The sequence below is a fragment of the Cheilinus undulatus genome, linkage group 2 (assembly GCF_018320785.1).
Source record: "Cheilinus undulatus linkage group 2, ASM1832078v1, whole genome shotgun sequence".
Lineage (NCBI taxonomy): Eukaryota > Metazoa > Chordata > Actinopteri > Labriformes > Labridae > Cheilinus > Cheilinus undulatus.
Genome location: NC_054866.1, coordinates 1,823,231 through 1,895,319, shown reverse-complemented (window position 1 = coordinate 1,895,319; position 72,089 = coordinate 1,823,231). Strand labels below are relative to the sequence as shown.

Below are 72,089 nucleotides of genomic sequence, written 5' to 3'. Positions count from 1 at the left end.
CATACCAAGTTTCTATTGTCCATAAGCCAGTGATCAGCCTGTAAAAACCTGAGCTAAGGCCTGTCTGCCTGTTAACAGATTTTTCACACTTTTAATATCGTATTAATGACATCTTTAACGTCAGAAATCATTCAACCTGGTTAAAATACACACATAATCAATGTGATGTTGGTTTATGACATCTCCAGTCACAGTAGACAGCCATTTGTTTGACTGAAAGAGTCTGAAGAGACACTGGTATGCACCTAAAAATTTGTCTGTTATCTTAAGATATTAATCATCATTCTGAAATGTTGTATTTCTATGCAGGATTCACTCACTATTGGATTTGGGGGCCAAATAACCAGTTCTTGTACTTTAGGCTTTTAAATCACAGATGACTCCTTTCTTATTTACTGCTGCTCATTTTGATGGCAGGTCAGGGCTGAACCTATCATAACTGATACAGATATTTGCACACCATTTTTATTTTAAATACACCAAGTGTCTAAAGTGTAAAGAGGGGCTGAAATGATCAGAGCTGAGAGACGAGCAGGAAGACACACAGTAACCAATAATAAATTCAAAAGTCTGCTACTTTAGCTCTGCCTCATGTGTTTCCTCCCCCTCTGGCCCAGCTCTGCTTTAACACCGTCTCACCTTATGCCCCACCCACAAGACTGTCTGATAGGCTAAGACGTCACATGAGTTCCAGCCAATCAACACAGCAGCCCAGCGTAATACGAGCAGGCTGGACCGCTGTGCTGGATCTCCAGAGTGTCACTCTCACAAAGAAATGCAGCGGTTATTTCTGAAGTTAAACACATTACAATCCTCCACACTAAAGTTCCAAAAACACCACAGTCTTTTACCTGGGTCCTAGGATGACGAATGTTTCCAGTTTCACAGTTCAACCATGGGAAACATCACAATAGTGACCTTAGTTATGCTCAACGTGGGTTGAAATGATGTATTAAGCTGCAGCTAGTGTTTACAGCCGCGCCAGTGTAGCAGGGACTAAAAGGAGCTTCCTGACTGTAAATGTATTATTCAGCTGTTTGAGATCACGTTTTTTTCATGTCATTTAACATCACATTAGCAGACAATAGTATTTAATGTGGTCTTATAATGTGCTGAATTTGTTAGGAAATGTCTTGTGCTGGTTCCTCGAAAAAAAAGAAAGGTTTATTTCACTTAGTTAATAGTTAACTCGCTAATTCAAAATATTAATATGAATACATTCATGTTACAATTCAGGTATCCCTCTTAATAAGATCCTTCTTAAGAATCAAGTGATTTAAATATTTATGCATCAGTAGTTATTATCTGGTTGTACACTGTATTATTCTGAAATGCTATGTTCTTTTTATTACACTGAGTATATTTAGTTTGGCATAACTACACTCATTTATATGTGAGATTTTTGACTTAAACTTGTATTTGGACATTTTTCCACGGTGGTTTTGCTGCATTACTTGAGTTTGGGACACTAACATTATTGGTTAATACATAAATGAACAGTACAAATTGTACCAATTTATTTGTACCAACTCAAATAAAAAATTTTCACTAAAAGATTTTCAAGATTTTCATTTTTGCTGTCAGTTATTATCGGTTGTTGGTTTCATGAGCAACTCATGATGCTGCACTGGTCCCAAAAACACAATGCCCTTCCACCCCTAGTACAGATATACTGCTGATAATATTGTGCATCCCTAGTACAGATATACTGCTGATAATATTGTGCATCCCTAGTACAGATATACTGCTGATAATATTGTACATCCCTAGTACAGATATACTGCTGATAATATTGTGCATCCCTAGTACAGATATACTGCTGATAATATTGTACATCCCTAGTACAGATATACTGCTGATAGTATTATGCATCCCTAGTACAGATATACTGCTGATAATATTGTGCATCCCTAGTACAGATATACTGCTGATAATATTGTGCATCCCTAGTACAGATATACTGCTGATAATATTGTACATCCCTAGTACAGATATACTGCTGATAGTATTATGCATCCCTAGTACAGATATACTGCTGATAGTATTATGCATCCCTAGTACAGATATACTGCTGATAATATTGTGCATCCCTAGTACAGATATACTGCTGATAGTATTATGCATCCCTGATAATGTGTTTTATCATTATTTTTTTTTCACATCTTTAGTGGTATCAGCTGCTGCTCTGCTGCTACAGCAGATAAACTATGGCATGCATAAAAGGACAAAATAACATGATTTGTGTGATTGAAAAAAGTAACATGTTTATTTTTGGTCTTTATCTCATTGTGAGCATTAACCCATAAATCCCTAACTAAAAGTATCAATTTCACATGTATGTCACACAGGATGATGTGTTTTCCCATCTTACTTGTGTTTGAGAACAAATTTGACATTCTTGTAGGCGAAGGCCACCAGGTAGGTGCTGACCAGAGTCATCACAGCGTACAGAACTGCTGACTGGACAAGGTCCATGTGCCAGATCCTCCAAAACAGCCCTAGAAAGACAGGAATATCCAAGAAATCAGCCAGGAAATGAGCAGAGGATGGTTACATGCATGACGAAAACCAACATGATCTTTATTAAACATGATCAATCAATGAAGGTAAAGACTGAAAGAGTGGTTGGTGTGTTGGTGCTACCTTCAAACATAAATTATAGTAACAAACCTAAGCTGTTATCATATAACCTTCAAACATAAATTATAGTAACAAACCTAAGCTGTTATATATAACCTTCAAACATAAATTATAGTAACAAACCTAAGCCCTCTGTTATATATAACCTTCAAACATAAATTATAGTAACAAACCTAAGCTGCTATCATATAACATATAAAGTTACTAAAGCATCGTTGATTTGATCAGACTTTCCATCCGAGCTAACAGCAGCACTGATTCAAGTGTAGATCTTAGACTATAGATGTTAAAATGCTTTATTACCGTTAAGTTTTCAGTGTTTTCTTAAATTAAAGTTAATTTGGGGATTTTTAAGCACATCATTAAATATGTTATCATTGTAACTCCTGCTGTTGTGAATCTTTAGTATAGTAGCCTTCTGGCTAGCAGCCCCTGACTCCCCGGCACTCACAGATCGGGATGGCAGAGACGATCAGGGCATTTCCGTAGAAAAGAGCGGTGGACTTCGCTGAGAGGTTCCTGCTGAAGTCCTGGAGGAGAAGGTCTTCTTCTGACTGCTGCTTGTTGCTGCCTTTGGGAGCCATGTCTGCTGAATGACCGGCGTGAACGCTGCTCAGCTCTGGACACAAGAACACTGACACGTCGGTGTACGGCGAGAAGAGGGACGCGTCAGCATAAACCCGGAAATACGGCGGTGGTTTTCTTCTTCGTTTGCAGGATACAGAGACGTCGTAGTTTGTTGCTGCCCTCCGCAGGAAGAAGAAAGTCATGCATCCAACTGTATGCACGGTGAAATATATTTACAGTATTTGTTCATCAAATTTCCATCAAATTAACAGACACAATTATTTTCTGGTACCATTCTTGTTTCAATAAGGTTTTCCTATTGATTGTAACTGTCCAATTATTCCACAAAGCGGCATCAAGCCAATACTACGTTCCTGCAGGCGTGGAGGTTGCAGTTTCAGTACCGCAGTTCTAGGACCCTGGCGTTTTTGCCACAGCGCCACCCCCTGTTGGAGGCTGGTTTCAGCACCACGATTTTAGGACCGCTGTTTGAGGACGCTGGCAGCCAAATACTTTTGTTGTAGTTTTAAAATTTATTCCACCAAGTAATATTATTACTTATCATGTATAGTTGTAAAGGTTCATTCCTACGACGGAGTATTAGGGCCACACGAAAAAAAAAGAATTGAAAAAAATGACATTACGAGATTAAAGTCGAAATATTACGAGATTAAAGTCATAATATTACGAGATTAAAGTCGTAATATTACGAGATTAAAGTCATAATATTACGAGAAAAAAGTCGTAATATTACGAGATTAAAGTCGTAATATTACAATTTGAGTTTTGGTATTACGAGATTAAAGTCATAATTTTACGAGATTAAAGTCACAATATTACGAGATTAAAGTCGTAATATTACGAGATTAAAGTCATAATATTACAAGATTAAAGTCGTAATATTACGAGATTAAAGTCGTAATATTACGAGAAAAAAGTCGTAATATTACGAGATTAAAGTCGTAATATTACAATTTGAGTTTTGGTATTACGAGATTAAAGTCATAATTTTACGAGATTAAAGTCACAATATTACGAGATTAAAGTCGTAATATTACGAGATTAAAGTCATAATATTACAAGATTAAAGTCGTAATATTACGAGATTAAAGTCGTAATATTACGAGAAAAAAGTCATAATATTACGAGATTAAAGTCGTAATATTACGAGATTAAAGTCGTAATATTACGAGAAAAAAGTCATAATATTACAAGATTAAAGTCGTAATATTACGAGATTAAAGTCATAATATTACGAGAAAAAAGTCGTAATATTACGAGATTAAAGTCGTAATATTACAATTTGAGTTTTGGTATTACGAGATTAAAGTCATAATTTTACGAGATTAAAGTCACAATATTACGAGATTAAAGTCATAATATTACAAGATTAAAGTCGTAATATTACGAGATTAAAGTCATAATATTACAAGATTAAAGTCGTAATATTACGAGATTAAAGTCGTAATATTACAATTTGAGTTTTGGTATTACGAGATTAAAGTCATAATATTACGAGAAAAAAGTCATAATTTTACGAGATTAAAGTCGTAATATTACAAGATTAAAGTCGTAATATTACGAGAAAAAAATCGTAATATTACGAGATTAAAGTTATAGTATAACGAGAAAAAAGTCGTAATATTACAATTAAAGTTATAGTATTACGAGATTAAAGTCATAATATTACGAGATTAAAGTCATAATATTAAGAGATTAAAGTCGTAATATTACGAGAAAAAAATCGTAATATTACGAGATTAAAGTTATAGTATAACGAGAAAAAAGTCGTAATATTACAATTAAAGTTATAGTATTACGAGATTAAAGTCATAATATTACGAGATTAAAGTCATAATATTACAAGATTAAAGTCGTAATATTACGAGATTAAAGTCATAATATTACGAGATTAAAGTCATAATATTACGAGATTAAAGTCTTAATATTACGAGATTAAAGTCATAATATTACGAGATTAAAGTCATAATATTACGAGATTAAAGTCATAATATTACGAGATTAAAGTCATAATATTACGAGATTAAAGTCATAATATCACGAGATTAAAGTCATAATATTACGAGATTAAAGTCGTAATATTACGAGAAAAAAGTCGTAATATTACGAGAATAAAGTCGTAATATTACAATTTGAGTTTTGGTATTACGAGATTAAAGTCATAATTTTTCGAGATTAAAGTCACAATATTACGAGATTAAAGTCGTAATATTACGAGATTAAAGTCATAATATTACAAGATTAAAGTCGTAATATTACGAGATTAAAGTCGTAATATTACGAGAAAAAAGTCGTAATATTACGAGATTAAAGTCGTAATATTACAATTTGAGTTTTGGTATTACGAGATTAAAGTCATAATTTTACGAGATTAAAGTCACAATATTACGAGATTAAAGTCGTAATATTACGAGATTAAAGTCATAATATTACAAGATTAAAGTCGTAATATTACGAGATTAAAGTCGTAATATTACGAGAAAAAAGTCATAATATTACAAGATTAAAGTCGTAATATTACGAGATTAAAGTCATAATATTACGAGAAAAAAGTCGTAATATTACGAGATTAAAGTCGTAATATTACAATTTGAGTTTTGGTATTACGAGATTAAAGTCATAATTTTACGAGATTAAAGTCACAATATTACGAGATTAAAGTCATAATATTACAAGATTAAAGTCGTAATATTACGAGATTAAAGTCGTAATATTACAATTTGAGTTTTGGTATTACGAGATTAAAGTCATAATTTTACGAGATTAAAGTCACAAATATTGCAGATTAAAGTCATAATATTACAAGATTAAAGTCGTAATATTACGAGATTAAAGTCGTAATATTACGAGAAAAAAGTCGTAATATTACGAGATTAAAGTTATAGTATAACGAGAAAAAAGTCGTAATATTACAATTAAAGTTATAGTATTACGAGATTAAAGTCATAATATTACGAGATTAAAGTCGTAATATTACGAGAAAAAAGTCATAATATTACGAGATTAAAGTCATAATATTACGAGATTAAAGTCATAATATTACGAGATTAAAGTCATAATATTACGAGATTAAAGTCTTAATATTACGAGATTAAAATACTACAAGAAGGAGGGTCTACCGCTGACCTGACGTTACCAGCTCAGCCAAACTTTAGCAGCCTCAACCTGAGCCCTACAGCCGAGGCAGTGCCATACAGTCAAAAGGTAAGATAACGTATTAAAAATTTCGTTGTTAAACATTTAATAAATACAGTTCTGCTTGCTAGGTCAACAGGCTTAATGTTATTGTTTGCTTACGTTATTCGACGCTACGCTGTTTGTACAAATGATTCACAGTAGGCTTATTTGTGAATTTTGCCTTGCCATCCCTGCACGTCTAATTTCAATAACGTTACCTTGGTGACAGTATGTACCTTGGGCTACATAACAGCTGCTCACAAGTGCCAAAAGAAGAGTAAGACCTCCATTGCAACAGGTATACATTAGATGAAATAATGGTTTGAAATACTGTATATTCTATTAGCAATATTTTCTAGATCATTCAATAGGTATGTATTCAGTAGGCATATAGGCAGTAGGTTTGTCTGTAAACCTTCTGTGTTATTTCTCTTATTCCCTAGCTTTACTCTCGCACCTTTATATTTTAATGTAACCCACGGTTAAAAAGAAGCACAATAAATGCATGAATGAAATACATCTGCCTCAACCATATGTTTCCAAAGAAAAGATTAATCATGTTAAACAATCATATGATTTCAATATTGATAAAAAATAATTATGATTTTTGCCATTATTGAGCAGCCCTACTACTGTAGAAAGAATAGCACAATTTTTCACTGGTAACTAGTTAAACCTTTTAATAAGTCAACAGTGCTGTGTTTGCGAATATTCTTGGGTGTTAGCATTAATATGAAGATATGTCCAAATTCTCTGATTTTTCATATTAAATATTGTAATTTATGTATAGTGAGTCTTCATAATTCTTATACATGGTGTCTCTGCATATCCATTTTCATAGTTCTTTCCTACTTATTCTTCTGTTTCTTCTCATCTGTGTCTCCTGAGTTCACTGTAATGATTTTGTCCTGTTTATTCTACTCCACAGATCCATGATGGCAGAGAAATTGTCGGAAATTGTGACTTTCCTGAGAGGTCGAGGTGTATCAGAGGAAACGATCAATTGGATTGAAGAGCAAAAGGTACTACTATGAGTACAAGATGAACCGGTTAATTAGTTAGTTTCCTTGTGTAACCCCTTAAAGAGATCTTCAGAATGATATTATCTTGGCCATAATTAGTAACATAGACATTTTATAGAATGCAGGTTAAAACTTCTTTAGAACAATTTATGCATGTCCTCTCATCCTCCTCTTTTTATTTTCAGTTTATACTTTCTTTAATAGCTCTGATCATGCAGGTGTTGTCAAGTAGGCAATTTGTTTTTTGTATTTGTTTATATTTTTAAGTCAGCCTTCAGAAGCAGTTTCCAGTGCGATTGCGCAACACTATTTTTTTAAACTAACAGCTGCTGATGTGTTTTATTTCTGACTTAACATCACTGCTTATTTATCTTGTGTATCATTGATTACTTTAGGTAAAACCATCTACCTCATATACAGGTGCATCTCAAAAAACTCGAATATCATGAAAAAGTTCAATATTTTTGTCACTCTATTCTGAAAGTGAAACACATTTATTGTATAGACTCATTACACATAGAGTGAAATATTTCAAGCCTTTATTTCTTGAAATGTTGATGTTTATGGCTTACAGACAAGAAAATCCAAAATTCAGTTTCTCAAAAAATTAGAATATTACATAAGATCAATTAAAAAAGGATATTTTAACCAGAAATGTCAGGCTTCTGAAAAGTATGTTCATTTCTATGCATCAGTACTTGGTTGGGCCTCCTTTATCATGAATTACTGCATCAATGCGGCGTGGCATGGAGGCGATCAGCCTGTGGCACTGCTCAGGTGTAATGAAGCCCAGGTTGCTTTGATAGCGGCCTTCAGGTCATCTGCATTGTTGGGTCTGGTGTCTCTCATCTTCCATGGATTCTCTATGGGGTTCAGGTCTGAAGCAGTCACAGTAACACCATGGTCATTGAAGCAGTTTTTGGTACTTTTTACAGTGTGGGCAGGTGCCAAGTCCTGCTGGAAAATGAAATCAGCATCTCCATAAAGCTTGTCAGCAGAAGGAAGCATGAAGTGCTCTGAAATGTCCTGGTAGATGGCTGCGTTGACCTTTGACCTGATAAAACACAGTGGACCAACACCAGCAGATGCCATGGCAGCCCAAATCATCACTGACTGTAAAAACTTCACACTGGACTTCAAGCAACATGGATTCTATGCCTCTCCACTCTTCTTCCAGACTCTGGGACCTTGAAGAGTGGAGAGGCTCAGAATCCATGTTGCTTGAAGTCCAGTGTGAAGTTTCCACAGTCAGTGATGATTTGGGCTGCCATGGCATCTGCTGGTGTTGGTCCACTGTATTTTCTGAAGTCCACAGTCAACACAGCCATCTACCAGGACATTTTAGAGACCTTCATGCTTCCTTCTGCTGACAAGCTTTATGGAGATGCTGATTCCATTTTCCAGCAGGACTTGGCCCTCTCTCATACTGCCAAAGGTAACAAAAGCTGCTTCAATGACTATGGTGTCATTGGTCTTGATTCAGACATGAACCCTGTAGAGAATCTATGAAGTATTGTCAAGAGGAAGATGAGAGACACCAGACCCAACAATGCAGATGACCTGAAGGCCACTATCATAGCAACCTGGGCTTCCATTACACCTGAGCAGTGCCACAGGCTGATCGCCTCCATGCCACGCCACATTGATGCAGTAATTCATGCAAAAGGAGGCCCAACCAAGTACTGATGCATAGAAATGAACATACTTTTAAGAAGCCTGACATTTCTGGTTAAAATATCCTTTTTAATTGATCTTATGTAATATTCTAATTTTTTGAGATATTGAATTTTGGATTTTTTTTATCTGTAAGTCATAATCATCAACATTTCAAGAAATAAAGGCTTGAAATATTTCACTCTATGTGTAACAAGTCTATGTAATATAAGAGTTTCACTTTCAGAAAAGAGTGACAAAAAATATTTAACTTTTTCATGATATTTTAATTTTTTGAGATGCACCTGTATAAATTGTAGAGTAGAACTGATCATAACTGGCCTACTTAGCTTACACAATGGGGTTTCTTTTTGGACTTTTTCTTCAGTCATTTTGTTTTTACTATCACATTGATAAGTTGTGTTCCCACAGACATGAAATTCCTGGAAAAGTCATGAAATAAGAAAAATAATTTTCCAGGCCTTGAAATTATGTGTAATTACCAGAATGTTTAGGAGAAAGTTTTTAATATACTCTGAATTTGACTATTTTTCCTCCTCTTGCTCCTCTCCTCATTCTCCCCCCTCTTCTCCTCCTCTCTTTCTCCTGTCCTCTTCCCCCTCCTCTCCCCATCTTCTTCTCCTAATGCTTCTCTCTTCCTCCTCCTCCTCTTACACTCCTCCTCTTACACTCTTCTTCTCCCACTCCTCTTCTCCTCCTCTCCCCTTCCTCCTTCTCTCCTTGTCCTCTGCTCCTCCTCTGTTCCTCTGCTTCATCTCCTTCTCTCCTCCTTCTCTCCCCATCGTCTTCTCCTCACACTCCTCTCTTCCTCCATTTCTTCCACTCCTCCTTTTTCCCCATCCTCCTCCTCATCTCCTCCTCTTCTTCTCCTTACACTGCACTCCGCCTCCTCTCCACATCTTATTCTCCTCATGCTCCTCTCTTCCACCCCCTCTCTCCTCTCCTCATACTTGTCTTCTTCCTGGACTAAGAGTCTTATTATTTTTCCCTATGATTGATGTAAAGGCCTACCTATTTTAAAATAAATTCAAGTAATGGAGATGGGGTAAAATATGGAAATGTTATGGAAATGTTTTGAATATTCATAGTGTGAAAGGTGTATAGGAATCACAGACATGTGTCTTTCCTATTTACAGATTGACAGAGAGGTCATCCTGCTAATGGAAGATGCTCAGCTGGCAAATTATCTTCCATCATATGGAGACAGGATTGCTCTGTTCAACTTTTGCAAGCGTCAAACACACTCAGCGAAGCGAAAGCAGGGACTTTTTGAAAAGCTAAGGGAGAAGCTCAAACTTAGAAAGGAAAACCACACAGGGGAAGAGGACCCCTGTGTGGGTCAAGAGAACAAAACAAAAAAAGCTAGAGCAAAAACATCCACAAGAAGTATTGAAATAGGTTGGGTTCACACTGATGGCAAAGTAACAAAACAGGTCAGAGCAAAACAAGGTGGGAGGACAAGAAAAATCTCACTTAACATTCAAGCAGGATATGATGAGATACTTAAACAAGCAAAGTCACTATTCTTTCCAGATGGAAAATCCAGCAAAGGTCCTGAATCAGATTTTGAATTTGATGTTTGGGATTTCAAGCAAAATCCTTTTCCCAAGGATGTCTCCATCGAAATGATATATGAGACTGTTAAACTCCCACTTCTGCGCTTCTACATATCAACTCATCTAAAATCAGTGCTAATTGAAGAGTCTGATGATGACCCTGGCTGTGCTGATGAGCCAGATGATGAACAATCAATGGACAGAAATTATCAGCAAGATTCAACAGATATGCCCCATGACTCCCTTACAGAGGTGTTCATTGTTTCTGACGAATTCCTCACAGAGTCTTCCGTAACCAGAGAAAACCCTGCAAGCTCAAGTCAAGAAACAAGAACTCTTGTCATCAGTGATCCCATGGCTTTCTCTGTGGACACCACCTATGCTGTTTTAGAAGATGACCCTGACCCTGAAATCATTTTTGGTGCACGGCAAACAGTGAATGATGACTCCCTCAGTGACACGCTGATCTATCAACCTGATGAGTTACCTCAAAGCCCTCTTAACATTTTGCCTGAAATATGCTTGGTCTTGCACCACTCAAACAGCTTCAATGAAATGATAGAGGCATTTTACGACCCTGAGATTTTGAACAAAACATTAAAAATCAGACGTCTGCTTCCTGACAACTCAGAAGAGAAGGGTAGTGGGTCTGGTGTTGTCAGAGATGTATACTGTAGCTTCTGGGCAGAGTTTTATGAACGTTGTACCCTTGGAACAACTTGGAAAGTACTCTTTCTCAGGCATGATTTCTGTGCTGCTACATGGAAATCAATTGGGAGAATTCTTCTGAAAGGATTTCAAGATTGCCAGTACCTGCCAATCAAACTTGCCCCTCCTTTTCTTGAGGAAATGCTTTATGGGGCAGTGCACAGTGACCTGAAGACAAGCTTTCTTCAGTTTGTGAGCTCACAAGAGCAAGATGTCTTCAGGCATGCACTAAATGATTTTAGTTCTGTTGATGATGATGACCTTCTCGAAGTGCTTGACAGGTATGAATGTAGGAAGAGGGTCACTGCTGCTTCTCTTTCAGAAATCTTGGATGAAATATCTCACAAGGAACTTGTGCAGAAACCAATGTTTGTGATCGACTGCTGGAGGGAGATCACACAGCCACAGATTCATCTCAACTCTGGGGAGCTGACCAAAATGTACAGTGACCTCAAACCCACCCCAAAGAAAGTAGCAGGGATATTAAACTTTCCTACAGGGATGACACCGAAGCAGGCAGAGGTGGCACAGCACCTGAAAAGATATGTCAGAGAACTTAATGAGGAAAAACTTGGGAGATTTTTGAGGTTCTGCACTGGCTCTGATTTGTTGGTATCTGGTGTTATTGAGGTTGTGTTTACTGTTCAGACCACTTTCACAAGAAGGCCTATCGGACGTACATGTGGGATGCTCTTACAACTGTCTGACAGCTACGATCATTTCCCTGACTTCCGCAGTGAGTTCAATTCCATTCTAGAGAGCAACGTCTGGGTAATGGATATTGTGTAGTCAGGAATTATGATGACAAGGGTTGCAGTCTGAATGCTTGCACTTTTAAATAGAGTCAAACAGTTATTCTCAAAAACATGCATTAATTGAAAGGATTACCATATTCATATAAACACGTTCAGCCACACACATAGTTGTTTAATAGGAAAGGCTGTTCTATGACACTCACTGTTCACTATCTCATTTACAGATAAACTGAGTCAGTGTTTAAGCAATAGTATGCAAGTTTTACACATAAATGGATGTCTGTTACATTCAAGTACTTGCCAAACAGCTTCACACAATGCAGATTACCTGTAAGCCTATCACCATCAGGTAAATCTATGTGTTTCACATACAGTTTTGAATTGATAACAATTCTTATTAAATTGTGATTTTTGAAAAAAGAATTTGGAGGCTAAATTCACCTATTATTGGCTAATTACATTCTGTCCTTCCAGCGGCGAATGTCTGGGTAGACAGGAATGTCTACCCAGACACAAGGTTTAAAAACTCTATACTGTGAAATACAGAGACATTTACCTGGTGGTGATAGGCTTACATCAGGGGTCATCAAGTCCATCTGCACCAGGGCCAGATTTAGTCTCAACAGAAACTCTGGGGGCTGGATTTTCAAATACACAAAACTTAAAATAACATTTTGGTCTGATTGAAATATTATTGTAGTAGTATTTGTATTTTCCTTTAAACTACAGGACATTTTAGTCATTACCATTGAGATCTATCCCTATTATCTAGAATGCAACAGGCCACAAGGAGACAGACCTGACAACAGGATTAGCCAGACCCCTGAAAATCGAAAAGGATGGGCCCTCTCTAATTGTCATTTAGCACCAATATTAACACATGTTGACAATTTTAACCCCTTTTCGATGCTTATTGCCTCTTTACCCAATTTCTGCATGATTTTAACCCCTTTTAAACAACTTTTCCTGCAGGTTTTTCCCCTTTGTGCCACTCTTTATCCATTTTGCCACTGTTCTTCTGTTTGCCACTTCTCAACACCTTTCATTACTTTTTTCAACAATTTTTGCAAATTAACATTTTTTCCCACTTTAAACCCATTGTTGATACTGTTTGCCCCTTCAACCCAATTTTTGAAAGATTTTAACCCTCTTTAAACCACTTTTTCTGCATTTTTTATCCCCTTTATGCCAATCTATTATCAATTTTTGCCACTTTTAACCCCTTTTATTTACTTTCTTTTCCTATTTTTGTCATTTGTAACCAATTTTTGATACCTTTTGCCCCTTTTTTCCTCCTTTACCATTTTTGACACATTTTAACCTCTTTTCACATCTTTTTTTCTGCTATTTTTTTGCAACACTTCTGCTAACCTTAACCATTTTTAAATATCAACTAATTTTGACAATAAATTTCAGTAAAACAGATCAAATGGTTAGTCATTCTAAAACTATTTCAGTATTAATTGTTTGTGGGATGGATTTAACAGCTGCAGACATTTAAATCAAAAGGATACCCTTCTTTTCCTCCTTTTCTGAATATAACCATCTTTCGGGGGCAGACAGGAAGCTTTGGGGGGTCAGATGTGGCCTCCAGGCTGCCAGTTGATGATCAGTAGCTTACAGGTAATCTGCTCTGTGTGAACTTGTTTGGCAAGGGCTTGAATGTAGCAGTCATCCATTTATGTGTAAAAGTTATGCACTATAGTTTTCAGTTATGATGAACTTGTTACATTTCATTCATTGTCAAGGATTTTAAATTTTTCAATGAGTTCTGTTTTTTGGGATTTTTTTGTCTTGTGTCTTGTGGGGTCATTTGCAAATCCCTTGTGTAAGGACGTTTTATAATCAATGACCATTTTTGTACACTTAAAAAGTTTGTAATAAATATGTTTTATATTGTTTTATAGTTGACTCATTTCTTAATGATTAAAGACATTCGAGCAATATTTTAAGTGTTTATTCTGCAGCAGTGGGCTTTAACTACGTACAGTACATTCACTCAGACACAGTACTCAAATACAAATTTGAGGTACTAGTACTGTATATGAGAATTTCCATTTCATGCTACTTTCTTCAAATTAACATCAATTCAGAGGCAAATATTGTTAACCAACTCATGGGGCATTTTCATACATTATGAGCACTTTTAAATTTATACTTAACGTATTTTTTCTGATAATACACACTTTTACTTAGGCTGAGTGATACTTTCAAAGGTTTACTTTCACTTGTAATGGATTATTTTCACAGTTTGGTTTTACTACTTTTATAAAAGAAAAGGTTGTGAATACTTCTTCCACCTCTTACTCTGGCAAATCCATAAAGGCATAGATAAAAGGTTATTGCTAATGTTACAGCAATTTAAATATGTTGAAGTATCTCATTTCTTAATAGTGAATACAGTTCTGCTCCAGCATATGCATCCAAAGGAGCATTCCAGCCATTTTCATCCATAAGGAGAATGCAAAGCTCAAAAACAGTTTCATCACAGGGGTATGACCCTTTTGGGGTGCACTCTTCCTTGCAAACAGCTATTTCCTCTGCCAGAACAGGCTGGAGTTTGTCTTCCGCTGCATACACCTGTGGCATGCTGAACATGAGAATGGGCCGTCCTCCACGCGTCCCATGGGCAGGCCTAGGTCTTATTTGGTGTGTGTTCCATGTTCTTACCACGTCATCCAGTTCATCCTGCATGACAATAAATATACAACAAATGGTTGCAGTCAACAGGACCACTGTTAACACTAAAAAGGATAGTGCATTTTAACAGTCCCTAAATAGTTCTAAAAAAGAAAAGCCAACCTTATATTACATAAGGTTTTGGACATTAACTTAAGTCAGATGTTTTAAGGCACTACTACTAGTGATACCGGAATATATCCACCTATTGAAAGTGTATGTCTGCCTGCTATATGTTAGTATGCCTGCTGTATGTCAGTCTGCCTGCTGTATGTCAGTCTGCTTGCTGTATGTTAGTATGCCTGCTGTATGTCAGTCTGCTTGCTGTATGTCAGTCTGCCTGCTGTATGTCAGTCTGCCTGCTGTATGTCAGTCTGCCTGCTGTATGTCCGTCTGCCTGCTGTATGTCCGTCTGCCTGCTGTATGTCAGTCTGCTTGCTGTATGTTAGTATGCCTGCTGTATGTCAGTCTGCTTGCTGTATGTCAGTCTGCCTGCTGTATGTCAGTCTGCCTGCTGTATGTCAGTCTGCCTGCTGTATGTCAGTCTGCCTGCTGTATGTCCGTCTGCCTGCTGTATGTCCGTCTGCCTGCAGTATGTCCGTCTGCCTGCTGTATGTCAGTCTGCCTGCTGTCATCAGTCTGCCTGCTGTATGTCCGTCTGCCTGCTGTATGTCAGTCTGCCTGCTGTCATCAGTCTGCCTGCTGTATGTCAATTTATTTGCTGTATGTCAGTCTGCCTGCTGTATGTCAGTCTGCCTGCTGTATGTCAGTCTGCCTGCTGTATGTCAGTCTGCTTGCTGTATGTCAGTCTACCTGCTGTATGTCAGTCTGCCTGCTGTATGTCAGTCTGCCTGCTGTATGTCAGTCTGCCTGCTGTATTTCAGTCTATTTGCTGTATGTCAGTCTGCCTGCTGTATGTCAGTCTGCTTGCTGTATGTCAGTCTGCCTGCTGTATGTCAGTCTGCTTGCTGTATGTCAGTCTGCCTGCTGTATTTCAGTCTATTTGCTGTATGTCAGTCTGCCTGCTGTATGTCAGTCTGCTTGCTGTATGTCACTCTGCCTGCTGTATGTCAGTCTGCCTGCTGTATTTCAGTCTATTTGCTGTATGTCAGTCTGCCTGCTGTATGTCAGTCTGCCTGCTGTATGTCCGTCTGCCTGCTGTATGTCAGTCTGCCTGCTGTCATCAGTCTGCCTGCTGTATGTCAATTTATTTGCTGTATGTCAGTCTGCCTGCTGTATGTCAGTCTATTTGCTGTATGTCAGTCTGCCTGCTGTATGTCAGTCTGCTTGCTGTATGTCAGTCTGCCTGCTGTATTTCAGTCTGCTTGCTGTATGTCAGTCTGCCTGCTGTATGTCAGTCTGCTTGCTGTATGTCAGTCTGCCTGCTGTATGTCAGTCTGCCTGCTGTATGTCAGTCTGCCTGCTGTATGTCAGTCTGCCTGCTGTATTTCAGTCTATTTGCTGTATGTCAGTCTGCCTGCTGTATGTCAGTCTGCTTGCTGTATGTCAGTCTGCCTGCTGTATGTCAGTCTGCTTGCTGTATGTCAGTCTGCCTGCTGTATTTCAGTCTATTTGCTGTATGTCAGTCTGCTTGCTGTATGTCAGTCTGCCTGCTGTATTTCAGTCTATTTGCTGTATGTCAGTCTGCCTGCTGTATATCAGTCTGCTTGCTGTATGTCAGTCTGCCTGCTGTATATCAGTCTGCTTGCTGTATGTCAGTCTGTTTGCTGTATGTCAGTCTGCTTGCTGTATGTCAGTCTGCCTGCTGTATTTCAGTCTATTTGCTGTATGTCAGTCTGCCTGCTGTATGTCAGTCTGCCTGCTGTATTTCAGTCTATTTGCTGTATGTCAGTCTGCCTGCTGTATATCAGTCTGCTTGCTGTATGTCAGTCTGCCTGCTGTATATCAGTCTGCTTGCTGTATATCAGTCTGCTTGCTGTATGTCAGTCTGTTTGCTGTATGTCAGTCTGCTTGCTGTATGTCAGTCTGCTTGCTGTATGTCAGTCTGTTTGCTGTATGTCAGTCTGTTTGCTGTATGTCAGTCTGCCTGCTGTATGGCAGTCTGCCAGCTGTATGTCAGTCTGCTTGCTGTATGTCAGTCTGCTTGCTGTATGTCAGTCTGCCTGCTGTATGTCAGTCTGCTTGCTGTATGTCAATTTATTTGCTGTATGTCAGTCTGCCTGCTGTATGTCAATTTATTTGCTGTATGTCAGTCTGCCTGCTGTAAGTCAATTTATCTGCTGTATGTCAGTCTGCCTGCTGTATGTCAGTCTGCCTGCTGTATGTCAGTCTGCCTGCTGTATGTCAATTTATTTGCTGTATGTCAGTCTATTTGCTGTATGTCAGTCTGTCTGCTGTATGTCAGTCTGCCTGCTGTATGTCAATTTATTTGCTGTATGTCAGTCTGTCTGCTGTATGTCAGTCTGTCTGCTGTATGTCAGTCTGCCTGCTGTATGTCAGTCTGCCTGCTGTATGTCAGTCTGCCTGCTGTATGTCAGTCTGCCTGCTGTATGTCAGTCTGTTTGCTGTATGTCAGTCTGTCTGCTGTATGTCAGTCTGCCTGCTGTATGTCAATTTATTTGCTGTATGTCAGTCTGCTTGCTGTATGTCAGTCTGCCTGCTGTATGTCAGTCTGCCTGCTGTATGTCAGTCTGCCTGCTGTATGTCAATTTATTTGCTGTATGTCAGTCTGCCTGCTGTATGTCAGTCTGCCTGCTGTATGTCAGTCTGCCTGCTGTATGTCAATTTATTTGCTGTATGTCAGTCTGCCTGCTGTATGTCAATTTATTTGCTGTATGTCAGTCTGCCTGCTGTATGTCAATTTATTTGCTGTATGTCAATTTATTTGCTGTATGTCAGTCTGTCTGCTGTATGTCAGTCTGCTTGCTGTATGTCAGTCTGCCTGCTGTATGTCAATTTATTTGCTGTATGTCAGTCTGCCTGCTGTATGTCAATTTATTTGCTGTATGTCAGTCTGCCTGCTGTATGTCAGTCTGCCTGCTGTATGTCAATTTATTTGCTGTATGTCAATTTATTTGCTGTATGTCAGTCTGCCTGCTGTATGTCAGTCTGCTTGCTGTATGTCAGTCTGCCTGCTGTATGTCAATTTATTTGCTGTATGTCAATTTATTTGCTGTATGTCAGTCTGCCTGCTGTATGTCAATTTATTTGCTGTATGTCAGTCTGCCTGCTGTATGTCAGTCTGTCTGCTGTATGTCAGTCTGCCTGCTGTATGTCAATTTATTTGCTGTATGTCAGTCTGTTTGCTGTATGTCAGTCTGTCTGCTGTATGTCAGTCTGCCTGCTGTATGTCAATTTATTTGCTGTATGTCAGTCTGCCTGCTGTATGTCAGTCTGTCTGCTGTATATCAGTCTGCCTGCTGTATGTCAATTTATTTGCTGTATGTCAGTCTGTTTGCTGTATGTCAGTCTGCCTGCTGTATGTCAGTCTGCCTGCTGTATGTCAATTTATTTGCTGTATGTCAGTCTGTCTGCTGTATGTCAGTCTGCCTGCTGTATGTCAATTTATTTGCTGTATGTCAGTCTGTCTGCTGTATGTCAATTTATTTGCTGTATGTCAGTCTGCCTGCTGTATGTCAGTCTGCCTGCTGTATGTCAGTCTGCCTGCTGTATGTCAGTCTGTCTGCTGTATGTCAGTCTGCCTGCTGTATGTCAATTTATTTGCTGTATGTCAGTCTGCTTGCTGTATGTCAGTCTGCCTGCTGTATGTCAGTCTGCCTGCTGTATGTCAGTCTGTCTGCTGTATGTCAGTCTGCCTGCTGTATGTCAGTCTGTCTGCTGTATGTCAGTCTGCCTGCTGTATGTCAATTTATTTGCTGTATGTCAGTCTGCTTGCTGTATGTCAGTCTGCCTGCTGTATGTCAGTCTGTCTGCTGTATGTCAATTTATTTGCTGTATGTCAGTCTGCCTGCTGTATGTCAGTCTGTCTGCTGTATGTCAGTCTGTCTGCTGTATGTCAATTTATTTGCTGTATGTCAGTCTGCCTGCTGTATGTCAGTCTGTCTGCTGTATGTCAGTCTGCCTGCTGTATGTCAATTTATTTGCTGTATGTCAGTCTGCTTGCTGTATGTCAGTCTGCCTGCTGTATGTCAGTCTGTCTGCTGTATGTCAGTCTGCCTGCTGTATGTCAATTTATTTGCTGTATGTCAGTCTGCCTGCTGTATGTCAGTCTGTCTGCTGTATGTCAGTCTGCCTGCTGTATGTCAATTTATTTGCTGTATGTCAGTCTGTTTGCTGTATGTCAGTCTGTCTGCTGTATGTCAGTCTGCCTGCTGTATGTAAATTTATTTGCTGTATGTCAGTCTGTTTGCTGTATGTCAGTCTGCCTGCTGTATGTCAGTCTGCCTGCTGTATGTCAATTTATTTGCTGTATGTCAGTCTGTTTGCTGTATGTCAGTCTGTCTGCTGTATGTCAGTCTGCCTGCTGTATGTCAATTTATTTGCTGTATGTCAGTCTGTCTGCTGTATGTCAATTTATTTGCTGTATGTCAGTCTGCCTGCTGTATGTCAGTCTGCCTGCTGTATGTCAGTCTGCCTGCTGTATGTCAGTCTGTTTGCTGTATGTCAGTCTGTCTGCTGTATGTCAGTCTGCCTGCTGTATGTCAGTCTGCCTGCTGTATGTCAGTCTGTCTGCTGTATGTCAGTCTGCCTGCTGTATGTCAATTTATTTGCTGTATGTCAGTCTGCCTGCTGTATGTCAGTCTGCCTGCTGTATGTCAGTCTGCCTGCTGTATGTCAGTCTGCCTGCTGTATGTCAATTTATTTGCTGTATGTCAGTCTGCTTGCTGTATGTCAGTCTGCCTGCTGTATGTCAGTCTGCCTGCTGTATGTCAGTCTGCCTGCTGAATGTCAATTTATTTGCTGTATGTCAGTCTGCCTGCTGTATGTCAGTCTGCCTGCTGTATGTCAGTCTGCCTGCTGTATGTCAATTTATTTGCTGTATGTCAGTCTGCCTGCTGTATGTCAATTTATTTGCTGTATGTCAGTCTGCCTGCTGTATGTCAATTTATTTGCTGTATGTCAGTCTGCCTGCTGTATGTCAATTTATTTGCTGTATGTCAGTCTGCCTGCTGTATGTCAATTTATTTGCTGTATGTCAGTCTGCTTGCTGTATGTCAGTCTGCCTGCTGTATGTCAATTTATTTGCTGTATGTCAGTCTGCCTGCTGTATTTCAGTCTATTTGCTGTATGTCAGTCTGCCTGCTGTATATCAGTCTGCTTGCTGTATGTCAGTCTGCCTGCTGTATATCAGTCTGCTTGCTGTATGTCAGTCTGTTTGCTGTATGTCAGTCTGCTTGCTGTATGTCAGTCTGCCTGCTGTATTTCAGTCTATTTGCTGTATGTCAGTCTGCCTGCTGTATGTCAGTCTGCCTGCTGTATTTCAGTCTATTTGCTGTATGTCAGTCTGCCTGCTGTATATCAGTCTGCTTGCTGTATGTCAGTCTGCCTGCTGTATATCAGTCTGCTTGCTGTATATCAGTCTGCTTGCTGTATGTCAGTCTGTTTGCTGTATGTCAGTCTGCTTGCTGTATGTCAGTCTGCTTGCTGTATGTCAGTCTGTTTGCTGTATGTCAGTCTGTTTGCTGTATGTCAGTCTGCCTGCTGTATGGCAGTCTGCCAGCTGTATGTCAGTCTGCTTGCTGTATGTCAGTCTGCTTGCTGTATGTCAGTCTGCCTGCTGTATGTCAGTCTGCTTGCTGTATGTCAATTTATTTGCTGTATGTCAGTCTGCCTGCTGTATGTCAATTTATTTGCTGTATGTCAGTCTGCCTGCTGTATGTCAATTTATTTGCTGTATGTCAGTCTGCCTGCTGTAAGTCAATTTATCTGCTGTATGTCAGTCTGCCTGCTGTATGTCAGTCTGCCTGCTGTATGTCAGTCTGCCTGCTGTATGTCAATTTATTTGCTGTATGTCAGTCTATTTGCTGTATGTCAGTCTGTCTGCTGTATGTCAGTCTGCCTGCTGTATGTCAATTTATTTGCTGTATGTCAGTCTGTCTGCTGTATGTCAGTCTGTCTGCTGTATGTCAGTCTGCCTGCTGTATGTCAGTCTGCCTGCTGTATGTCAGTCTGCCTGCTGTATGTCAGTCTGCCTGCTGTATGTCAGTCTGTTTGCTGTATGTCAGTCTGTCTGCTGTATGTCAGTCTGTCTGCTGTATGTCAATTTATTTGCTGTATGTCAGTCTGCTTGCTGTATGTCAGTCTGCCTGCTGTATGTCAGTCTGCCTGCTGTATGTCAGTCTGCCTGCTGTATGTCAATTTATTTGCTGTATGTCAGTCTGCCTGCTGTATGTCAGTCTGCCTGCTGTATGTCAGTCTGCCTGCTGTATGTCAATTTATTTGCTGTATGTCAGTCTGCCTGCTGTATGTCAGTCTGCTTGCTGTATGTCAGTCTGCCTGCTGTATGTCAATTTATTTGCTGTATGTCAATTTATTTGCTGTATGTCAGTCTGTCTGCTGTATGTCAGTCTGCTTGCTGTATGTCAGTCTGCCTGCTGTATGTCAGTCTGCCTGCTGTATGTCAGTCTGCCTGCTGTATGTCAATTTATTTGCTGTATGTCAGTCTGCCTGCTGTATGTCAGTCTGCTTGCTGTATGTCAGTCTGCCTGCTGTATGTCAATTTATTTGCTGTATGTCAATTTATTTGCTGTATGTCAGTCTGTCTGCTGTATGTCAGTCTGCTTGCTGTATGTCAGTCTGCCTGCTGTATGTCAATTTATTTGCTGTATGTCAGTCTGCCTGCTGTATGTCAATTTATTTGCTGTATGTCAGTCTGCCTGCTGTATGTCAGTCTGCCTGCTGTATGTCAATTTATTTGCTGTATGTCAATTTATTTGCTGTATGTCAGTCTGCCTGCTGTATGTCAGTCTGCTTGCTGTATGTCAGTCTGCCTGCTGTATGTCAATTTATTTGCTGTATGTCAATTTATTTGCTGTATGTCAGTCTGCCTGCTGTATGTCAATTTATTTGCTGTATGTCAGTCTGCCTGCTGTATGTCAGTCTGTCTGCTGTATGTCAGTCTGCCTGCTGTATGTCAATTTATTTGCTGTATGTCAGTCTGTTTGCTGTATGTCAGTCTGTCTGCTGTATGTCAGTCTGCCTGCTGTATGTCAATTTATTTGCTGTATGTCAGTCTGTTTGCTGTATGTCAGTCTGCCTGCTGTATGTCAATTTATTTGCTGTATGTCAGTCTGTCTGCTGTATGTCAGTCTGCCTGCTGTATGTCAATTTATTTGCTGTATGTCAGTCTGTCTGCTGTATGTCAATTTATTTGCTGTATGTCAGTCTGCCTGCTGTATGTCAGTCTGCCTGCTGTATGTCAGTCTGCCTGCTGTATGTCAGTCTGTCTGCTGTATGTCAGTCTGCCTGCTGTATGTCAATTTATTTGCTGTATGTCAGTCTGCTTGCTGTATGTCAGTCTGCCTGCTGTATGTCAGTCTGTCTGCTGTATGTCAATTTATTTGCTGTATGTCAGTCTGCCTGCTGTATGTCAGTCTGTCTGCTGTATGTCAGTCTGTCTGCTGTATGTCAGTCTGCCTGCTGTATGTCAATTTATTTGCTGTATGTCAGTCTGCTTGCTGTATGTCAGTCTGCCTGCTGTATGTCAGTCTGTCTGCTGTATGTCAGTCTGCCTGCTGTATGTCAATTTATTTGCTGTATGTCAGTCTGCCTGCTGTATGTCAGTCTGTCTGCTGTATGTCAGTCTGCCTGCTGTATGTCAATTTATTTGCTGTATGTCAGTCTGTTTGCTGTATGTCAGTCTGTCTGCTGTATGTCAGTCTGCCTGCTGTATGTCAATTTATTTGCTGTATGTCAGTCTGTTTGCTGTATGTCAGTCTGCCTGCTGTATGTCAGTCTGTCTGCTGTATGTCAGTCTGCCTGCTGTATGTCAATTTATTTGCTGTATGTCAGTCTGTTTGCTGTATGTCAGTCTGTCTGCTGTATGTCAGTCTGCCTGCTGTATGTCAATTTATTTGCTGTATGTCAGTCTGTCTGCTGTATGTCAATTTATTTGCTGTATGTCAGTCTGCCTGCTGTATGTCAGTCTGCCTGCTGTATGTCAGTCTGCCTGCTGTATGTCAGTCTGTTTGCTGTATGTCAGTCTGTCTGCTGTATGTCAGTCTGCCTGCTGTATGTCAGTCTGCCTGCTGTATGTCAGTCTGTCTGCTGTATGTCAGTCTGCCTGCTGTATGTCAATTTATTTGCTGTATGTCAGTCTGCCTGCTGTATGTCAGTCTGCCTGCTGTATGTCAGTCTGCCTGCTGTATGTCAATTTATTTGCTGTATGTCAGTCTGCTTGCTGTATGTCAGTCTGCCTGCTGTATGTCAGTCTGCCTGCTGTATGTCAGTCTGCCTGCTGTATGTCAATTTATTTGCTGTATGTCAGTCTGCCTGCTGTATGTCAGTCTGTCTGCTGTATGTCAGTCTGCCTGCTGTATGTCAATTTATTTGCTGTATGTCAGTCTGTTTGCTGTATGTCAGTCTGTCTGCTGTATGTCAGTCTGCCTGCTGTATGTCAATTTATTTGCTGTATGTCAGTCTGTTTGCTGTATGTCAGTCTGTCTGCTGTATGTCAGTCTGCCTGCTGTATGTCAATTTATTTGCTGTATGTCAGTCTGTCTGCTGTATGTCAATTTATTTGCTGTATGTCAGTCTGCCTGCTGTATGTCAGTCTGCCTGCTGTATGTCAGTCTGCCTGCTGTATGTCAGTCTGTTTGCTGTATGTCAGTCTGTCTGCTGTATGTCAGTCTGCCTGCTGTATGTCAGTCTGCCTGCTGTATGTCAGTCTGTCTGCTGTATGTCAGTCTGCCTGCTGTATGTCAATTTATTTGCTGTATGTCAGTCTGCCTGCTGTATGTCAGTCTGCCTGCTGTATGTCAGTCTGCCTGCTGTATGTCAATTTATTTGATGTATGTCAGTCTGTCTGCTGTATGTCAATTTATTTGCTGTATGTCAGTCTGCCTGCTGTATGTCAGTCTGCCTGCTGTATGTCAGTCTGCCTGCTGAATGTCAATTTATTTGCTGTATGTCAGTCTGCCTGCTGTATGTCAGTCTGCCTGCTGTATGTCAGTCTGCCTGCTGTATGTCAATTTATTTGCTGTATGTCAGTCTGCCTGCTGTATGTCAATTTATTTGCTGTATGTCAGTCTGCCTGCTGTATGTCAATTTATTTGCTGTATGTCAGTCTGCTTGCTGTATGTCAGTCTGCCTGCTGTATGTCAATTTATTTGCTGTATGTCAGTCTGCCTGCTGTATGTCAATTTATTTGCTGTATGTCAGTCTGCCTGCTGTATGTCAGTCTGCCTGCTGTATGTCAATTTATTTGCTGTATGTCAATTTATTTGCTGTATGTCAGTCTGCCTGCTGTATGTCAATTTATTTGCTGTATGTCAGTCTGTCTGCTGTTTTTCAGTCTTCTTGCTGTATTTCAGTCTGCTTGAAATGGTGAACTTTGAACGTGAAGTATTCATTTTTAACCCGTGTGAACTGAACTTTGAACAACTTCATGAGAACTATAAACTTGCACAACACTGAATCAGAATGCCTTTCATTTATCAATTACCTGGATAAGGTTGAGGAAGCAGAACTGCATCAGGTTTTTGTCCAAAAAGTCACCTGTGAAATATCCATCGTCTCTGAGAGTTTGAAAAATGTCCATCCAAAACTGCACACTCTGTCCGGCAGGACCCCCCACCATGACTCTATCCTTTGATTAGCTGTGCTGCATCCGTAAATGAAGCTTCCTTCTCCCGCAAAATGATCCTGGTGATTTCTCCGCAGGAAAAGCTGCATGTCTCTGACATGTCCATTTTCCGTACCTGGGTCGGCTCGCACCCGCTGTGGACAGCCTCCAATGTGTGTCACTGTGTTTATGAAGTAGTCCGCGATTACTTTAGGGTCACTGTTAGTGTTATATGCTTCCATCAACATTATGTGACGACTAAATCTGTCAATACATCCATTAATTGCAATACCATAAGGCGTCAGTTTATCATAAGAATCCATATGCCACAGTGCGTTGGGCCCCCTACTGTTGTACTGCCGACGCCGGAGCTCCACTCCCTCTGGATCCAAAATCTTGATGATCATCCTCACTGTTTCCTGAGAAACCACTAAACCTCTTTGAATGGCACGTAGATGTAACCACCGATAACCTTGTAGTCGACCACTACCAGCCAGCTCCTCTTCCACAAAAGAGGCAATTTCTTCCAAGTCCGTGTGGTTCTTTCTTCGAAATAGACATAGTCGCTTGCATAGTCGTTTCAAAGTCCTGATACTGATAATAATTTGATGCTGATGTGCCAAAAGATGAAGTATTTCCTTATTTGTGAAACCGATACTATAGTAAAGCTTCACAAGATATTCAACATTGCTCATTTTTAACGGAGGCGGCACAGCGGTAGACTCTTTCTTGTAATATCTTAATCTCGTAATATTACGAATTTAATCTCGTAACATTACGACTTTAATCTCGTAACATTACTTTAATCTCGTAACATTACGACTTTTTTCTCGTAATATTTCGACTTTAATCTCGTAATGTCATTTTTTTCAATTCTTTTTTTTTCGTGTGGCCCTAATACTCCGTCGTATTAATCTCGTAATGTCAATTTTTTTTATTCTTTCATATTCTTTTTTCTCTTTGTGGGCCCTAATACTCCGTCGTAATGTTTTGCATCGTTGCTTGATTTACAGTAATTCTGTGCATATATATATATTATTTGGCAGTCTTTTGCTGTATTTTCCGTGGACATTTTTAAGGTGTGATTATAATAAATGTCTTCTCATCAAACCTCTTCGGTCAGAAATGAAGGAGGTGTTATTTGACACCTTTCTGCTTTCCTTTCAAAGGGGATGTTTTAGTTCCCATCGGCTGAAGTTTTTACTTTCTCTTTCTCCAGTTGTGGCGCAGATCTTTCCTCTGAGTCGAAGGTTTGGTAAGTGACACTTTTCTCTGTTTTAAAGCCTCTCGACTGGTTTAAGTGGAGAGTAAAATAAGGTGTAAGCTAGCAGCCAGGGTTCACCATCTGCTCTGACCGCAGTAGAGGATCAGGGAGCACAGTGACTCTCAGTTAGCGCGCAGGCTAAGCTAACGATGCTAACATGCTAACAGGGCAGCTGTAGACAGCAGAGGGAGGGTGTGTGAAGAAGTCAGTGTAATATTTTGAGTTCCGTGTATAGACACTTGTCTATTGTAAATACTGTCCATCAGGAGAGTAGTTCAGATATTTTCTTAATGGCCCTTATGCTGCAGACGTGGATAGCCTGGAAATGAAGGGACTCCATGTGAGTCAAAAAGAATATGTCACTGTCATAGGCTGAAAATACCAGCTGTTTTCCAGTTAACAGGTTTATCTCCAATGAAAATTCTGTTGTTATTCCACAAAGGTGCTTGAGAAGATCTGAAAAAGTCCCAGCGACCAGCTCTATGTAACTTATTCTATATTATTCTGGTGTTAGCAATAATTGGATGTTGTTTTTGTTGTAATGACTTAGGAACAAACAGACCCAACCATGGAGAAAGACCATTACAGGCCTTAGTCTGTATCTGTAACCAGCTGGGTCTGTCTCTTGTTCCAGTGTCTTATAACCATGCTCTAATACATGCTGCATTAATAGCCCAGTAATACCATTTAAAATTTGGAAGGGAAAACCCCCCTTTCTGCACATGGGATTGCTATTTCTTTATTATTCCTATGTTCTGAGTAGCCCAGAGAAAATCTAATATTTGACTATCAATTTGTTTAAAGTAAGATATTGGAATATTTAAAGGAAGGTGGGATAATACATAATAAAAAACAAGTACAATCATCATTGCCTCTGCCAAGGAGGTTATGTGAGCGGGTGGGTTTGTTCGTTGGTTAGTTTTTTAGCACCATAACTCAAAAAGTTGTGGACAGATTTTGATGAAATGTTCAGGAAATGTAAGAAATGGCATAAGGAAGAACTGATTAGATTTTGGGACTGAGCCGGGTCACCGCCAGGATCCAGGATTTTTTTAAGGATTCTTTACTATTGGGAGGTAGGGCTAATGGCGGATGTCTGTGCTGTTCCCATTTTGCACCAGGAGATGGCAGACATGAGTAACTTCAATCCCAGCAGCATTTGTGGGTGTGTTTCTGTTCAAAGTTTTGGAGTTTAAAGAGTTTGAAAGACGCACGCCCGGTCGAGGAGACGAGTCAGAGTGTAACAGAGACAAAGACAGCAAACTGTAGCGAGAATACTCACAATGCTGGGAGGAACAGAGGAATATTCACCCTCTGCCATGACTTCCAGTCGTCCAGTGAGACCATGGGTGCATCTGTTAGTGAAGCCAATGCTTTGCCTCACCGTGTTTCCATCCCACCGGGGAGGGAGTAATCAGCGAATGCCGTGGTGGGGGGCACGTGGGGACGGATGAAGGAATGTTTTTAAAGGATTCTTCTCTATTGGGATGGGCTAATGGCGGAGGTCTGCGCTCTCTGAGTCTTTTCTAGTTTTAATTGAATATAATTTGCCCCACAGAGAAAGATGAAGCTTTGTCCATCTTCCAAAATCTGATTTAATTTTCTGAATTATTGGCTTGATTGGCTGTTTTTAGCTCAGTGTTTGGTTCTTAGTTGTTCAATCAATCAAACTTTATTTATAAAGCACCTTTCAAACAAATTCAATTGCCGTTCAAAGTGATTGACGAAAAGGTATCATGGTAAAAGGGTTTAGAAACTAATGCACACATTAGTAGTTTACTAAAACAATTAAAAAGATGAAAGATAAGAAAAGAGACAGAGATAAAAGAAAAATCAGAAAAGGGAAGAATTTATGAAATAAGAAACATTAAAATTTGCATAAAAACAGTAAAGGTTGAAATAAAACAATGATAAAAGATTTAACATCCAAAATAATTCAAAGCCTATAAAACTGGAAAATAAAACATAGATGATCATAACTAGAGTTAAATAAAAGCCTAAAACCCCTAAAATTAAGATTTAAAATTTCTATAAAAATAGAATAAAACAGAAACAATGATTGTGATAATCTGTATAGTCTGAATAAGTGTGCTTTTAGCTTGCGTTTAAAGATCTCAATATTCTCAGCTCCTCTCAGATCCTCTGGCAGGCTGTTCCACCGTCTTGGGGCACAAAAACTGAAAGAAGAATCACCGTACTTTTTAGTTCTGCTCCGTGGAACAGCCAAGAGAGAAGTGCCAGAGGATTTGAGGGTCCGTCCAGGTTCATAAACTAAAGTCATCTCTGATAGGTAGTCTGGGGAGAGGCCATGTAGTGCTTTATAAACTAATAAAAGAATTTTAACTAACAGGCAACCAGTGCAAGGACTTTAAAATAGGAGTAATATGTGCTCTCCTTCTGGTCTTGGTCAGGACTCTTGCTGCTGAATTTTGGATGAGCTGGAGCTGGTTTATTGTGTTCTTTGATAGACCAGAGAGGAGAGCATTACAGTAGTCTAGCCTGTTAGTGATAAAAGTGTGCACTAGTCTCTCTGTTTGGCTCAGACAGACAAATGGTCTGACTTTTGCAATGTTTTTTTAAATGGTAAAATTCTGTCTTTGTGACCCCCCCGCACATGAGCCTTAAAATTAAAATCACAATCAAAGATGACCCAAAGGTTTGGTGCTTCTTGACATGGATTTAGTCCTATTTTGTGAAGTATGGGGGTCAGTTTCTCTCTCTGAGCCTTGGATCCAATAATTAAAACTTCTGTTTTGTCCTGGATTAGCTGCAAAAAATTCAGTGACATCCAGGCTTTTATATCTAAAGTAGAGTTAAAAAGAGAATCTATTTCTGTGGTGACAGGAGACACGGCCACATAGAGCTGAGTTTCATCAGCATAGCTGTGAAAAGAGATGCCGTGTCTCCTGATGACACCACCCAGGGGTAACATGTACAAGCTAAAAAGCAACAGTCCTAAAATCGATCCTTGTGGTACCCCGCAAGTTACCTCATAGTGTTTGGAGGAATGATCTTCAACAAAAACAAAGAATTTTCTATCTCTCAGATATGAGGCAAACCAGTTAAAAACATTTCCAGAGAGGCTTATGTGACTACTTAATCTTTCTAAAAGAATCTGGTGGTCAACAGTATCGAAAGCAGCACTGAGGTCAGTACCAGAACTGATGGCTTGTTGTTGTCAAGGTTTATTCTGATGTCAGTAAGTGCTTTAAGCAGGGCTGTCTCAGTGCTGTGATGTGTCCTAAAACCAGATTGAAACATTTCTAATGAGTTATTTGAGTTAAAAAAAGGCTCTCAGCTGATTAAAAACTACTTTCTCTAAAATTTTGTTTAAAAATGGAAGGTTAGAAATTGGTCTAAAACTACGGTGGGTTAAAATTTCTAGGTTCCCTTTCTTTAAAAGATTTTTAACTGAGGCTGTCTTAAAATCAGTAGGGAAGACACCAAGCTGTAAGGAGTGATTTACTATTGCAAGGACATCTTCAAATACTGAACTAGAAACATTTTTAAAAAGAGAGGTTGGAATTGGGTCGAGGGAACACGTAGAGGGCTTCAGTCCTGTTACTACTTACCTGAGTGTTGCAGCATCAGCCAGGTCAAAACAGTCCAGTCTGACATTAATGTTTGCACAGGGTATGGGATAAAGTGCAGAGTGCTGGTTTTGCTGGCAGATACCAGATCTAATGGCAACTATTTTATCCCAGAAGTAGCATGCAAATTCCTCACATGAGGGTCCAGGAAGCATTGCACAGTTTGTGGTTGAGGGATTTAAAAGAGAATCTATGGTGCTAAAAAGCAGTCTTGGATTTTGACTGTTACTGTTGATCAAGTCTCAGGAATATTTTTGCCTGGAGATTCGAATTGCTTTATTGTAACAGTTGATTTTTTCTGTTAGAATATCATGATCAATTTCTAATTTTGTTTTCTGCCATCTGCGTTCGGCAATCCTACAATCTCTTTTAAGTGCAATGGTCTCATTGTTTTTCCATGGAACAACTTTTTTAGTACTTATTTTCTTAGTTTTTATTGGTGCAACTTCATCAAGCACTGTCCTCAGTTTAGAATTAAAATCAGTAACATGAATGTTAAAATCACCGATTAAAATGCAGGAATCATAAGTAGTGTAAATGACAGACAATAATTCTGAGAATTCTGTTAAAAACAAGGTGGGTGGTGAGTTTGGGGCTCTGTAGATTGTAACTGCGAGAATAATTGGTTCACATTTTAACAGTACTGCATTATATTCAAATGAACAAAATGCTCCAAAATCCACATCCTTCATTTTCAGATTCTCTCTGTAGGCAGCAGCTGTCCCACCACCCCCCCTCCCTTCTCTGCAGGAAAAAGAGAAGGTGTAGCTGGGTGGGCAGACCTCTGTGAGTGTGGCTGGTGCATCTGTGCCCAGCCAGGTTTCAGTCAGAAAGAGACAATCCAGGTTATGATCACTGATTATGTCGTTGACGATAAAGGATTTATTTGCCATTGCCCTTACATTGAAGAGTCCTATTTTGAGTTCTTTTCTTTTTGATGCAAGGATAGAGTTTCTGTTAATGGGGACTGTCACCAGATTATTGAAGTTTGGACCCTTTCAAGACCTACTGGTAATGTTATAATGGGTTGAGATAATGGGATTAAACCCATGAGGAGGGGTAGGTAGTCATGGGAATATAAACTCTGCTATATTTTGGGCGAGCATCTTAGAGCCCCTGTGATTAGGGTGTAATCCATCCCGTTTGAAAAAAGCAGGACGCCCCCAGAATAAATCAAAATGTTCCACAAATTTGACCTCAAGTTTTTCACAAGCCGACTTTAACCATGCATTTAGGGAGAAGAGGCCGCTAAATTTCTCTATGCCTTTGTTTAGTGTTGTGAGAGGTCCTGAGATAGCAATGTTTTTATCAGTCGCTTTTAAAGTAGGAATAAAAGTTGTAAAATTGTCCTTTAAAACTTCTGACTCACGGTAAGAAGTGTCAATGCTGCCGATGTGTGCAACCACGGTACCAGGCTCCAGGAAAGCACTGGACCACTGCAGTGGTGGAAGCACCGGTTGTTCTTTGCTGTTTTTAGCTCAGTGTTTAGTTTTTAGTTGTTCTTGGCTGTTTGTAGTTCAGTGTTTGGTTCTTAGTTGTTCTTGGCTGTTTATAGTTCAGTGTTTGGTTCTTAGTTGTTCTTGGCTGTTTGTAGTTCAGTGTTTGGTTCTTAGTTGTTCTTGGCTGTTTATAGTTCAGTGTTTGGTTCTTAGTTGTTCTTGGCTGTTTATAGTTCAGTGTTTGGTTCTTAGTTGTTCTCGGCTGTTTGTAGTTCAGTGTTTGGTTCTTAGTTGTTCTCGGCTGTTTATAGTTCAGTGTTTGGTTCTTAGTTGTTCTTGGCTGTTTATAGTTCAGTGTTTGGTTCTTAGTTGTTCTTGGCTGTTTATAGTTCAGTGTTTGGTTCTTAGTTGTTCTTGGCTGTTTATATCTCAGTGTTTGGTTCTTAGTTGTTCTTGGCTGTTTATAGTTCAGTGTTTGGTTCTTAGTTGTTTTGGCTGTTTATATCTCAGTGTTTGGTTCTTAGTTGTTCTTGGCTGTTTATATCTCAGTGTTTGGTTCTTAGTTGTTCTTGGCTGTTTATAGTTCAGTGTTTGGTTCTTAGTTGTTCTTGGCTGTTTATAGTTCAGTGTTTGGTTCTTAGTTGTTCTTGGCTGTTTATAGTTCAGTGTTTGGTTCTTAGTTGTTCTTGGCTGTTTATAGTTCAGTGTTTGGTTCTTAGTTGTTCTTGGCTGTTTATATCTCAGTGTTTGGTTCTTAGTTGTTCTTGGCTGTTTATATCTCAGTGTTTGGTTCTTAGTTGTTCTTGGCTGTTTATAGTTCAGTGTTTGGTTCTTAGTTGTCCTTGGCTGTTTATAGTTCAGTGTTTGGTTCTTAGTTGTCCTTGGCTGTTTATAGTTCAGTGTTTGGTTCTTAGTTGTCCTTGGCTGTTTATAGTTCAGTGTTTGGTTCTAAGTTGTTCTTGGCTGTTTATAGTTCAGTGTTTGGTTCTAAGTTGTTCTTGGCTGTTTATAGTTCAGTGTTTGGTTCTTAGTTGTCCTTGGCTGTTTATAGTTCAGTGTTTGGTTCTTAGTTGTTCTTGGCTGTTTATATCTCAGTGTTTGGTTCTTAGTTGTTCTTGGCTGTTTATATCTCAGTGTTTGGTTCTTAGTTGTTCTTGGCTGTTTATATCTCAGTGTTTGGTTCTTAGTTGTTCTTGGCTGTTTATATCTCAGTGTTTGGTTCTTAGTTGTTCTTGGCTGTTTATATCTCAGTGTTTGGTTCTTAGTTGTTCTTGGCTGTTTATATCTCAGTGTTTGGTTCTTAGTTGTTTTGGCTGTTTATAGTTCAGTGTTTGGTTCTTAGTTGTTCTTGGCTGTTTATAGTTCAGTGTTTGGTTCTTAGTTGTCCTTGGCTGTTTATAGTTCAGTGTTTGGTTCTTAGTTGTTCTTGGCTGTTTATAGTTCAGTGTTTGGTTCTTAGTTGTTCTTGGCTGTTTGTAGTTCAGTGTTTGGTTCTTAGTTGTTCTTGGCTGTTTATAGTTCAGTGTTTGGTTCTTAGTTGTTCTTGGCTGTTTGTAGTTCAGTGTTTGGTTCTTAGTTGTCCTTGGCTGTTTATAGTTCAGTGTTTGGTTCTTAGTTGTTCTTGGCTGTTTATAGTTCAGTGTTTGGTTCTTAGTTGTCCTTGGCTGTTTATAGTTCAGTGTTTGGTTCTTAGTTGTTCTTGGCTGTTTATAGTTCAGTGTTTGGTTCTTAGTTGTCCTTGGCTGTTTATAGTTCAGTGTTTGGTTCTTAGTTGTCCTTGGCTGTTTGTAGTTCAGTGTTTGGTTCTTAGTTGTTCTTGGCTGTTTATAGTTCAGTGTTTGGTTCTAAGTTGTTCTTGGCTGTTTATAGTTCAGTGTTTGGTTCTTAGTTGTTCTTGGCTGTTTATAGTTCAGTGTTTGGTTCTTAGTTGTTCTTGGCTGTTTATAGTTCAGTGTTTGGTTCTTAGTTGTTCTTGGCTGTTTGTAGTTCAGTGTTTGGTTCTTAGTTGTTCTTGGCTGTTTATAGTTCAGTGTTTGGTTCTTAGTTGTTCTCGGCTGTTTGTAGTTCAGTGTTTGGTTCTTAGTTGTTCTTGGCTGTTTATAGTTCAGTGTTTGGTTCTTAGTTGTTCTTGGCTGTTTATAGTTCAGTGTTTGGTTCTTAGTTGTTCTTGGCTGTTTATAGTTCAGTGTTTGGTTCTTAGTTGTCCTTGGCTGTTTATAGTTCAGTGTTTGGTTCTTAGTTGTTCTTGGCTGTTTATAGTTCAGTGTTTGGTTCTTAGTTGTCCTTGGCTGTTTATAGTTCAGTGTTTGGTTCTTAGTTGTTCTCGGCTGTTTATAGTTCAGTGTTTGGTTCTTAGTTGTTCTTAGTAGTTTTTCGCTGAGTGTTTTGTTTTTATTGGTTCCTGGCTGTTTTTAGCTCAGTGTTTGGGCTCATTTTACTTTTGGAGGACCCGTGGCCTGACAATGGGACCAAGCTTTCTGACACTGGGCAGCACATTTGGCTCCTTAATGCTTTGATTGTATTGAGATTTCACTGGACCCTGCGCAGACTCAAGACCCCCTGTGCCAGATGCAGAAATGCGGGCCCAGATCATAACCTCGCCTCCTCCATGTTTCACTGTAGTTACAGCCTTCATTTTTTTGACGCTTCATGTTTGCAGCTGGGAACACATAGCTGATGTCACAGTCCAAACTGCTCCAGATTTGTCTTGCCTGTCCAAAGGACATTCTCCCAGAAGCTTAGAGGCTTGTCAGTATGCATTTTGCAAATTCTTGTCCGGCTTTTTTATGATTTGCTTTCAACAGTGGAGTCTTCCTCAGTCATCTTCCTTTAAGTCCCATTTGGCTCAAACTGCAATGATGGTGCGTTCTGACACTGATGTACCTTGACCTTGGAGTTGACCTCTAACCTCTTTGTAAGTTGTTCTAGGCTCTTTGGTTCCCATTCCTTTTATCTGTCTCTGTGTCTAGAGAGGTTGGCTTTAGTCCCGTGGACCTTAAACTTCTGAATAACAAGGTCAGCTGTAGTAACAGGAACATGGAGCTGCTTGGAGATGGTCTAATAGCCTCTACCTTTAACATGCTCGTATATGTTTTTCTTTCTAATCTCCTGGGACAACTGTCTCCTTTGCGTTCTGTGCTTCATGGTCAGTGTGGTCCACACCATGATACCAAACAGCACCGTGAGTTCAGACACTTTTAACAGCTATCCTGACTGTGTACAGGTTTGAAGACCTGCCATTAGGGATGCTAATGACAGGACACACCTTAGTTTAACTTGTCCCTATGGTCACGTTAGTTTACATCTTAAACAGGGGGACCATCATTTTAGTCCAGACCAGTTTCATTAGTTTGTTTTTAAGATAATTCTGTTGAACATTTCAAAAGCAACATCTGAGTTCTGATTTCCTCAACAGATCTGTTTCTGTCCTTCAGTTAACATCTGAATGTTTCAGACCTATTTTCACCTGCAGCTCTGCTGGTATACAGCTTGGTATAGGGCTTTATAATATTCCTATGAAAACAGGATTGAAAGCAGTGAAAACACTTGATTTAATGAATATCATCAGTTTAACATATTATTAAATCATCTCTCTTTACACTGTCAGGTCTTTTTTTGTCCTTTAGCTCATGTGGGCCAGTTCAGACTAGGGATGCACCGATACCGATCCTGGTATTGGGTATCGGTCCGATCCAGCCCCTCAAAGCTGGATTGGGTATTGGTGGGAAAGGGCCGATTCGTGGTGCGATCCAGGCAACCAGCTGGAAGCCTTTTTTACAAGGTTGTTTGCACTATTTTCTCACAGAATCGTTACTTTGTTTACAGTATGTGGTTAAAAACACTCGTGTAATACAGTTTTGTACTGGAATGTTACCTCTGATGCACTTTCGTTGTTTTTTGCTGCATTATCAGCCAACAGGGTATAAAAGTTTACTATTGAATAGTTATTTCTGTAAGACCTGAAGCATTGTTTTTACCAAACTGCTGGTAAACATTTAAACACTTTATCAACTTTAGTAATCTATATGTACTCATTTTTTGCCTTTTACCCAAAATAATTACCAGTCTTATCTTACAGTAGGGCATGCAGGTTATTCTTTTAACACTGGTATCAGATCAGTATTGGTATCGGTTGATACCTAAAGCCCAGGTATCGGAGTCGGTATCGGGACCAGAAAAGGTGGATCGGTGCATCCCTAGTTCAGACTGGAGTCTGACACAGGCCACATTTTAAAATGTAACATAGAAAGACTAAAGATGTGAGCATGAGCACATTGCAGAGTGAATGCAGACTTAGAGATGGCAGGTGTGTGTACTACCAGGTAGAGAGCAGATCAGTCAGTGTTTCAGGAGACAGAAGAATAAGATCTAAGTCCTCCAGTGAAGTACGAGTCCTCTAATTTTATACTTGAGAACAGTAATTATGTGAATATGTTTGTTATATTCATGGTGTGTTAAAGACTGCTTACCTATAAACTCGAATCATTAGCCTAAATGATTAGTCATGATTTTAGCTTCTCTATGAGTATGGAAATGTCTGATGACCAGGAGGTCAGTCTATAGAGAGCATAAGCTCTGGTGTCCTGCTCCATGGCATTAACTATTCAGCTTGTGTGAGGGGCCAGTCTGTTTAATAATGCCAGGACTGTTTCTTTAGTGCCAGTCCAGCCCCGGTGTACGATGGCTCTCACTGTGAAATTCACTCTAAAAAGCTTCGAATGAGGATCTAATAACTCTGATGATCATTCTGTTCACAGTGCAGCTCTCCCAGCAGGGGGCGCTCTGCTATGGATCAGTGTGAGGACCCAGCCCCTCCCTCTACAACCTCTCTGTGTGGAGAACAGGAAGCTCTGAAGTGAGATGAAGATCTCTGACTGTCCATGACTCTTCTCCATGTCACAGCTCAGCACTCACATCACCATCATCACATCACCATCATCCTCATCCTCATCCTCATCCTCTCCTCCCCTCTCCTCTCCTACTGACCAACATCTCTCAGTAACTAATAATGTTGTTTGTTTGTATCAGGATGAAGGAGCAGAGACCAGACTCTCCTGGACCCAGCTGTGTGTCTATGAGGAGTGATCGCTCCAAAGATCTTCCCCTTCTTTTTAAAGTTGATCAGCCTGCTAAGTGGAGGTGAGATTCTGGAACAGATGTTTCTCTCTGACTCTGCTAAAGATGGAGCCCTGATCTGTTTCCTTTTTTTTAATTCGTCTGAGTCATTCAGGTTTGAAGGAGTCAACAGAGGGGACAGTTCTGATAATGAGGAGAAGGCTGTCCTACAGTCAGGAGTCATAACGAAGAAAGTGCTGTCCCCTGTTAGATAATGAACCAGGGACTAACAGGAGTCCCTGAAGATCCGAGGGTTCTGCTGGTTATGTTTAACCTCAGGAGGTCAATTACAGTCATGGACAGAAGTATTGGCACCCCTGGAATTTTTCCAGAAAATACACTATTTCTCTCAGAAATTGTTTCAATTACAAATGTTTTTGGTTTACACATGTGTTTCCTTTATGTGCATTGGAACAACACAAAAATCAGACGAAAAAAGACAAAAGTGACACAATTTTACACAAAACTCAAAAAATGGGCCAGACAAAATTATTGGCACCCTTAACTTAATATTTGGTTGCACACCCTTGGAAAAAATAACTGAAACCAATCTCTTCCTATGACCATCAAAGAGCTTCTTACACCTCTCAAGGGGAATTTTGGACCACTCTTCTTTTGCAAACTGCTCCAGGTCTCTCAGATTTGAAGGGTGCTTCTTCAACAGCAGTTTTGAGATCTCTCCATAGGTGTTCAATGAGATTTAGATCTGGACTCATTGCTGGCCACTTCAGAACTCTCCAGCTTTGTCTCCAACCATTTCTTGGTGTTTTTTGAGGTATGTTTGGGGTCATTGTCCTGCTGAAACACCCATGACCTCTGATGCAGACCCAGCTTTCTGACACTAGGCCCTACATTACAGCCCAAAATCTTTTGATAGTCTCCAGATTTCATGATTCCTTGCACACAGTCAAGGCACCCAGTGCCAGAGGCAGCAAAACAAGCCCAAAACATCCTTGAACCTCACTGCAGGTTGAGTATCACTGCTGTAAACATTCGTTTTATTTGTTTGTATCAGGATGAAGGAGCAGAGACCAGACTCTCCTGGACCCAGCTGTGTGTCCATGAGGAGTGATCAGTCTAAAGGTCTTCCCATTGCATTTAAAGATAGAAATCCTGCTGATGAAAGGTAAGAACTGGATAAATGTTGTTAAAGAAAAACCTGCTGAACAAAGTTTCCTGTTGGTTTAAATATTAAGTTAATGATGTGATTACAATCATTAACTTTCAAACTTCAACAATCAGTAAATCAGGACAAAATCTAGTTTATATTTCAGTTCATTAAAGGAAAAATAATGTGCATAACCTGTTTCACTGTCATGAATGTCTGTAATACAGTAAAGGAAGAAGCTCTCAGTCATTGGTTGGTTAGTTTGACCAGTCAGAGTCTCTCCATGTTTACACTAATCAGCTGTTTGTTTGTATCAGGATGAAGGAGCAGAGACCAGACTCTCCTGGACCCAGCTGTGTGTCTATGAGGAGTGATCGCTCCAAAGATCTTCCCCTTCTTTTTAAAGTTGATCAGCCTGCTAAGTGGAGGTGAGATTCTGGAACAGATGTTTCTCTCTGACTCTGCTAAAGATGGAGCCCTGATCTGTTTCCTTTTTTTTAATTCGTCTGAGTCATTCAGGTTTGAAGGAGTCAACAGAGGGGACAGTTCTGATAATGAGGAGAAGGCTGTCCTACAGTCAGGAGTCATAACGAAGAAAGTGCTGTCCCCTGTTAGATAATGAACCAGGGACTAACAGGAGTCCCTGAAGATCCGAGGGTTCTGCTGGTTATGTTTAACCTCAGGAGGTCAATTACAGTCATGGACAGAAATATTGGCACCCCTGGAATTTTTCCAGAAAATACACTATTTCTCTCAGAAATTGTTTCAATTACAAATGTTTTTGGTTTACACATGTGTTTCCTTTATGTGCATTGGAACAACACAAAAATCAGACGAAAAAAGACAAAAGTGACACAGTTTTACACAAAACTCAAAAAATGGGCCAGACAAAATTATTGGCACCCTTAACTTAATATTTGTTTGCACACCCTTGGAAAAAATAACTGAAACCAATCTCTTCCTATGACCATCAACAAGCTTCTTACACCTCTCAAGTGGAATTTTGGACCACTCTTCTTTAACAAACTGCTCCAGGTCTCTCAGATTTGAAGGGTGCTACTTCAACAGCAGTTTTGAGATCTCTCCATAGGTGTTCAATGGGATTTAGATCTGGACTCATTGCTGGCCACTTCAGAACTCTCCAGCTTTGTCTCCAACCATTTCTTGGTGTTTTTTGAGGTATGTTTGGGGTCATTGTCCTGCTGAAACACCCATGACCTCTGATGCAGACCCAGCTTTCTGACACTAGGCTCTACATTGCAGCCCAACATCTTTTGATAGTGTCCAAATTTCATGATTCCTAGCACACAGTCAAGGCACCCAGTGCCAGAGGCAGCAAAACAAGCCCAAAACATCCTTGAACCTCACTGCAGGTTGAGTATCACTTCTGTAAACATTCGTTTTATTTGTTTGTATCAGGATGAAGGAGCAGAGACCAGACTCTCCTGGACCCAGCTGTGTGTCCATGAGGAGTGATCAGTCTAAAGGTCTTCCCATTGCATTTAAAGATAGAAATCCTGCTGATGAAAGGTAAGAACTGGATAAATGTTGTTAAAGAAAAACCTGCTGAACAAAGTTTCCTGTTGGTTTAAATATTAAGTTAATGATGTGATTACAATCATTAACTTTCAAACTTCAACAATCAGTAAATCAGGACAAAATCTAGTTTATATTTCAGTTCATTAAAGGAAAAATAATGTGCATAACCTGTTTCACTGTCATGAATGTCTGTAATACAGTAAAGGAAGAAGCTCTCAGTCATTGGTTGGTTAGTTTGACCAGTCAGAGTCTCTCCATGTTTACATTAATCAGCTGTTTGTTTGTATCAGGATGAAGGAGCAGAGACCAGACTCTCCTGGACCCAGCTGTGTGTCCATGAGGAGTGATCAGTCTAAAGGTGTTCTTATTAACTTTAAAGATAGAAATCCTGCTGATGGAAGGTAAGAATTCTCTGAATATTGTTATCAAAACCTGCTAAATAAAATTACATTGATGATGAAATCACATTGTTGTAATTATTAGTCATATGATTTCAGATACCCGTCTTTCTTAAAGAGGTGGGTAGTATTGCGTTACATCTACCCCGTTACATGTACTAGAGTACTTTTTTTTTTTTTTTTTTGAAAATCATACTTCTTAGATTAGTTACTGGGCTTAACATGCGTGATGAGAACAAAACTCCTGCTTTAGGTGTCATTTGTGACAAGACCACATGCAGACCTTTGTTCCCAAGTCAGGAAAGCACCAGTATGTGCTGCACCTTAGAGGCACGATACGTATCTAAGTTGATAGAATAGGCCTATTTGTAAAAATAGAGTTAAAAGTGAATGAAAGAGCTACACGTTTTATGAATAAAATATACAAAACTATCTCAATAGAACATTAGAAAAAGAATTTGTTTAATGTTAAAAAAGTTTCCTTCATTTAAAATTTCTGGCACAGCTTCAGAGAGCCACTTGGGAGGGACAAAAGAGCCACATTTGGCTCCGGAGCTGCCACTTCCCGACCCCCAACCTTGGGAGATATCCCCATTACTCTCCACACCTCCCACAAACCAAGATGGTGTCCTGCATTGTGATTGCCGGCCTCAAGTTTCAAGTGTGCGTATTAAGATCTTGCGCTCATCACGTGTGGAGAATGCAGAGCCAATTCTGGGAAGAGGCGATATAGACGTACGCCTGGGGCGTCGCGCCACATTTGGCCTGAGGCATCAAGATCGTCACCTCCTGACCTCTGAGCCCCTTGTTCATGAAACGGTCCAGCCTCACGATGCTGCCTTCTGTTTCTCCCTGCCCCCTTCTCACACGCCCCCGTCCCAACAGAGAGAGCAGAGCGGGGTATGGAGTGATCATATATCTGACAGACCACAACTTGGTGTCTTCTGATTGTTCCAAATAGCTGTGAGTAACTTTGAGAAAGTTAATTCATTAAATATTGTATGTTTTCCTGTCCTGATCACTGTCTTAGGTGCTAATAATTATGCGTTCTCTATAATGTCCGTGCGCAAACATACTTTCATACAAACTAACCGGTACCATCAGGTGATAACGGGAGAAAAGACAGCGAGGGAGGGCTGCGCTGATGATATGAGGCAAAGGTGGAAGAAATTACTGAACAAATATCTTTTAAAATGTTGTCACCATTTTACCTGCACCCACAGCCCAGCCATACTCAGCTCAGTATGTGTGTATGTTTTATCAGTTTTCCTCACCTGTGGATGTCCCCACCTGTTGGTATTGGATGGTATGTTGTAGGGCTAAAATAATTCCTCGAATTATTCGAGTGATCCGATTAAAAAAATTTCTTGAGGCAAATCATCTGCCTCGAGGCTTCGCTTAAATCAGTCATGTGTCCATATACGCCCATGCTGTAAGCTTGGACATCGCGCCGTGTGTTGCATAGCTGTTTTTCAGAACTTCATCACTTTGTAAATATATTTTCTTCAGAGAACCTGTTAATACCAATTTTTAGTATAGAAGTAGTTCATTTAAGGGACCCAGCTTCTTTTCTCATTTGTCTAGTGCTACTTCTCTTGAAAAAAGCAAAAGTGACTGGGAAAAAAGCAATATTTCTTATTAGAGCACTCTATTAATCACCAGAAGAATTGATAGAGTACTCGATTACAAAAAGAATCGATTACTGTGGCCCTAGTTTGTTGTATTACACTAAAGTAATGTTATCAGTAAGATGTTTTGGGAGGAAAAAAATTATAAAAGAAGCTTTAAGAAAAATCAAGGGTTGAAGAGCATTTTTTTTCTATTTTCTTGGAACATAATTTGAGGTCCAACCTTCTGATCTCATGTTTTAAGTTTATTTAACCTTTATTTAACCAGATAAAACCCATTAAGATCGAGATTTCTTTTACAAGGGTGACCTGGCCAAGTGGTCAGCAGCACACGTCACAAAATAATACATTTCAGGGAAAGATTACATCAGTACATTAAAACAAACAATAGTTTTTGAAAGTGCATAGGTCAATGCAGATAAAGTGCTGAAAAATGACTCAGAGAAACAAATTTATAAACACAGGCACTGTTCCATGATCTCGCAATGCCTGTCATTTAAAACAGAATGAAAGGCCTCAAGTGAAACGAGTTTCAAATCAGTCTGGAGAGTATTCCATGCGGAGGGGGCAGCAAAACTGAACTTTTTTTTTCCCCAATTCAGTCCTGACACAAGGAACAAGCAGATGAATGATATCACTACAGCGCAAGGCATAATCTTTCAGTTCTTTGAAGAAGAGTACATAAATAAGAAGGAACTAAGCCAAGAAGAGCCTTTAGATCAGAGTCAGCTGGTGAGTGTACCTGTGAGCACTCAGAGAAAGCCAGCCAGATTTGACAAAGAGTTCACAGTGATGCATGAGGTGACTACAACCAGTAACAAACCTCAGAGCACAGTGATAAACAGGATTCAATGACTGCAGAAATTTCCCTGAAGCAGTCATGTACAAAACGTCACCATAGTCATGAAGCTGTTGAAAGGTTGCAGATACAAGATATTTACCAGCTCTAAGGGAGAAGCAGGATTTATTTCTATAATAGAAACCTAGTTTCACCTGAGTTTTGTGACCAAACTGGCAATGTGTGCTTCGAAAGAAAGCTCCCGATCAATACGAAACCCAGATATTTATAGTGAGAGACTAGCTCAATGGGTGCACCCTGCGAAGTTAAGATTGAAGGGATGTTCCATGGCAACTCACTCTTGTTAAAAGTACTATAAGTTTGGTTTTGTGTGCACTTAAATCCAATTTGAGCTTCTGCAGACAAGATTGGACAGCATTAAAAGACTCGCATTGGCAGAGAAGATTTGGCAAATTTTTCATGGGCGCAACCCACATACTCAGCTCTGCTGCTCATCCCACAAACGCATGATACTTACACTTGCTTCTAGTATTTAGTTAAGTTTATTTCTTTTATTTTGGTATTTGCCTCGTTATGTCACTTTCTTAATGACAATACACAGTTTACATTTTTATTATCTCTAAATATATGTTCTTAACACATTTAAATTAACTGCTCAGTATAAAGTTAATCACTACTTGAGTAGTTTTATAATGAAGTACTTTTTTACTCTTACTCAAGTCCTCCTTTTTATAGTCCTTATTGTTATGAGTACTTTTACTTCTCCATGAGTAATTACGATTAAGTAATAATACACTTTTACTTGAGTGCTGCAACTGTTACTCTACCCACCACTGCTTACTTGTCAACAACCACTTCACCAGGACTCACAGTAGTTTATTTAGCACTGAAGTAATGGGAAAGAAATGTTGATCATCTTTTCTGTGAGCGTAAAAGTTTTTAATACGGTTCAGGAAGTAGCCATTAGTTGACTAGTTTTAACAGGTAGAGTCTGATTAAAATCTTTGCTTTACTCATTAATCTGTTTTTTACCTCCGCCAAGGAGGCTATGTGATCGGCAGGGTTGCTTAGTTAGTTGGTTTGTTTGCTAGCAACATAACTCAAAAAGTTATGGATGGATTTTGATGAAATTTTCAGGAAATGTCACAAATGGCATAAGGAAGAACTGAATGTAAATTTCTGTCAAACCTGAGATAGAGTTCAGTGCTGAGTTTTAATGTGATAAACCATGTCATTGTGTCTGTGTGTCTCTGAAAATATCACATCCAGTAATGAGAGCAGCAGCTGACTTTAAAGATAAACCTGATGAGCAGAGACCAGGATGTAGTGAACCTGAGGGTCAGTCAGCTCAATGAACAAAGAAGATCAGAACAATATGAGGAAAACATGTTAAATAGACCTTTGTAGACACGTCTCTATGATGCTGTCACTACAGTGGAGAGTAGAAATAATGCTGTTACCATGACTACTCTGCAGTACAGTGTGTAAATGTGCTTTAAGTGTTTTTGTAAACCTGAATATGATAGGAAATAGACTAGAATGAGCCTATTTAATAAGACGAGTGTCCTTGAGTGTGATTCAAACAGAGAAACTGGTGAAGAACAAACTGAAAGAGGCATTCCTCTGAATCCACAGGCAGTGATCTTCAGACAGACTAAAGCCCTGATACCTGAGTAGCTATCTCCATCAGTCCCTCTGTTTAGTGTTTCATTGTCAGTGTGGGGTAGAGTTAACTTGAAATTAACTCGTTAGATTACTGTGTTACATACTCAAACAGTCATTTGTTACATTATAGTGTTACCTACTGATCAAGGTAATGCCTGAGAGGACTTTACCTTAATAATTATAAAAACCCTTCAACCACTTGTTAGGCTCTTCTGTTGTGAAAACAACATACAGCGACAGCACATCTGCCTTTAAATGTGTGGACTCCAGTTTCATTGTAAAGCCTCATTTACAGCCCATAATCCAGGAATGTTCAAACTATGGCCCGGGGGCCAAATGCAGCCCGCGGTCCAATTTTGGTTGGCCTGCAGCAGACTTTAGAAATAACTTGAAATATGGTCCATATTTGAATATGAAGCTTGTGCCTAACTATATTGTACTTCAGAGTTTTAGCACAAGGCTGTGCTACCATGTTAATTTTATAAACAAACATCTTGACAAGAATATTTTTTTATGTTTATTTTTTTTGTTTGTGATTAAATTGAAACAACACTGTGGTAAATATATTGATAACCAAAATAATAATAATAATATCTTGCCAATTGTAGCAGTAATATTCCAGGGGAGGAGTGAGTGGTAGCTAGGGACAAACAGGGCCCCCTGAAATCTGACTGTCTATTTGCCAGCTGATTTGCTCCGAGCACATTATTGGCTAATCACTCTCATTCAAACTGCTCCAGCCTGGCTACGCTCTGTCGCTCTCTCTGCAAGCTGCTCTGCAAGCCCTCCTCCACCCCAGCTCCTTCTTTATTCTGCTTCTGACTTAATCAGTGTTGTTCAGTTGTCACTGATGCCTGCTCTGCTCTGAGGTTTCCACTGCTTCACTCCCTGCCTTAGGCTTTCCTTATCTGTATAGGAAGAGCAGGATGCTTGATGCTTTCCACATAGGCTTGTGGAAGGGCAGGGGGATCCCAGAACAACCACACCACCAAACATAACTAACAGCAATAAGTGCTAAATGATAAATGCTAATAAAGAAAGATTTAAAACTGCACATCATGTGTTTCTTGGTAATGTGGTCCTGACAGAACTAACCATAGGCTTACTCAGCCACTAAGCATATCTTAACCCACATTAAATTGGTTTTATAAACTTTCTTATACCTCACCTCAGGGATATTAAAGTGGCCCCAACATTTTTATATACTTCTGTGTGTGGCCCTCAGTGGAGAAAGTTTGGACAGCCTTGCCATAATCTGTAACTCTGCAGCTGGACAGCACCACTTACAGAGGTTTAACCTTTTAATCATCTAAATTGTTTTAGTTTTAGTCTAGTTTTAGTTGACAAAACTCTCCAACATTTTAGTCGACGAAATTTACAGTAAATTTAGTCGACTGATTTGATCTCTCTTCAACTTACCCCGCCACCACGCAGCGAAAGCAGTTGTGATTGGATATATGCCTAACTAGCCCCTACTTTCTACATGACGAAATTAGGTCTGATTGGATAAAGTCTCTGTCAAACAATTTTGTCTCATTTTTATTTTTTGACTAAAGTGTCAATTAATTTTGTTTTAGTTTTTGTCCCTGTGCACTTGTTTTTATTACTCTCTTATTTTCGTCAAGGGAAAAAAGGCTATCAAATAAAACTATGACAAAAATAATTAGTCAACAAAATGAACACTGGTCTGCTGGGGAGACTAAATGTTTGGTTGTGATCCGGGCATTGACAGAATTCTGGGCGAAACTGTAGAGTAGAACAAGGAGGAGCAGGTTATAAGCCGAACCTGCAGAAGAGATGGCAAAGGCTGGGTTCATCCGAACACCAGACAAAAACATTAACTAACTCAAGAAACCGAAGAAGGAATATCGGGACTGAATGAAAGACTGGGGCACAAGTGGAGCAGAACGTGGTAATACATGTCCATCATGTCCTCCCACTTTGTTTCTGCTTAAACTGGTGTGAACACGGGCTGGTTCGCCAGAAAGCACCAAGGTTCTGAGTCTCCAGAACAGAACCAGTGCCAGAACCAGAACCGTGTCTGTCTGAAAACCCCCACAAAGAAAGCAGAGAACCCCCAAAAAAACCCCAAGAGAAGCTCTCCTTACCTCTGCAGGTGAGATAATGGGTCAGCACTGAGAGCTGGAACCCAGGAATATATCCTCACCTTCCTAAAATAATGACCTCTCATTTCTGATCAACATGATTTATTTCAGCCTCAGTCAGCTCCTCATGATGCTGGCCACCTCTGATAAAATCACCAACATCCTCAGCTGAACAGATCATGTGATCCACCGCTGTAGTATAACGGCCTAGGTCAGTAGCGTGACTGAGAACGTTTTAGAAACTTTTCAAGATGGCAGCTGCATCAAAAACAAAGAGATTCTACCTAGCTAATGGAGTACCTGCTATGGTGCAGGACTCGTTTCCTATTGGTGAGTGATAATGTTTACTATGATATAGGCTAGGCTATAAGTGCTGCATTGTTATTTATTTTTTCAGCGTTTTAGTCAGAAAATATCTCTCCATGAAGCTGGCAGTTACTGATTATTATCAAAGAGAAGAGAGGCTCCAGAATCTGTGGCTGTGATGAATGTTTCTCAGAAGTATCACACATTTGTGTTGCACACTTAAAGAAGGACTCTGAGTGTGACTGATAAATGTAATGAAGGGTTCATGAGCTGTAAACATTCACAAAGAGAAGAGCACATTGTTGTAATCATGCTGCTGTACAGCTTCCTACTGCAGCTCAGAGCAACAATGTGTTGATACTGTGTAAGTCACAGAGGGGCTCCATCTGGTGGTGAAAGTTGGTAACTACACCTAATCAGCTTCATCGTGCTTTCTGCCTGTGGTTTCATCTTTGGAGGAATAACTACTTTGAACAAAAACATACATGCGGAAAAATATCTAAAGAACACATTAAATGAATTACACTGCTTTGACAGAATGGGCCACACTGTTTAACAGCAATATTGATGTGTAAAGGGGGGCGTGTCTTATGAGCTGATAAACTTGTCATCCTCACATTTGTGACCATACTAGTGTAAATTTCATCGACTAAAACTTTGACTGAAAATGCTCTGATGATTAGTGAATGACCCCCTGATGTCTGTTTGGTTCATTCACACAGGATAAGTGGAGTCTGTAATGTTCTCACATTTACACACACAGTCCTGAAGAACATGAAGGTGCTGCACTGCTGCAGCAAAGAAAGTATTGCGGTGTTGTGTACGTTGTGGTCTAAATATCGAAACTGCTTTGGGATAGGTGCTGTTTTTCAGTCTGTTAGTTTTGGTTTTTATTGTCCTGAACCGTCATCCTGAGGGTAGCAGTGGGAACAGGTGATGTGCTGGGTGGGATGAGTCCTTCAGGATGCCCAGGGCCTTCCTGTGACAGTGGGACCTGAACAGTTCCTCTAAGGAGAGGAGAGCACAGCCTGTGATTTTCTGTGCTGTGTTGATGACCCTCTGGAGAGCTGTCTTCTCCTGAGCAGTGCAGCTGGAAAACCACACTGGGATCCAGTATGCCAGTACACTTTCAGTGGAGCATCTGTAAAAGGACACCAGCAGCTCCTTGGCCAGGGCGTTGCTCTTCAGGACCCTCAGGAAGTGGAGTCGCTGCTGTGCCTTTTTGATCAGATTGATTTGATCTGTGGTGTTGGTTTTCCAGGTCAGGCCATCATTCAGGTGCAGGCACAGGAACTTGAAGTCCAAGACCCTCTCCACACATTCCCCGTTAATGTGTATGGGCGAGGGTCAGATCTGAAGTCCACTATTATTTCTTTAGTCTTAGTTGTGTTGAGGACCAGGTTGTTGATGCTGCATCATGATGACAGTTTTTTGACCTCATCCCTGTACGCAGATTCATCTCCTCTTGAGATGAGCCCGACCACTGTTGTGTTGTCTGCATACTTCACGATGGAGTTGCCTGGGTGGGTGGGGGTGCAGTCATGTGTGTAGACAGTGTGTATTAATGTGTAATGTGTGAGTGTATTAATCCCTGTAGGGAACTTCAAGAGGGATAAATAGAAGGGAAATGTGAAGAGGTGTGCAATATATGCTGTAACACCTTCATATATTCATATGTTAATGCTCTTTAATAAGAGGAACCATCAAAGTATTTGCTAAAACTCAACTCTGAAGGTGGCTCTTTTTAGCTTAAATGAATGGCTCAGTTAACCTCAGTGCATTATGTTTTTTCATTAAAAAAATAAGTTAGCTAAGCAAAAATTTGGCATTATATCTGATGAGGGTTTCACAACATGCATTATACATATTTCTTTTATAGATGTACATCTGTTTTTTAGTGGTTTATCAACCTTATATTTTTCAAGTAAGATTTGTCTGCACTGTAAACCCGAATGAGTTGAGTTTACTTGAAAAATACTAGTAAACCGGTTACCTGAAAAAATGTAAAAGTAATGAAAGATAAAAACGTATGTTCATTTAACTCAACATCTTAAGTAGTTACAATTATGATTGAGGATGATTCTACTGAATATCTTTAATTAAAAAAGAGTTAATGCCTATTTGATACAACTTAAAATATTGAATAATGTTAATAATTTTGCAAAATAATAGATCTAGGCATTTTCAGTTCAGTCGATTTAATTCTGAGTCAATTTCACTTAAAATCTTTTGTACAACTTATGATTCCATCAAATTATTCTAATAAATGTTTTTTTCCTTTGAGTGATTAGGTGAGATAAACAACACAAAAGCCAAAATATAAATCAAAGCCATGGCCATGCATAATTTTTATAATGTTCATGTTCATTGACAAGTTGTTATTATGCATGTTTAGTCTGTTAGTTGATGTTTTAAGTGAGAAGTGTTTTTTGAAGTGTGACACTATGAGTGAGGGGGTCAATGTTGCAGACCACACCGTCTGTATGTGAGCGTACCTGGGTACAGAATATTGCTGCATTCCAGGCAACCTGTAACTCGTGTTTTTCCCACCCGTAACTCATGAATGTGCACTGGAACGGCAGTCGAAGTCGTAACTTCGACGCATTTCGGCATGTAGCCTTCATCAGGGTCATCATGAACCCTGATGAAGGCTACATGCCGAAACGCGTCGGTCGAATAAAGTTGTTCTTTTAACTACAAGTGTTGCTGGAGATTTCTGTTTTCTTCAAGACCCTTCTCATCCTCCATGCACCTTGGGAGTTGGTGAAGTTGTGCCAGATTTACCCACTTCAGATCTTCTGAATGAGGTTTGGCAAAGAAGGAAAGGAACTAAGGCACTTAGCAGGAGTTTTAAATCAACTTGGCACATATTATTGAAATAAACAAAAGAAATAACAATCACCACTGAGTTTCTAGACCGTAAGAACCAATCTTTTAGTGATGACGGTGTGTGTAATCTTTGATGCCATCCAGCTGTGCCACCTGCGTGCTAATCAGGTGAGGAGATTGCAGAGAGGAAGTGACCTTGTACACCGGATATTTATGGGTTGCGGGAAGAGGATAATTAGTTACGGATTAGGGTAGGGAATGGACGTTTGTAAACAAATGGTATAAGGAAATTATTAAATAAATTTGGGGAAGAAAATAAAGAAATAACCAGTTTATGACGGGCACAAGGTCACTCCTGCAGGCAGGCAGGATGGCTCACTACTTATAAATTTACATTATTTCACTGGGTTACATCATCTTTGAATCATAACTGACAGAAAGCTCTCCTGTAATCATCACGTCTCCCAGTTCACATGAACCGCCTTCTTCCACCTTAATGACACAGCCTGGCTCCGCCCACTACTCCCTCTCTCTGCTGCTGAAACCCTGATCCATGCTTTCATTCCACCCAGACTCAAAACCTTGACCCAGCAGGTCCCCTCCTCCCTCACTGACCTCCTCCACCATCACTCTCCTCCCCATAGCTGCTATGTCTCTGATGACAACCTCCTCTCTCCACTACTCAGAACCAATCAGTGAACCTGGTGGTCAGACCTTCTCCATAGCTGTCCCCTCTCTCTGGACCTCACTCCCCACACATATTCAAGACTGGACTGACACACCCACATTCAAGTCCTGGTTCAGAACTCACCTTTAGAACAATCTTTTAATGTGTGACTATGCTGTTTTTCTATGTTGATGATCTGTTGTTGGTCATGTGACCTGATGGTGTAATGATGATTTTCATCCACCTACATAGATGATTTTTACTTGTTTTCATAGCTGTTCACATTCAGTAATCTGCTTCATCACCTGTCCTTAAACTTGATGTTTTCCCCACAGAGATCAGCTGGAGAGCTCAGAGGTTCACAGTGATCAGTCGGCCCAGCAGAATCCAGCAGACCTGGACTCCACATTTATGGTGTGTTAACACACTTTATACTCACCTAGCAGAACAAGAACAACAGTTCTCCTGCTTTAGAGAACACAATCAGAGTCTCTTTCTGTTCCAGCTGCTGGAGGAGAACATTGTCACCTTTGTGAAGAAGGAGCTGAAGAGACTCCACAGGGTTCTGAGTCAAGTTTACCCAGAATGCTTTGAGAGTCAAAGTGAAGATGAAGCGCAGATGGGAAGCTGCAAAGAGGCATTTGTGAAGATCACTCTCCATTTCCTGAGGAGAATGAAGCAGGAGGAGCTAGCTGACCGTCTGCAGAGCAGTAAGAACATTTAACAGATTTGACATGATGGAACAAAGACCAGGAAGTTTACAGCACCAACCTGAGACAGTTTAACATCTGTATCAGGATCTCTTCACTCATTTCAGATGTTCTTTGTTTATTCAGGGACTGTTGCTTCAGTGTGCCGACAGAAACTGAAGTCTAACCTGAAGGAGAAGTTCCAGTGTGTGTTTGAGGGGATTGCTAAAGCAGGAAACCCAACCCTTCTGAATCAGATCTACACAGAGCTCTACATCACAGAGGGAGGGACTGGAGAGGTCAACGAGGAACATGAGGTCAGACAGATCGAAACAACATCCAGGAAAGCACACAGAGCAGAAACAACCATCAGACAAGAAGACATCTTTAAAACTCCACCTGGAAGAGATGAACCAATCAGAACAGTGATGACGAAGGGCGTGGCTGGCATTGGGAAAACAGTCTTAACCCAGAAGTTCAGTCTGGACTGGGCTGAAGGCAAAGCCAACCAGGACATCCAGTTCATATTTCCATTCACTTTCAGAGAGCTGAATGTGCTGAAAGAGAAAATGTTCAGCTTGGTGGAGCTCCTTCATCACTTCTTCACTGAAACCAAAGAAGCAGGACTCTGCAGGTTTGAAGGGTTCAGGGTTGTGTTCATCTTTGACGGTCTGGATGAGTGTCGGCTTCCTCTGGACTTCAACAAAACTAAAATCCTAACTGATGTCAGAGAGTCCACCTCAGTAGATGTGCTGCTGACAAACCTCATCAGGGGGAACCTGCTTCCATCTGCTTGCCTCTGGATAACCACACGACCTGCAGCAGCCAGTCAGATCCCTCCTGGGTGTGTTGACATGGTGACAGAGGTCAGAGGGTTCACTGACCCTCAGAAGGAGGAGTACTTCAGGAAGAGATTCAGAGAGGAGGAGCAGGCCAGCAGAATCATCTCCCACGTCGAGAAATCCAGAAGCCTCCACATCATGTGCCACATCCCGGTCTTCTGCTGGATCACTGCTACAGTTCTGGAGGATCTGCTGAAGACCAGAGGGGGAAGAGAGCTGCCCAAGACCCTGACTGAGATGTTCATCTACTTCCTGGTGGTTCAGACCAAACTGAAGAGCATCAAGTATGATGGAGGAACTGAGACTGACCCACACTGGAGTCCAGAGAGCAGGAAGATGATGGAGTCTCTGGGTAAGCTGGCTTTTGAGCAGCTGCAGAAAGGAAACCTGATCTTCTATGAAGCAGACCTGACAGAGTGTGGCATCGATATCAGAGCAGCCTCGGTGTACTCAGGAGTGTTCACACAGGTCTTCAGAGAGGAGAGAGGACTGTACCAGGATAAGGTGTTCTGCTTCATCCATCTGAGTGTTCAGGAGTTTCTGTCTGCTCTTCATGTCCATCAGACCTTCAGCAACTCTGGAGTCAATCTGTTGGCAGAGGAACAAACATCCTGGATGTACAAAGTTTTCAGAGATAAAACCGAACCCACACATTTCTACCAGAGAGCTGTGGACCAGGCCTTACTGAGCCCAAATGGACATCTGGACTTGTTCCTCCGTTTTCTCCTGGGTCTGTCTCTGGAGACCAATCAGATCCACATCAGAGGTCTGCTGACAAAAACAAGAAGTGACTCAGAGACAAATCAGAAAACAGTCCAGTACATCAAGAAGAAGATCAATGAGGATCTGTCTGCAGAGAAGAGCATCAACCTGTTCCACTGTCTGAATGAACTGAAGGATCGTTCTCTAGTGGAGCAGATCCAACAGTCCCTGAGATCAGGACGTCTCTCCACAGAGAAACTGTCTCCTGCTCAGTGGTCAGCTCTGGTCTTCATCTTACTGTCATCAGAAGAAGATCTGGATGTATTTGACCTGAAGAAGTACTCTGCTTCAGAGGAGGCTCTCCTGAGGCTGCTGCCAGTGGTCAAAGCCTCCAACAAAGCTCTGTAGGTGTAGACTCAATGATCAAGGTTAAATGTAGTTCATCTTTATTCAGAACTACATGGATGTTTGTGTGATCTAGCTTTCATTGATATCCTGTACTTCTTCAAGGTTGCGTGACTGTAACCTGTCAGAGAGAAGCTGTGGAGATCTGTCTTCAGTCCTCAGCTCCCAGTCCTCTAGTCTGAGAGACCTGGACCTGAGTAACAACAACCTGCATGATCTAGGAGTGAAGCTTCTGTCTGATGGACTAAAGAGTTCAAACTGGAGACTGGAAACTCTCAGGTTAGTGTGTAGCTGATTAAGATCATGTCTTTAGGGAACACATGTTCTTCATATCTTACAGAGTGGTATTTGACTGAATTATTTAAAGCTTAAGTTCCCCTGTGTTGCTTGGTTAAAACTGTGATCCTCTGGGCTCAGGCCTCATATTCTAGTACTTCCTGAACGATAACACTCTGAAAGTGATGTGTGTCAGAAGCTTGTTCTGGAGTCACAGATATGAATGTGACTTGAAGTCATAGTCATTGGTCTGCAGTAGTCCTGAGGCCTGTAGGACGAAGCTGGATTTTTCTCTTATTGAGATAACTTCAGGATTAACCCTTGATTTTCTGCATGACGACACTGGTTCACTTCTTACCGGGATTAATTACCACAGTAACTTATGCTGAACAGCTAACCTGCTCCAGAGGAGGTTATGCTCTGAATACAAGATCAGCGAGTATAAAAGCCCGGCCTCCTGACCAATCAGTTCTCTTGGAAAATGGCCTGCCCATTCTTAGAAGATCCTGTAGATGTTGGTGCACGGAAGAGCGCTTCGGAGAAAGAGAATATTTAGGGATAGATGTAGAGCTGCAGTAACAGATTCTTTTTGTAGTCGAGTACCCTATTGATTCTTCTGGTGATTAATCGAGTACTCTAATAAGAAATATTGCTTTTTTTAATCAGTCACTTTGGCTTTCTCAAGAGAAGTAGTACTAGAGAAATGAGAAAAGAAGCTGGGTCCCTTAAAGGAACTACTTCTATAAATAAATAATATAATGTATATATGATAAAATATATAATGTATATGTAAAAATTGGTATCATTCTTTAAAGAAAATTAAATTCAAGAAAGTTCATCCACCATAAAAATATGACCTTCTAAGACCATCCACTGACCTGGAGAACGCATTTTAAGGGATAAAGCTGCTCCTATGACCTGTTGAATCCTGACTATATGATGATGAACTTTGACCTACTTAGTCTCAGTCAATGTCTGTGGCAATAGCGTGTTTCTATTTAACTGGTGTCATTTTATTATCAATATAAGTCTTATAAAATTATTTGGGATGCGGACACTTTTTGAAAAATACGCTGCAATCAAGATGTCAATGCGCTGAATTTTAAATGATTTATAATTAAATGTATGACATGCACTCGCTGAAGAAAGAGAGAGAGAGAGAGAGCCCCAAAACAGGAATTGAATCTTGACGCCTGACGGTGTTCTGTGAAAGCGTCGGGCCAGTAAACCAGAAGTTTATGAAATTCCCTAAAGTCTGCAGACACAAACTGAGCGCTGTCTCACTCCAGCGAGTCAGGCAGGCAAGATCAACTCGGAGATTTGCATAGGTTCACCGGTGCCAGCATAGTGCCATATCTGCGTAAAAACGCAGGACGCATGCCTGTAAGCATCACAGCATCAACTTCTCTTCCTTCATGATTTTCACGCCTCGTATCATGCATGTTGCGTTATAGTAACAGTGAAAACAAGTACATTGTGCCACACAAATGTGAAACACAGCTCGCCGTGCAACACACGGCGCGATGTCCAGGCTACAGTATGGACGTATATGGATACATGACTGATTTAAGCGAAGCCTCGAGGAATTTTTTGATTCGAATCACCCAAATAATTCAAGGAATCGTTTCAGCCCTAGATAGATGCAATCCTTTTGATTTACCCGATGACATCCTATACGTTATAGATCAGTGATACTCAACCTGTGGTTCTGGAGCCACATGTGGCTCTTTTGTGATGATTTGTGTCTCTCTGATGTCTTAATATGAAATATTATTCCCCCCGAAAACTATAAAAAAGAGAAACTTTGACTTCAGAAATAACCCACAGACACATATTTACATACAACGTGGAACTGCACCCCTGTAGAAGAATTCTGGCAAAACATTACAGACCATCTCTCCTCCATCATGGGCTGCCACATTCCACTATCACCCACCCTCTGTTTATTAGGAGACATATCTAACATCAATCTCAATTTCACATCCATTAAAGCATTACTCATAGCCCTAACCATCACCAAGAAAACTGTCCTCATGAACTGGAAATTAAGGAAAGATATCAACATAATCTGGAAAATCTACTCATCTAATACATATCCATCAAACAATTATCTGCCTCACTCAAAAACCAAACCTCTGATTTTGACACGATCTGGACTTCAATTATCAACAACCTTAACCCATAACTGTAGCATTCTTCGTCCACCGGCTCTGTTTGCCTGTGCACCAACCACAATAATCATTACAACAAACATATTACCTCTGCTATTTACACACAACTGCCAATGCACTCATAAAACAATCATCACAACATACCATGTGTGTAATATTCATATAATGTTATTATTACATCATTCAGATCATTATCATATCATGTATATTATATTAATATCACATTATTTTGACATGATGTGGATCATTATTATATCATGTATGCCATATTTAGATTAATCATTATTATAGCATTTAGATAATTATTGTATCATGCATGTCATATTTATATTGATAATTATATTACAATCATTTTTTGTCATGTATGTCATATTTATATAGATGATTATAATATTAAAATCATTTTTATATCATTTCTGTCATATTTATATTATTATAATTATAGTATTTAGATCAGTATTGTATCATGCATGTCATATTTATATAGATTTTTATAATTTACAATCATTGTTATATCATGTATGTCATATTTATATTATACCATCATTATAACACTTAGAACATTATTATATAATTTAAACATTATTGGATGATGATTATAATGATTACCTCTTGAAGGTGTTGAAATGGCAATAAATGATAATAGTAATATATCTTAAATTAATTACACCTCTACAAAACATTATTATCACAATTCTTCTTATTATAAATTATCATTATTAGCACATCATCATATTAACATTATTGAATCATTAAAACTATTATTGATACAAAATTACTATATGTTAACATGATTTCTGCAATCATCGGAAATATAACTTTTATTACTATTATCATTACCAATATTTCTACATAACACACATCAAAACATAGCCATACCAGTATTGACATTCATTTTCTTCCCCTTTTCTACTTAATTTCACAATACATTCTTTCTTAAATGCTGTAACTATATATATATATATATATATATATATTTCTCTCTCTCTCTTTCTCTCCTTCCTTTTCGTATACATTTATTTATTGAATATTTATTTACTATTTATGTGCTATTTATTAACTTGTTTGTTTTCCTGTTGGCATGAAATGTGCATGGTGCACTGCAGTTAGGTGATTGGTTGTGCTGATTCCCCCTGGTCTCTCCTAATTTCTCCTGGTGCCCCACCCCCACCTTTTCTCTTCTTTGACCCTTGAATGGTGGATTGTGAAAGAGACAAACTGTCTCTCTCCCATTGGGTCCGGGAGTGGCTCAACTGGCTGACAAACTGTCAACAGGTCTACCCATCAGCCTGCTCCCTCCGAAGGGTCAGGGGCGACTGAGGTAGGGTACCTGAAATCATATATCCGCAGTAATAATGAAGGGTCTTCTGGGGGGTGGGCAGATGAATAGACAAAAATAAAATAAAAGGAGGGAAACTTTAAAAAATGGAAAATTAACTAATTCATAAGAACAAATGGAGACCAAAGACTAGATATAGAAGCAAGAATTGTAACAGTAACAAAAATAATGTAAAATGTGGCATTACTAATATCATAATTATTATTGTTTTTTTGTTGTTGTTGTTGTTGTTTTTTGTTTTTTTTCCCCTCATTATTTATTTTTTATTATTTTAGTTTTGGTCCCTTTGTTCTGTTTCTGTTTTTTTCTTTTTCCATTCCTTCTTTAACATTAAGTATTAATTTTTTTTTTCTTTCTGCTTCAGAAACTATTCCTTTCCATACATACACCCTATCAATATATACTGCATTCTTACAGTGTCTCTCCTCCTGTCTATCATGAATTTATACAACTTAATCACAACTTAATTTGACAAACCATACATTACATTACCATACATTATGTCTCCCCCCAAAAAAATGCATGCACACACATACAGTCATGGACGAATGTATTGGCACCCCTGGAATTCTTCCAGAAAATACACCATCTCTCCCAGAAATTGTTGCAATTACACATGTTTTTGGTATACACATGTTTATTTCTTTTATGTGCTTTGGAACAACACAAAAATCTGAAGAAAAAAGACAAAATTGACATAATTTTACACAAAACTCGAAAAATGGGCCGGACAAAATGATTGCCCCCCTTGGTTGTACACCCTTGGGAAAAAAATAACTGAAAGCAATCACTTCTTATTACCATCAATGAGCTTCTTACACTTCTCAGCTGGAATTTTGGACCACTCTTATTTAACAAACTGCTCCAGGTCTCTCAGATTTGAAGGGTGCTTCTTCAACAGCAGTTTTGAGATCTCTCCATAGATGTTCAATGGGATTTAGATCTGGACTCATTGCTGGCCACTTCAGAACTCTCCAGCTTTGTCTCCAACCATTTCTTGGTGCTTTTTGAGGTATGTTTGAGGTCATTGTCCTGCTGGAACACCCATGACCTCTGACACAGACCCAGCTTTCTGACACTAGGCCCTACATTGCAGCCCAAAATCTTTTGATAGTCTCCAGATTTCATGATTCCTTGCACACAGTCAAGGCACCCAGTGCCAGAGGCAGCAAAATAACCCCACAACATCCTTGAAGCTCCACCATGTTTGACTGTAGGTACTGTGTTCTTTTCTTTGTAGGCCTCATTCTGTTTTCTGTAAACAGTAGAATAACGTGCTTTTCCAAAAAGCTCTACCTTAGTCTCATCTGTCCACTAAATGTTCTCCCAGAAGGATTGAGGCTTACTCAGGTACATTTTTGCAAACTCCAGTCTGGCTTTTTTATGTCTCTTTGTCAGCAGTGGGGTTCTCCTGGGTCTCCTGCCATAGCGCTTCATCTCATTCAGATGACCACGTATGGTCCCAGCTGACACTTTTGCACCCTGAGTCTGCAGGACAGCCTGAATTTGTGTGGAAGTTGACTGAGGATGTTTATCCACCATTCCAACTATCCTGCGTTGCATTCTTTGTCAGTTTTTCTCTTCCGTCCACATCCAGGGAGATTAGCCACAGCTCCATGGGTTATAAACTTCTTGATGATATTACACACAGTGGACAAAGGAATTTCTAGATCTCTGGAGATGGTCTTTAACCTTGAGATTGTTCGTATTTTTCCACAATTTTGCTTCCTAAGTCCTCAGACAGTTCTGGGCTCTTCTTTCTCTTCTCCATGCTTGGTGTGACACACACAGGCACACAACACAAAGGTTGAGTCAACTTTTAGACATTCTAACTGGCTTCAGGTGTGATTTCTAGATTGCCAGCACCTGTTACTGCCACAGGTGAGTTTAGATGAGCATCACATGCTGGAAATAAAATGATTTACCCACAGTTTTAAAAGGGTCACAATCATTTTGTCCAGCCCAATTTTTGAGTTTTGTGTAAAATTATGTCAATGTTGTCTTGTTTCTTCTAATTTTTGTGTTGTTCCAAATGCACATGAAGGAAATAAACACATATATACCAAAAAAATTTGTAATTGCAACAATTTCTGGGAGAAATGGTGTATTTTCCGGAAAAAATTCCAGGGGTGCCAATACTGTGCCAATAATAGACTGTACATATGTATGATGTATATGTACGCACACACACACACACACACACACACACACAAAGACATACGTCTTCAACACCTTCAGACTGTTAAAATGTTGAGTCCCTGCTTGTCTCTGTCTTGTCTTGTCTCCACTGTGTGTATGTAATGCTTGTATGTTGTCCTTCACTTGTCATGTTCTGTCTTGCATGGCTTAATTAAAAAAAAAAAGGAAGAAAGAAATAACCCATTGTAAGTCACATTAATCTGTTGTTTCCCACAATTATATAGTTTGCTTTAATTGTCAACCAATTTACCCCCTTTTTTGCCGCATGTAATCTATTTTTACTGCTTTAAGCCCACTTTGGACACTTCTTTTTGCCACTTTCATCCTGTTGTTGACAAAACTTCACCAGTTTTTGCCTATTTCATCCTGCTTTTTGCAAATGTTTGCTCTTTTTGGTGTTTTTTTTCACCCACTTTTCACTCATTTAAGCTGCATTTTGCCATTAAATGCTATTTATTCCCCCATTGTTGCCACTTTTTGCCCATTTTTCCCACCCTTTTACTGATTTTTGCCCCCTTTAACTTATTTTAATTGCCACTTTTCACCACTTAGATTGTGGCTCTTGCAAATGTATTTTTGTAGAAAAAACTTTCACAGCCTCAACATTCAGGTAGTTCACATAATACAGAAACATTTGCAGTGCACTAACATTTCACATTCAGTTAGTTCATTATCAATTTCTTGTCTCAATTTCCATAATTTATATCATAATCATTTTAAATCATAAACAGTCCACATATACAAAGAGGCCCACACAATACTGTTGTCACTGTTGATCTTTATTCAAGTCTTTTCAAGTATCCATTGACTAATGTGAACCCCAAATGCTTCTGCAGATGACATGTGACCATCAAATGATGGTCACCAGCCTTGTGGCTCAGTGGCCAGGGTCCATCCATGACTCCCAGATCTTCAGGGAGTCTGCACTGTCGCAGAAACTTGAGCAGGGTATGACAGCTGTACATTTAATATTCTAATCATGTTCATAAACTGTATTTTGTGGTACTAATCAAGGTGAGGAATTAATATTACAACACAAAATTGGCTAAGGAAGCTCCGCCCCAAACATCTGTGCAGTAATAAAGGGAAACTGAGTGATCAGAGTGCTGTCCGTTTATATTGTCCCATGAATTAATATTGTATAATCTGACGAATTTACGCATTAACAGAGTCAGCAATTTTCTGCCAGCATTCCTTCCTGGCTTTTGCTGTGGCGACAGTGTTGCTTCTGGCCTGGATGATTGCTTTAAATTCCTCATATTTTTGAAGAATGATTGTCTGTTCCTCCATTGAGAAATAGGCTGCTCTGCAGGGTTTCTCCATGTTTGTGATTGGTCAGATGCTGCAAAAACCACCCTTTTTATGTGAGCGTGTACTGATCCAGCTTGGAAAACCCTGGCTGCAGTTATCGAGTTGATAACCAGCTTCGTCGTACAGCTGATCTGGATTGCGAATTGATAAGCCTTGATAAGTCAATCCTGCTATCAGAGAGATATCCCAGCCTTGTTAATCCAGCTTTGTTGTATAGGCCTCTGGACTGTTGATCTGGACTCAAACATGAGTGGTCCCAAAGTAATTCTCCAGACTAATCTAACAAACCTAACATGGATCTAATACTGTATCAACACATCAAATGACCTTTTTCAGACTAAACAGTAAACTTTTTCACTGCTGATGTCAAACCAATCCATGTGTTGGTCTCCCCATCCATCTTACCTTTACTCCTCATCACCAGAGTAAATACTGATTGGTATCTGGTTATAATGTCTCTGCTGTTCAGCTCTATGATGATTGGATGTAACAGGTAACACAGCTGTGAATGAACCAATGGTTGTGAAGCAGCTGATTTAAGTCAGCCAATAAAACCATGACCTCTGTGCTCTGTGTGTAGTCTGTCCAACTGTCTTATCTCAGAAGAAGGTTGTGTGTCTCTGGCCTCAGCTCTGAGCTCCTCCTCCCACCTGAGAGAGCTGGACCTGAGCTACAATCATCCAGGAGAACGAGGAGAGAAGCTCCTGTCTGCTCGACTAGAGGATCCAGACTGCAGACTGGAGACACTGAGGTACAGACAGACACACGCTCTCTCTGTTTCTGACAGATGAGCTCTGGTTCTTAACTGATGCTGGATTTAAATGAAGAATGAAGATGTATGAAGTAGATCCTAATCTGGTTTCTTCTCCAGGTTGGACCATGGTGGACTGCACAGACTGACGCCTGGTCTGAGGAAGTGTGAGTTCATTTATTTATTTTCTTCATGTCTCTGAGGATGGAAAGATTGTAGAATTCTGACATCTTCATTTATGCAACCACAAAAACCTGTACATGGGAATCAAACCAAACGATTGAATCTATTGGGTTAAAAAGACGAGTCCATGTAAATCAATATTAGGTGTTCAGGATATCTGATTGATCAGTTGATATTTATCAAAAGAACATGATCAAAAATATCAATAATACCATGAGTCCTCGATCTGACCGCCTGGTTAATCCTCTGGTGTCTGAGACTGAGAGAAGTGATGTGTTGACTGTAGTGTCATTATATCAGGAGCTTCCAGCCAATAAACAAACACATCATCACTGTGAGTAAAACTAAACTGAAATGCAGCAGCTTCACCTCTCAGTCTGATTAATAATCTCTGTTATCTTCTCTGTAAGTCTTTTTCTTCTGTTGCTGTTCAGTCGTCCACTTTTACAGCTGTTAAAATCTCCCGAACTAGTTCTGACAGTTAGCTGACGATGACTAACAGTGCTTAGGGGAGAGTGGGGTGAGTTGTGCCAGTTTTTACTCAAAGTGACTTTAAAGTGAGGCCATGACAGTAATGCCCCCAACTTAAGTACGTAAATATATTTCAGGATGTGGTGCATCCCTGGAAACAATAACCTTGGATCTGAAATAAACTGTTTAAGAAATACAGCTTTCAGAAAAAAAGTGGTCTCATGGCACAACTTGCCCCCGGTGGGGGGTAAGTTGTGCCTTAGGGAAGAATACATTGGGGTAAATTGTGCCAGTGATTACTGAAGATTATTGAAGTAAAACAGAACATTTTAATCTCATAAACTGTAACTCTATATAAAAGCAAGACAAATTCAGTACAAAATTACTCTTTTAAGTTTTAATTAGATATTGTCACCCTGTTAAACTATTGGCTTAAGTAATATTTTCTAGTTTTTGGGAAAACACAGAAAACCTTAATACACATATGATATTCGTGAATCATTTCAGGCCAAAAGGCTTTGGCAATAGATGCCTGTTGGCATACATAGAACGCTGTCTGTCAATTATGTAACATATACGAATAAAGTGATTTAGACCAATTTCTGAACATCTCATTGTGGCTTAGGCCACTTAAAAATTGAATAAACTGCTCTTTGATAACAGTGCAAACTCTGAACTGAAATCAGTGTTAGCTAAATTAAACAAATGGCAGGTAAATCAAACACTGATGAGGCATGTCCATCTCCTCACTTCTCCAGCTGTTCTTGGCCCTTCTTTGTTGGGTTCTAGGTGTGTAGGTCTCAGTGTGTGGATTTGTTAGAGTGGGTGTGCCGGTGTGTGTCTGTTGGTCTTGGATTTGTGTCTCTGGGTGTGTGTGTCTGCATGTGTGGGTATTTGGGTCTGGTTGTGTGGATTTCAGGGTTTGGGTGTGTCTGTGGGTCTGGGTTTGTGGGTGTGCCACTGGCACAACTTAACCCCGGCCCTTTGGCACAAATCGCCCCAGCCTCACCATTTTGAAAAACTAGCCTGATCCAGCGGTTTAGAGCTAACATCATGCCAACTGTATAGACTCATTGTGTAGCCTAATAAAGCACTAAAACATGTGTGAAACGTTTTCAAACTTGTCTATAATTGTTCAGACACAACAATCAAAAAACCTTGATCATTGAAATTTTACTCTGAAAGGCAAAAAACAGTTTTTTGAGCTAAAATGTGCTTACCTCTCATGCCGTGCGTCTCCCTTTTATGCAGAATGAGTAAAATGGATGGCTCTTCAAAAATATGTGGTCACATGACCAATTTCTTCTATGGTTTTCTAGAAACAAGAGGTGGCACTACTTCCCCGTTGGCACAAATCACCCCACTCTCTCCTATAGATTTCCCCTGCAGCTGTACGTGTCATAAATAACCAGATAACCAAGAAAACAGGGAGATATGAAGAGAGTCAGGGAGAATTAGAAAAGATGAGAACTGAAAAAGACTTTTTCATTGAGGATGGACAGACTCTTCTATGTTCATCGTCTCCACTGACAGTTTCAAACCAGCGTGTCTCGTATGTTTCAGTACCGTGGTGATGGTTAAATGCGGCATGTCAAACATCACTACCAGGCTAAAGTCACATCTGTGGAGTGAATGTACTGTACCATGAGATAGAAAATCAATGAACTAAGATCCTGATATGATGGATTTAGCAGAATCCTGAGCCAATCAAACACTGCCAGACAAGGAGCCAACAATGTTATGTTAAAATTGGCTTAGTTTAAGATAAGATAAGACTCTATTGATCCCCAGAGGGGAAAATCTGGCATTGCAGCAACACAACTGGTAGCAAAAATACAATTGAATAAATAACTAATAACTTAAATAGGTAATTAAATTTTGTGTTTGTGTAGGTGAAATGGTACACTTGTTGGCAGCAAGTTATTTACAGAGAAGTGTTATGCCATGAACATGAGATAGTGCAAAGAGGTCAAGTAGAATGGTATGTTACATGTGCAGTATTGAGCAAGATTATAAGTAATACAAGATAAACAGATAACAGCTCAGTTGGTAAGAATGAATATCAATATCAAGTTAAGGTGCAAATAAATAATATTTTATAAAATAGTACAACATAGCATAGTATAATATAATGTAGAATCCAAAATAATATAATATTCTGTACTATAATATAACATAATAAGACATACAGTATATGCAGCAATCATGGCATGGTGAATATTATTATTAATAGTTTGAGTGGATCTAAAAATCCTTTTAATGACACAGGAGGCTAGCGGGCACATTTTCAGCTCAGATTTAAAATTTTAACAGGACGATCTGAAGTTCATTCTCTCGTTAAATCAGAGATGTGTGAGAGTGAGGGAAGGACAGAGAGAAGAAGGTGATGAAGATGTTTATTTTCAATATGGATCAACATTAATTATTACAAAGATTTACTGTTTGAGCCTGTTTGTCATTGGTTGTCTAAATGTCTGTGTCTATAATCCATTGCTGTCTATATTTGACTTTATTTAACCAGGAAAAAAACCTCATTGAGATTAAAAATATCATTTACAAGATTGTCCTGGTCAAGACAATCAGCACATTTAACAGTCACAAAAAACAAAGCAATTACAATCACAGAGATTCCAAATCTGAGTCACAGATCAGAAAGTCAGTCAAATCATCTACAACCTGATCCATCATCCTCCAACGCCTTCGATCTGCTTATTAAAGAAGACCAGCTCCTCAAGATGTAAGGTCTCCTTAATGTGGCAAAGTAGTGTTAAGGGGCAATAACAGATTTGCACTAATGTAAGCCAAACAACTTTCACCCAATGGGTTTTACCCAGTTTTAAACATAAAAGGCAAACACAGGTTCAACACAGTACAAGGAAGACAGAGATGTGGTTCAGAAGAAAATCAGAATTTATTTATAATTGTAAATGCAAAATGTGTTTAACTAGAAGTGCCTGTGGAGAGAACGAGGAATTAGTGATTGGCAATGAATTTCAAGTCAGGGTTATGGAAAGAATGTATCAAGATTTTATTACATTTTATTCTTTTTCACAATAATTATTTGGCTAATAAAACACTTCCAGAAAAAATTACTAAAACTAACAAAAAGAGTGTGGGGAGGGGGGGGGGTTGAAGCTAGCGAGGGGGAGGCAGTCTACCAAAGGAAGTGTCCCAGGAGTGCACTTCCTCACCACACGCTAGCCAGCAACTACTGCACTGTAGGGGACAAGCAAGAAGGACTTACACAAAAGAAATGGTTAAAACTGTATAAAACCAGTTGGTTTGAGCTAAAAGGACAATTCTAATTATAATAATTTAATAAAATGATGACATGGCTTAACAGATAAAGGCTAAACTTAACAAAGTAAAACAAAGCTAACCAGAACAAAACAGCAACCGATCGTGTCTGTAATACAAAAACAGGAATTATTATACCGTTCCAAAAATGTGATAAAGATGTATTTTTTTCAGAATACCAATGTTAACCTTCAGTAAAAAATAAAATGTGTTCAACATTGTTTTAAAAGTTAACAAACCTCAATCAATGGACACCAAGATGACCAGGTAATCAAGAGCAAAAATGGCAGGAGGCTATTTAAAACAAACATGGATGTGAGCACAGAGACAGGCAGCAGCAGACCCTCAGGTCAGTTCTGCTTTTGTTTCTGGTGTTTCTACTCTTGGAGGTGAGTGGTGATTAAGGAAGCTCTCAAGTTCAGAAATGACAAGACCAAACATAGTTAGCATGTGTTGCTAACGTGCACATATGAGCCACTAGCTGATGTAATAAGTTTGGTTTAGCTAAGGCTCTTCATCATGTTCATCCAGGCTAACATACTGTACTAAAGGAGAGACTACAGGTGAATAGAGGTACGTGTGTCTAAAAATCCATCATCGAAATCGCCACATTGATATCCTAATTATGCGCTTTATAATTAAAATGCACTTTGCACACATTTACCAAGACATTGGAGGTGAAAAGGACATAATAGGGAACTGAAACACATCACCATCAAACTTCCCCTGTAAATTACAGTTTTCCCCCTGAAATGTTTAAATATGTAGAGGAGCTTGTTTGGAGGATTCAGGGGAAATCTACAGATGCAAACAGACAGAGGAAAGTCAAAATAAACACCATCTATGTGCATTTTTGGAAGTTTTCTTTCTTTTAGAGTGAAAGAAGGGTAGTTTGGCTTGCTTATATATTCACTGGGAAGATAATTTTTGTTTTGAAGTACTTTTTTATTTCATTTTCACCAAAAGATTTCAAAGAATTTATCTTGTGCAAAAATAAACAAATTATCAGTGCATTTTTTTCTCTTCTTGAAAACTCTAACTTCACCATGGCCCTCTCCCTGGTAGCTAGTCAGTTATTCTAAATATTTAGTAGATAATAGCAGCACAGAAAACATGGACATGGTGTCATAGCTTATTTTGTTGTTGTTTATTTTCTGCTTGCTGTTGGGATAAACCCAGTGAAAACTATAGAAGACATTGTTTTTATGTGATTGATTTATTTTGTAGAAATAAGTTGAGTATACAACAACTATGTGAATGTGAGGTTATTAAAATGAATTGATTATTAAGTCAGAGGTGGAGAGTTTTAAGCATTTTTTATCAATAGATTAAGAGAAGTGCCCTTTTTCTTACTTGAGCCCCTGACCCCCAAAATGTCTCTGCACGTCCCTGTTTGACAGCACTAATTCTAATATTTTCATTCTTATTGAATAGTATTTGGCTGTCAGATAAGCTCCAGTTTATAACTGACTGTGTTTCCATGGACTTTAATGTCCTGGTTTCTGTTTGTTCAGGTAAACATATTCATAGACCAGGATCTGTCCTTATCCTGGTTTGGAGAAACCTGGTTTTTCTACCTGGAGAGGTGTGAAAGAAAACAGGATACTGTTGCATGTACACACTGTTTCCTGTTTCCTGCCAGCTGCAGACTAGCTGTGCAGGTGTGACTTTGATGAAAGTGTTGACGTCTCTTTAGACACTCTGAAATATTCTGGATGTGTGGTGGAGGGACAGCTGGTCTGCTCTGTCCAGAGAGAGGCTGCTGTGTCTGCAGAGGAGTCTCCTGTCAGAGCTGACAGCAGTGTTGTGTCTGAGCACGCTCAGATTGAGATGAACAGTGAACTGAACAGTTTGATTTCTAAGTCCTGAATGAAACGTGAGCGTAGTTTACTGTGGAGACAGACAATGAGCGCTGACACTACCACTTACTGAGAGCTCAGAGCTCTGGGAGCCAAAGCTGGATAGACGGCATTCTGGAAGCATCCTGATACATCTGTCAACACCACCCACGGCTGAATGGAGATACCATCACACTTCCTGTGTTCTTTTCAAAATAAAAGCTCTTTATCTGGGCATACTATTAGTGAGCCTTGTTTTCACATAGTGCTTTTATTTTGAAATTGTTTCCAGGACAGTTATTCAGTGAATGAAGTCAGTTTCATGATAGCTGAGTTCTTTCTTGGAGTCTCTGCTAAACTTTCTTTATGATCAGTAATAATGATAATAGTACTGATAATCACTGAAACATCAATATTTGGGCCAATTCATCTGAGATCTCCCTCTCTCTCTCCTTGTCATCCTCTCAGTCTCTTTTCTGTAGTTTTCCTTCACCTCTATGTTAGTTAATCACATGTTCTTAATGTAAATCAGATGGTTTTCTAAAGTCAAATTCCCATAGAACAACTCTAATAACCTCTGAACAGGTATGGTCAACAGCCTGAAACATTAAGAGGGATAAGCTGTCTGTGTCTATTTTACTGATGTGGACTGGTTAGGACATTTCCTTGTCTATATCTCTAACTGGATTTTATTGGTTCATTTTTTGGACTGTGATTTTAGATCCCCATTTTAAACTGGGAACTTGAGCTAGTTGATTTGAATCAGTGTGAGCTGAGCTGTGATGAAGCTTATTTTAAACATAAATGTGAACAACACTGACTGACGGTCAGCCTGTAGCTTACAATCTTTCTTCACCTGTTGTTAGAATTAGGATCCACCATATCTGTAACCTGACGTTGGTGTTTAATAGCGCTAAAGCTGAAATAATCCACAGTGCTCTCATTTTTCTCTGATTTCATGATTGTCACAGTTTGGCTCTGAAAAAATAAACATGACAGACGCCTGTGAAAATAAGACCCAGTGATCAGAAACCACCATACTAGTATTGATCATGTCTACAGGGATCTGAAGAACCAGGTTTATCTTTGAGCATGGAAACACAGAATCCTGGATCTGATCAGAACAAGGATGAGGATCAGAACGGGGATCCTCAGGTCCATGTAAACACAGAATCCTTAATCTTATCAGAACCATGATGAGAATCAGAACGGGGATCCTCAAGTCGAAGTAAAGACAGAATCCTGAATCTGATCAGAACCAGGATGAGGATCAGAACAGGGATCCTCAGGTCCATGTAAACACAGAATCCTGAATCTGATCAGAGTGATTGAGGCAGCAGCCTATCCTGATGAATTCTGATCCTGAATCAAATCCAATGGTTGTCTTGATAATGGTAATGGAATCATGAGAGCAGTGAAGATGCACAGCTCTAGTATTTCCTGATGCTTCATTAATGCCAAAAGTCTGTAGTTGTTATAAAGTGTTACCAATGGTTCTTCAAATCATCCAATCAAACTGAATGATTAAATGTCAGTGCTGTCAAACAAGGTTCAGTGCTGAGTTTGATTGATGCTCAGTAACTGTCAGTAAAGTTGTTTCTGAATGAACAGATGATAACCGTCAGCTGTGTTGTGTCTCGTTCTCTCCATCAGACACCTGTGAGCTGAAAGTGGACACAAACACAGTGTACAGAAGACTCAGACTGTCTGACAACAGGACAGTGAAACATGAGGAGAAGGTTCAGCCATATCCTGATCATCCAGACAGATTTTATTGGCCTCAGCTGTTGTGTCGGACTGGTCTGACTGGTCGCTGTTACTGGGAGGTCAAGTGTAGAGGAGGAGTTCATGTATCAGTGAGTTACAGAGGAATCGGAAGGAATGGAGACAGAGATGAATGTGTGTTTGGACGTAATGATCAGTCCTGGAGTCTGATCTGCTCTGATAAAGGTTACTCTGTCTGTCACAATGGAAGAGAAACAAAAGTGTCCTCCTCCTCCTCCTCGGTCTCTGGTAGAGTATCAGTGTATCTGGACTATCCTGCTGGCTCTCTGTCCTTCTACAGAGTCTCCTCTGACACACTGATCCACCTCCACACCTTCAACACCACATTCACTAAGCCTCTCTATCCTGGGTTTGGGTTCTGGTCTACTGGATCCTCAGTGTCTCTGTGTGGTGTGTCGGTCTGAGAAACACTGCTGACTGAGGATCAGCTGACTGAGAATCAGCTGACTCTATTGACTCTGTGAAGCTGATCTGTCTCAAACTTTGAATAATTCTGATTTTAAACATTTGATGACTTTGCCCTGGAACACTGGCTCATATAGAACATCTCTAAAACAATCTTCTATCTTTGTTGGTTTGTATTTATTTGATGTTTTGATGAAAGCTGTAACATATTTTTGAATAAAGTATTTTTGATCTTTAGGGAGAAAATGTCATCATTTCTGTCCTTAATTTCAACCACAGACTGTAGAAAATTTTGGACCAAGCCTGAGTGACGTCAGCTGTTTCGTTACTGATGGGGGTGTCTGAGTCCAATCCACAGTGGCGGCCATATTGACAACGCTGTCTCAGACTAACTTTGGATCAACCTAGAAACAGATTCTCTAGATTACCTAGATTCTCAATAACTTTCTTTTATCCTCCTTCAAACTGATAAAATGAGGAAAACAAGATAATTTAAATATAGTCAAAGTGTCAATAAGTTTGTTTTTGACTAAAGAGACCAAATCCCAGAGCTCCTGTACAAACATTCTGACATGTTTATGAACTGAAGTCTTCATCACACTCACCTGTCCAGGTGTGCGACTTTGAGTAAAATTAAATGCTCATCAGAATCAGCTTTTTAAGAGAAAGATTTCATCCTGTCCTCTAAAAACAGAACACTTAAAGGCTCTATCTAGCTGCTGATCTGGAGGATGGTCATCCATTTCGACTGAGAATTACACCACACAGTCTTTGTGTCCACACACTGGTTTGTTTTTCATGACTGATTGTTGTGAGCTAAGATTTCAAAGATGCCATGGTTTGATCCATCAGTCATATGAGAATGATTTGATTTGATAAGAAAGACCTGATGAACACAAACTCCTGTTTTCTGCAGCACTTTCACTAGAAAGAAGATATCTCTGCCGTCCTGGGCTTCATCTGCTCATTTTCTGACAGGTGATTTCTCCTGGAAAAAGAAGGTTGTGCTTGCCTCGTCTTAATGTGCATAATCAGATGTGAATGCTCCGGCACTGTGGGATGTTGATTTTCCAGAGATTTCTAAAGCAGACATTGTTAAGTGTCACTGAGGCATCAAAGCTTTGGTGCTTTTAAAGCCATTGATCATCTGTGAAGTGTCAGTTACATTCAGAGCCTTGAACCCTCCAGCTTCAGAGCTTCAGCGTGGTTCACCCATCTCTAATCATCATTCACTCGGAAACTGAGAGCACCTTTTTGATTTTATTGTTTCAGTGAGTTCTTTTATGCTGCTTATGTCCAACCTCAGTCTTTTCTCAGTGGCCTCTTTTGTAGACTTGAGAGCATCAAACAAGGAGTGATTGTCCATCCCTCAGACCAAAGGAGGAGTATTCAGTTCAGCATTTACAGTAGTGAGCTCAGAAAACAGAGTGGCTAGAAAGTGTCTATTCCATCTGACAAAGCAAGAGTTTCTCCTGCAAGTGTGCTCCGTACCACACGTCTTATATTTTTGGACTGCCAACAAAGGGGTGAAAACTTCCCTCTCCCTCCCATCAGAGCGACTAGAGTGCTCTCCTGTGTGCCACCATCTGGAAGGTTTCCCAGAGAGGCATCACTGGAGATGATCAGGTTCAAAGCATCATTGTTCCCCAAATATTGAAACTTGAGAGTAACCTTTTTAGACTGGAGTCCACGTATCACTTTGTTTCATGAATAGATTGAACTGTAGCATTTTTGGTTGTGGATGCCAAAGTACAGGCATCAAACATAACATCAGGTCTGGTCTGTTCAGCAAAACTAGGATCTGTCCTGGTTTTGATTTCAGCAGCTCTTCCTCAGTTTCATTAAGGGGAGCATCCCTCTGTGTGGCACGTGCTGCTTGCATGTGAAGGAGTTGTAGGTTCTCAGTGTAGCTGTGCTGATGCACCTGTGCTACACCATCAACAGTAGCGACATCTATTCCCACAGAGCAGAAGTTGTTGTGTTCCTTCCGCCCAATAGGAAAGCAGACTTCAGGTGAGGAGCCACTTCTGTTGTGAAGTTTTGTGAGCCTGCCCAGGCAAAATCATCATGACATGCAAGTACTCTGGTAACCTCACACTGCTCATCTAACCAATAGAAAACTGCTGGATCTACCTGAGACACTCTTCCACCTGTTTTCAGCAGGATTTCTTTCACTTTGTTGCACCGGCAAAGTGATGCATCAGCAAGACCACTGATGGAGGGAGGATACAGATATCCCTGGACAGCTCCCAGCTGATGTGGACTATAACCATGAACATTAAGCATGCTGTTCTCAGCCATAAGGGCCAGTCTAAAGCAGTGTGCCAGTCACACCCATTTTCTGGTTCCAGCTTCTGGATGCTCTCTGTGAGTGTGTGGCCTGTTGCTCTAAGGACTGTATCCTGCTGTGATTTTCACCTCCATGTTGAAGTTTTCTGCCATGTCTCTCATTTCTTTATTATCAAACTCTCCACCATTGTCACTGTAGAGCTTCTGGGGTGGATCGTGGATGCTTATCCATGAGTGGATGAAGGACATGACCATTTCAGAGGCCTTCTTTGTTCTCACAGTATCTCTGGCGCTGAAACGTGTGAAGTAGTCGATAATATGGAGATACCACACACCTGGTTCCAGTTTGTGCAGATCTACTGCTACTGTCTAATTATACTCTGAAGCTAAAGGCAAGCCCACAGCAGATTTTGGCTTTGTCTTGCAAAATATTAATGCATTCTTTGACTTTGTTTTTCTGAGCTATGAAGACGCCTCTGTAGTCTGCCTGCAGATGCATGACCAAAGTGTTTATGGAGCTTCAGGAGAGCTTTATGTTTTTTCATTGGGGGAGAGGTTCTCTGTAAATGCTAAGGACCTCATCTTCTGCCCTACAGTCTTTGGATGTTTTGTCTTTCAATGTCTCTTTTTCTCTGATGTCCACACAGTAATGTATAGAACTTGTTAATTCAAGGGGAACTGGTTGCTTGAACATGACAGCTCTGTCCAGAACAGCTCCTACTTTTTTCAAAGATGCTTTACTCAGCCACAGTGGGATTTCTCAGTTTCAATGTGACACTTTGTCTTCCCTATTTTTGCAGGTAGTCTTACTTTTTTGTTAGAGTGCACAATGTTTCCATCTCCAGACCTAAAAGGCCTGCAACTAGGAGTTTCTGTTTGCAGCAGCTGGTTAACTTGGTCTTGATTGAGTTCATCACTCTAACTTTCTAGCCATTCTCTCCACAGACTGTACGTAAACAAGCAATGTCCAACAATAGCTGACCCCAAAGACCCAGTCAGGAAAATCTCTGAATTAGACATCAAGTCCTTTTTACAGTCCTCTACATTTTCAGTGAGTCTTACTTGTTCACTTCTGTGTGGACAGTCTTTGGCCCAGTGAAAGGTACTCTGACAAACGGCACACTTTGACCTCTAGCCAAATGTATCTGGTGGATTAGTACCAGGTAATGGCTGCTTTTGTTGTCCACTCGGTGATGTTATATTCTGTTTAACTTTTGCTTCTTGTCTTTGCTCTTTAAAAAACGCCACATCCTGGTTCACCTGAATTCTGTCAGACGAGCTCGCCGTTTTTCCTCCAAAGATCCGTTTCAGTCCCGACTTCATAGATGAGAACATTAACTGTGTGCATGCTGTCAAACGAATTGTCTGTTTTTTTTATCTAAGCACGCTGTGTTGTGCAGCTTAAATGCTAACAGCATGGGGATGTACATGTTCAAAGTCGATGCTATAATCTGCCATCGAAACAGAGATGTCCTTTTCAACTCCATCAAAAGGAGAGTATGCTTAATATGCGCAGTCCTTTTCCTCCTTCAGGAACACGTCATCTAAATTCGCTAGCAACCAGGCTTGGGGAGTAACGGATTACATGTAATGGCGCTACGTAATCAGGATACAAAAAAATGGTAACTGTAATCCGTTACAGTACAAAGAAAAAAATGTATTCAGATTACCAGTATATTTTATACAAACGGGGGTTACTTGACAAGATTACATTTTTCAAATCAAATGTGTGACCAGCGGCAGACACGACAGTGCACACGCAATGCAACACGTTACGACACCAAACAAATTATGACGACATCCCACGCTGTGCACGGCATGCCAATGCACATGAATCCCAAGTGCCCACGTTACGTGGAGGATCAGCAGCCTGGGACAGCACAACAAAACTACATGGCCACGGATGAGAAATCCGCTTTTGCTGGGTGGAAATTCCGCCACCACTTCGAGTTTCATCCACATCAAAAAACAACATCTCTGTGCAGCGCAAGTTATGCCTCCCGGCAAAGAAAATGCTATCCTCATCAAGAGACTCAACCTCCAACTTAAAGAAACCTTTACAGGTACGGATAAACGATATGTGTTTTGTGTGTTTTGCATGTTTTCCATTCTTGTTCAAACTCTACTGTGAATTATTACCATCCAATCTCTTTTTAACACTTTAAAAGCCCTTCCTGGGACG

At 39.8% G+C, this 72,089-nt stretch overlaps 2 protein-coding genes across 11 annotated transcripts in view; one reads left to right on the top strand and one right to left on the bottom strand.

Moving 5' to 3' along the window:
* ssr3 (signal sequence receptor, gamma) overlaps positions 1 to 3,319 on the bottom strand; it is a 7,435-nt gene extending 4,116 nt beyond the window's left edge. Inside the window, exons 1-2 of the mRNA XM_041808254.1 lie at positions 3,092 to 3,319; positions 2,372 to 2,498 (exon numbers count right to left, since the gene is read on the bottom strand). Coding sequence (XP_041664188.1) covers positions 2,372 to 2,498; positions 3,092 to 3,224 — 260 coding nt within the window. The 5' untranslated portion in view covers positions 3,225 to 3,319. The remainder of the gene's footprint in view (positions 1 to 2,371; positions 2,499 to 3,091) is intronic.
* Positions 3,320 to 25,471: 22,152 nt separating this feature from the next.
* LOC121522623 (NACHT, LRR and PYD domains-containing protein 3-like) lies at positions 25,472 to 67,855 on the top strand. 10 transcript variants are annotated; one of them, XM_041807216.1, is made up of 15 exons: positions 25,472 to 25,581; positions 25,722 to 25,757; positions 35,558 to 35,650; positions 35,824 to 35,934; positions 36,926 to 37,036; positions 37,336 to 37,446; positions 38,438 to 38,548; positions 38,848 to 38,958; positions 49,290 to 49,368; positions 49,460 to 49,664; positions 49,791 to 51,591; positions 51,698 to 51,871; positions 59,469 to 59,639; positions 59,760 to 59,806; positions 67,082 to 67,855. In XM_041807216.1, exons 3-15 carry the CDS (start codon positions 35,583 to 35,585, stop codon positions 67,615 to 67,617), a joined length of 3,636 nt encoding a protein of 1,211 aa, XP_041663150.1. In that variant the 5' UTR covers positions 25,472 to 25,581; positions 25,722 to 25,757; positions 35,558 to 35,582; the 3' UTR covers positions 67,618 to 67,855. The 10 variants fall into 10 exon arrangements, 9 of the variants coding, with proteins under 9 accessions (XP_041663150.1, XP_041663117.1, XP_041663132.1 ...); XM_041807183.1 differs by having other exon boundaries at positions 35,553 to 35,650; XM_041807198.1 differs by lacking the exon at positions 25,472 to 25,581 and having other exon boundaries at positions 25,608 to 25,757.
* Positions 67,856 to 72,089: the final 4,234 nt, after the last annotated feature.

Coding starts and splice junctions, on each gene's coding strand:
- LOC121522623 (XM_041807216.1), top strand. CDS start 35,583: ATGGATCAGTGTGAGGACCCAGCCCCTCCCTCTACAACCTCTCTGTGT. Junction 37,447..38,437: donor GATCAGCCTGCTAAGTGGAG/GTGAGATTCTGG, acceptor TGTTTGTATCAG/GATGAAGGAGCAGAGACCAG. Junction 59,807..67,081: donor GACGCCTGGTCTGAGGAAGT/GTGAGTTCATTT, acceptor TCTCTCCATCAG/ACACCTGTGAGCTGAAAGTG.